Genomic DNA, 71695 nt, shown 5'->3' on the forward strand with positions numbered 1-71695 from the left:
GGATGAGAAATCAGAAGTGACTCACTATGAAGGTTTCCTGGGAGAGGACTTAGGTGACTGAGGGGGCAGGGGGACAAAGTGACTCATTTATTTTGTGTATTCCTGAGTGTCTTTTGAATTGTTTTATATGTGCATTAAAAATGTTTTCGAAGAACAAGTTACATAAAATCCCTTCACTCACAAAACTCCTGACAGATCATCCTCAGATTGCAATTTAAGATCCAGATTCTGATCCTATCCTCTGGAACCAACCATTTACTTTAGAAAGTCCACTCCTGATAAAGATGGCTAAAACATGTAGACAAATCCTCCCATTAAAATAGTAAAAAATGCCAAGTATAATACAAAAACCAGCTTCTTAAAAGCAATGAAGATTTGATGAGCTACTAATGACCACACCCCAGAAGAAGAGAAAGACTCAGCTTGGCCTCCACAGAGGGCAGCACCCTGAGTGAAGAGTGGGGGAAGGTGTGCAAGTTCATTGCCCAGAGCCCAGACATGGAGCCCAGCACTGTTAGCCCTGGGCTGAGCTCTTGACTTCCCTCCCCATCTGTTTTCCCTTTTATGAATGTAAAAAAGCTTTTAAAATTAAATATATGTATATAGATAATACATGACTTATATGATAAATGTATATTCACTATAAAAATTATAAAATGTTAAATGTTATAAATGATAAATTCTTATGTAAGGAGTTTGTTCACCAGTGCACATTGAAGCCTAATCACATGCAAACAGGAGTTAGCTGAAAAGAAAGGAAAGGGAACTGATACATGTTTCTCTCTCTCTCTCTCTGGGTGTGTCTCTCACCAATAAACATATCCTCAGGTAAGGATTAAAAAGAAAGCCTTTTGCAGCAGAACAGTATCCTTTGTTATAGTTGCAGAGCCCCACGTGCATGTTTATTGGGTCCCTTGATGGTGTCATTTTCTCCTGTGTTGATCTCGTGCTGTTTGTGCAGTAATGTGCTGTGCAGGCTTGTAACCCAGAAGCAATGGACTGTCCCCTGTGGTCTAGCTGAGCAGTAGGGAGACCATCCAGGTGTGAGAGCCTCTGTGCTGTTCACACAATCACAGCATCACACAACCACGTGTTTCTCAGGGTGGATCACCATCACTAGGTGGCACATGAGTGAATGTAAGTACATCACATAAAACACTGGCACCTTACACTTACACAAGGTTGTGTGTCAATTCTATTTTAACTTAAAAATAAAGTTCTAATGGATTTTATGTACAACTCTGGCATTCAGTGAAAGATCCCTAAACAGAGTAATCAAGAATATTATAAACACTGACATCCACAGATTAGATTGTCAACAGTCCCTTCCAACAGTTTATGACCCCAGGAGCTCTAGGATCCCTGGACATCTGCAGTGAGGGGCGAAGAGCAGGAGAACAGGAAGCCAGCTAGGGGAGGTCTGCACACACCAAAGATGAGGGCCCACTCACACAACGACATAAAAAGAAAAAACGGAATTCAGCACATAGGAGGTGACACAGGTGACCACAGCATCAGGACAGTGTGGGTGGCTCTGGTCTCTAGAGGGAATTTGTGGTGACTGCGGGAGTGTGAATGTGCTGTGCAGGTGAAGCACCATGGAGATGCTATTATAAATGATAGCTTTGCTGGATAGAGTTATCTGGGATGTAGGTCTTGACTTTGAATAGTTCTTCCCAAATCTTTCTTGCCTGCAAGGTTTCTTTTGAGAAATCAGCTGATAGTCTAATGGGAACCCCTTTGTAAATAACTGTCTCCTTTTCTTTTGCTGCTTTTAAGATTCTCTCTTTGTCTTTAATCTTGGGTAACTTAATGATGACGTGCCTTGGTATGTTCCTCTTTGGGTCCAACTTCTTTGGGACTCTCTGAGCTTCATGGACTTCCTGGAAGTCTGTTTCCTTCGCCAGATTGGGGAAGTTTTCCTTCATTATTTGTTCAAATAAGTTTTCAATTTCTTGCTGTTGTTTTTCTTCTTCTGGAACCCCTATAATTTAGATATTGGAATGTTTCAGGTTGTTCCAGAGAATCCTCAGCCTCTCTTCATTTTTTGGATTCTTTTTCTTTGTTCTGATCCGGCTGGATGTTTATTTCTTCCTTTTGTTCCAAATCATTGCTTTGAATCCTGGTTTCCTTCCCGTCACTGTTGGTTCCCTGAATACTTTGCTTTATTTCATTCATTTGTGTATCTTTCATTTATTCTTTCATTTTTTGACCCAGATCGATCAGTTCTGTGAGCATTTTGATGACCAGGGCTGTAAATTCTCCATCACACAGGTTGGCAATCTCCTCATCACTTAGTTGTGAGGTTTTGCTGTGTTCTTTCATTTGGACCATATTTCTTTGTCTTGGCAGAGCTGACAGATTGTAAGGGGGCGGGGCCTTAGGTATTCACCTGGGCAGGGAAACCCTCTTTGCTGCACTTCGGCACTGCCGGTCTGGTTGTTCTGGCTGATTTTTCTTTTAATTCCTTGGTTGTCGGAGTTCCATGCATGTCGGATTCCATGTTTGATTTTCTGGTGCTTTTTGTTGTTTATTGATTTTACATTGGTTGCTATCCTCCTTTCAGCTATGCGAGGAAGTGAAGGGCTTCTACCTACGCCTTCATCTTGGCTGGAACTCTGATATATTTACCTTTTTTAAAAGTATTTTTTATTTTCAATTACAGTTGATATAGAATAACATATTAGTTTCAGGTGTACAATTCTGAGAATAGACATTCATATAAATAACAAATCATTAACCCCCAAAAATCTAGCACCCTTCTGATACCACATGTAGTTATTACAATATTATTGACTATCTTCCATATGCTGTACTTTATATCCCCATGACTGCTCTGTAACTACAAATTTGTACTTATTAATCCCTTCACCTTTGTCACCCATCCCATTGAACCTGCTGCCTTCTGGCAGCCAGCATCTGTTCCCTGCACCTGTGATTCTGTTTCTGTTCTGCTTGTTTATTTATTTTGTTCTTTAGATTCTACATATAAGAGCAATCACCTGGTATTTGTCTTTCTCTCACTGACTCTTATTTTACTCAGCACCATACCTTCCATCTATTTATTGCCAATGGAGAGATTTCATTATTTTGTGTGCATGTGGCTTAGTTATATTTTGTTGTATATATGCACCCTTCATTACCATATCATCTACTGATGGACACTTAGGTAACTTCAATATTCTTGGCTGTTGTAAATAATGCTGCAATGAACATGTATGTGTTTTTGATTTTGTGTTTTGGATTTCTTCAGTTAAATGCCAAGAAGTGGAATGGTTGGGTCCTTCTTTCTCTCTTGTCATATAGCCTTTTATTTAAAGTCTGTTTTGTCTGGTATAAATATTGCTACTTCAGCTTCTTTGTTTGTTTGTTTATTTGTTTGTTTCTATTTTCATGAAATACCTGTTTGCATCCTTTACTTTCAGTCTGTGATTGTCTTTCAATCTGAATTGAATCTCTTGTAGACAGAATATATAAGGGTTGTTTTGCTATTCATTCCGACTCTGTGTCTTTTAATCAGATAATTAATTTATTTCACTTAAAAGTGATTTTTGATAGATATGCATTTATACACATTTTCTTATTTATATTTTTCTCCTTCTTAAAGAAGACCCTTTAACATTTCTTATATTACTGGTTTGGTGCTGATAAACTCCTTTAGCTTTTTCTTGTTTGGGAAATTCTTTATCTGTCCAATTAAAAATGAAAGCTTTATCTGTCCAATTAAAAATGAAAACTGTTCAGGTCTTTTGACCTGAACAGTTTCTGCTGAGAAATCAGCTTACAATGTTATGGGAGCTCCCTTGTAGGTAACTAACTGCTTTTATCTTGGTGCTTTTAAAATTCTCTCTTCATCTTTAATACTGTATTTGGCATTTTAATTATGTTGTTTGTTGGTGTGGACCTATTTGGGTTCATCTTGTTTGGGATTCTGCAGTTTCCAGACTTGTATGTCCACTTCTTTCATCAGGCTAGGGAAGTTTTTGGTCATTTAAAAAAATAGGATTTCAGTTTTTTGCTCTCTCTCTTCTCTTTGAGCACCTCCATAATACGAATGTTGTTATGTTTGAAGTTGTTCCAGGGGCTCATTTATTTATTTATTTATTTTTCTTTTTGCTCTCCTGGTTGGACTTTTTCTGCTTTCTTATCTTCCCAATATCTCATTTCACTTTATGCTTCAACCACTGTACTGTTGATTCCCTGTAATGTATTCTTCATTTCAGTAATGGAATTTTTCATTTATAAAGTTTTCAATATGTTTTTTATCTTCATTTTTATGAGTACTATCTCTTTGTTAAAGTTCACACTGACTTCATCTACTCTTTCCCTAAATTCATTGAGAATGCTTACAACCGGTGTTTTGAACTCGGCATTGGTAGAATGCTTGTCTCCATTTTGTTTCATTTTTTTTTTTTTTCTGGAGTTTAGCTCTGTTCTTCCATTTGGGGCATGATTCTCTGTCTCCTTATTTAGGCAGCCTTCCCGTGTTTATTTCTATGTGTTAGGTAGAGCTGCTCCAACTCCTAGTCTTGGTAGAGTGTCCTTATGTCATAGGTGTAATAGACCTAGTGATGCAGCCTCTTTGGTTACCTAACCTGAGCACTCCAGGTGCACCACCCCCTCTGTGGTGGGCTGTGTGCAGTCTCGTGTTGTAGCTGAGTCATGACTGCTTTGACAATGGAAGGGATTTACCCCCAGCCTGTTCAGCTCTGAGGACTGGCTGCAGCCACTGTGGAGGCTCTGGTACTCACTCAGTCAGCCCCTAAAGTGTATTGCTATGGAGGTGGTGGGGTGGTGCTTTGCTGGTGTCTGAGGCTGTCTATCGGGTGTGCTGGCTCAGAGACCCTGTGGGATGTACAGGCCATGGTCAGCCAGTACCTGTGCTCTGCCCTCAGATACCCGGCATAAGCTACAGAGCAATCTGCAGATGGTTGCTACTTTTGCTGGGCTTGGAGGTGCCTCGCTACAGAGAGGCCACGCTACAAACCAAGTCCTTGTGGCTAGCTGCCACAAGTCCTAGGCTGAGGGCCAGTTGGCTGAAGATACAGAGCATGTCTAGGCCAGATGCTGCTTGTTTGAGACATTTAGGAAAGTCCTCAGCATGAGCCAAGTCAGGCTGTTTCTATGCAAATATCACTGGAATGGGCCATGGGGTACCTGCAAGTTTGGTGGGGTAAGGTTTCAGGGAATCAGGAGCGTGGGAAAAACAGTGAGAGCCAGGTTGTTGGAGATTCAGATCTGGTGTCCGCCTGTCAGCTCTGAGTGGGGGAGGGCTCAGAAAGGAGCAATGGCCTCTGCCAGCACTTGTGTCTTGGAGACAGCTGCCCCTCAGCTCTCACCCTGATGCCAGACCACTCAGGTGTTCCTCATATGTTCCTGGTGTTTTGTGAGCTGCAGTCCCAGCACTGGAGCCTAGAGAAGGTTCATATGCTTGTGGGACTTTTAAGAGGAAGTGCCTGGGACTCCAGAAGCCTCCCTCCCACTCAGCCACAATCACTGCTGTTTTTTACAGCCAGAAGTTGTAGAGACATGTCTTCCTGGGACTGAAACCCTGGGCTGGGGAGCTTCGTGTGGATCTGGGACATCTTGCTCCTTGAGGGAAACTCCACAGACGAGATACCTCTTTTGATTTTTATCTGCCACACCCGAGTGGGGGACCAACTTGCTCTGTACCTCTACATCTTCTACCAGTCTCTATGTGGCTTCTTTAATTAAAAAGTTGGGGAACTTCTGTTCAGCTAGATATCAGGTGATTCTGAATCATGGTTGTTTGTGGTGGTTGTAATTTTGATGTGGTCGTGGAGCAATGAGAATACTGCACTTACCTACCCAGCCATCTTGACCAGAAACCAAGGTATTTTAAAAATGTCAATTTGAGGACGATGACTTAGTAATATTAATAATTTTCAATCTTTTCACCATATTCTTCTAAAGTGACAATGGTTTTGTTTTTTAGTTTGTGAGAGAGTCATGGTGAAGAATGCCTGCTCTTGCCTCCATTCTTGCTAACTTTACCTCAGTGTAAATGTGGGCACAGTGGAAAGGCAAAAGATGTCCTGAGTCCTATAAAAATAGTTTTGACCTCATAGGTCCTGTGAAAGGCACTTAGAAACTTCATGGGTTCCACAGAGCACACTTTGAGAATGGTTGTTCTGCATAAACCAGGGGCAGTCTTCCCACTGGCCCCCAAACTTAGTGTCTTCCTCATTTCCTGTAATCCTTCTCCCTGAGATGGGATCCCTGCATCCCCACACTCCGCTGAAAATATTGCCCTGGATTCTTAGAAGAAAGCTCACCAGCTGGAAATGAGATTTCAGAGTGTCCTTAGTCTGGGAAGGCAGGTGGGGGGTTAGGTGTTTCCCCTTTGGAACTGGGAACAGTCTGTGTCCGAAGGCACCAGATTCACAGAAACCTAGTTCAGTTTGTTATACACAAGCTTAATATATATTCACACCTCAGACAGAAATCTGGCGTCATCTGTCAGAGAGATGAAATTGTCCCCTCCCTTTCTCATGTGTCTAGTGCTCTGACTGGAGACCAGAAAACATGAAGAGCAGTTCTGTGTGATAGAATGTTCTGGAACAAGGGGTTGTTCTAGTGTTTGCACGCCCAACACAGCAGCTGCTGGCTGCAGGTGGCTCCTGAGCACTTGGAGTGTGACCTGTGTGCAGAGTAGTTGAACTTCTACTTTTATTTACTTTTCATTCAAAAGCTAGAGGTATCTTTTAGCTACCATATCAGGCAGTGCCTGTCTAGAGTTTTTAGTTTGTGGTCTTGGCCCGCAACCCCCAAGACACCGTGTGACTCATAGTTTGACGTATATTAAAATTATCTTCACGTGGAAGTCATGGGTATTTCTTTGTCTATGAGGGTCTTAGATACATCCTCAAAATACAGCATGCCCAAGAAAGTTTACTTCTTATGTATTTAACAACCAAAATGTGATTTAACATCCTAAGTTTGTAAATGGTGAAAAGCACTCCTCACTGGGGCTCGTCCTTGTGCACATCACTTTGGGACTCCTGGTGTTGTTTTTGTCAACTTGGAGAATATAAGCAGGCACATAAACCTTCAGTTAACTCAAGAAAAGATATTTATTGAACATGACATACACCAAAACCTACTGGGCCCAGACGTAGTTAAAAAGTTGGGAAGCGGAAGGTGTAATCTTCAGAGTTGCCCCTTAGAACTCCTTACCTATTTGTCTTCTCCATGTTTCCCCCAGAATTCGAGCAATTCTGTTTTCCTTCATCCTTGGGCCCCTCTCCCCTAGATGAAAATATATATGAAGTTTTCACAATTGTGGAATGAAATATTCTCTGTGTAAGACCTAAAATGAAAAACCATAAAGGAAAACAAAACTTTTCTATGTCAACCACATGCTCTGTAGATACAAACTCACCCCCATAACCAAACTCAAAGACACATAAAAGTGTTGACAGAGGAAGGTAACGTGTGTCAGTGTTCTCCTGCCAAAGACCCCAAGGAACATCTGGGGTAGACCTGGGCTGTGTGCATCACCGCTGTGAGGGGGAGAGCACACTCAGGGATGTGGGCAGCTCAATGGACAGGGTGAGACAGGAGGTGCCCAGGACATGGGCTCTGGATGGTGATCACGGGAGGATCTGTGGGCGCAGGGGTCCCTCTAGATTTGTGTTGTCAGGACCTGGGGGCAAGTCTATGATAGGACATCTCAGGAAATACCTGGGGACGAGGCAGATGGGAGCAAGGGTGAGGGGTGATAGGAAAGACGCTGCCTTCCTTTCTGTTGGCCGGCCCAGGAGCTGCTTGGTAGTGTGTGAGCTGCACCTTGTCTCGTTTCTGTCTGTGCTGAGACAACAGTCGGTGTGGAGGTGTTTTGCCTCTTGTCACCATAATCTCAGGATGCTCTTGTCTGATGCTGATGTTCTGTGAGACCGCGTGTGTCCAACCAGAGAATCACCCGGCCCAGCAGTGAGCACCAGGCCGGCTCCTGGGACACTGGGCTTCCCTCTAAGTGCCAGACCTGTTCCAGTATTTGGGCTTAGTTTCCTTCCTCCTTAAGTTAAACAATTATAGTTGTAAAACACTCATAAACAAAAATGAGAATGTGGAATAAGAAATAGGAATAAAAATTAAAATCTATCAGCTTGACAAAGATGAAAGAAAATGATGAGCATTTCATCCAGTGGGGAGGGAACACATTCTGTTGTGAGTTTGAAGGGGTTGATGGGCTTCCTAAAGGATGCTTTTGTACCGGTGCGCAATTTAAATGTGCTTACATTTTGACACAGAAATTCTTCCTTTTAGGAATTTGTCCTCGATAATCACACTTGTCCATGTATGTGTATTCATATATATTTATGGATGCATCTTGTATTGTGTTTTATAAAGTGAAAGGGTGGAATCTCTAAATGCTCCAATCAACAGAGCGATGGTAACTGTGGACAGAGGATCACTTAACGTGTCTCAGGCAGTGATACCAGGGGGTCTACAGACAGGGTCAAGAGTAATGTTCAGAGCAAACCCAAGAAGTACTCAATATGGAGTCCTTGTGGGGCACAGGGGAAATAAGAGTCAGAGAGGTTCCAGGTGGTGGAGCTGTGGTGAATGCAGGGTGTTTCCTCTCAGAGCCTTGTTGACCCACTTTCACTGGATCCCTTAACAGCTACTGTCACCAGACAGACCTGAGCCTCAGCGGTTCTGCCTCAGGGCAGCCTGTGGTATGTGGTGTGTGGTGTGTGGTGTGCGGTATGTGCTGTGTGGTGAGAAGGTGCTTGCCTTTCTTTGGAAAATATTCCAAAACCCAAGTCCAGGGGATTTTGAAGGTATCTTTATTAAAGCTGGGGACAGTGATGCTAAGGAAAAGCTTAGGGTAGAAGTAGCTGGAGAAAGTCTAGGTGGGGCAGCTGTCAGCTCACTGGGAAGTCTGAGAAAAGGGGGCCATGGAGACAGGATAGAGGTAAGCCCAGTACTAGCTGCCCACTCCCCTGGCTGAAAATCTCAAAGGCACCTTAGAGCTCAGAAGGAGAGAAAGAAGTTCATGTCTGATATGGGTGTGTGGGTGTGCTCTAGAGCGAGCTGCCCCAGGTCTCTGTCTGGAGGGTTTTTAATCTCTCTTCTCTGGGTGAGAATCTAGGGGAGGCTGTCTGCAGAATATTCACCAGCTTTCTATGAGTGCTTTAAATACGCTGATGCATCAAAATGAGCACATAGTTGGGTTGGAGATTATCATCTGGTCAGCTCCACTGTTTTAATTTTCCCTTAGTTCTGTCTGGCTCTAATGGTTTTTGTTTTGTTTTGTTTGTTATTTGTTCCCCTGACTTCTTCTGTCCTTGGGTTCATCTGCACAAATGGCATTAATTGAGTGTCTGTTGTTTATTTTCACTCCAGGCAGGGAGATTTAAGCTGTGTCTTCCCTGGTTAGGGCGGAGAGGTACAAACCATTTCTTCTCAGTGTCCTTGGTTAGGGGAAGATGAGGCCTTGTGATTCACCAGCTGGCTGTAAGTTGTTCAGACTGTTTGGCCTTCCTTAATTTTCCTGCCTCAGTTTCCCCATTTCTCTTGCCTAGGAATTTTCCTAGCTCCTTACTATCCTGCCTCACTATGACTGTACACCATGCAAGTGAATGTTTGCAAAGTTCCAGAATGTTCTATGGCAGGGCTCAGCTCAGGAGGACATCAGGGGTATTTCACCTTAGCTATCCAGACCACAGTGAAGTTCATCACCCAGCATGGGTTTCAAAGCCTCTACTGTCTCAGGATTAGTTAGAATGTGGAGACAGAATGCAGAGAAAGAGTAGGACCCTGGCTTTGTGACTCTGGCACTGTGGTGGGGCAGATGGGCCATTAGCAGGAATCACACAGAGAAATGTAATCATGACCCAGTGCTGTGAGGGAAAGGTTCCTGATGTCACATAAGCAGATAACCAGGAAACCTATGGGTCCCATTCCACTGGTCTCCATCTTATCTGAAAGATGTAAAAGATAGTGGCATCTAAAATAGAACAATTACACACAATCATAGAACAGGAAAGGTCTCTTGGGAAATTAAGAATATCAACATATAAAAGAATAATCAATAGTTGAAGTGGAAGATTCAAATTGTATTCCTACTGAGTTATACAAATGGGAAAATGTGGGCAAGCTGGAGAGAAGACCTATTAGTCTGTCAGTCAAGGGATCCTAACAAGTTTATAACACCTGTCTACAAATAATTATGAGTAGAGAATGATTTAAAATTTTTCAACAATATTTCTCAAAGTTTAAAGGGAAAAATTTGTATTTTAAAGAGCCTAGTCAAAGCCTTGCTACCGCAAATAAAAACAGACCCATATAATGATACATCATGATGAAATTTCGGAAACAGGGTGGGAGAGACCTTGAAAACTTCAATGGCAGCAAATACGGGTCTGAAGACTAGAAGACGCTGATGCAATGCATTCCATTTTCTGCAGAAAAAAATTTCCAACACAGAGTTCCACATCAAGTCAAGATGTGAGTAAGGGCTAGGATAGCCTACAGTTTCTTCATGTGTTTAGAGTTTCAATAGTTAAGTTTCCATGTCCTTTTTTGGAAAATACTATCAGGAAAAGTGGGGAAAATGAGGAAGCAAACCAAAAAAGAACATGCAGGTACCCAGTGAGAGGGGACCCAGAACAAGAGAGGCCAGGGCTGACCGAGATGAGGTGACACACATCCAGAGTGTCAGCTTGGCACCAGGTGTGCAAGGACGAGGTCCCCCTGTGGCAGGACTGAGGGCTGTGGACAGGTGTCTGCAGAGCTGACAGAGGTTGAAAATCGGATGTGTTCCAACATGTACTCATGAAGATTCAGACTCTGGGGAGAGCAATGGAATGAGTGTGTGAAGCCAGACAGAATGACGCTGTGGCTGACATAGGACCAGATGTAATGACCAACCACCCCCTACCCTAGTGCTGACCAATCAATGGAGACCTTGGCTCTGAGTCCCTCAGCCCCCTATGCAACCCATCCACTAGAAGCCATTGGGGAGCCAGCCAGGTCTTAGAGCAACAATTTACTGGTGACGCTGGGTTTGTGCTGCTTCCTTAAATAAACCTTTCATTTTCTTTTTTTCTTTTCTCTTTTCTTTTTTTTTTATCCTGATCCAAGGACATTTTTTCATTGCTTTCAGAGAGAGAGGAAGGAAGAGGGAGAAGCATTGACATGAGAGAGAAATATTGATAGGTTGCTTTCCCTGGGCGCCCAGACCAGGGAACATACACTAAACCCAAGCATGTGCCCTGACCAGGAATCAAACCCACAGCCTTTGCTGCATGGGATAACACTCCAAATTACCAAGCCACCCACCCAGGGCTGACCAAAATTCTTTGGTGAAGTGTCTGTCTAGAATATTGATCACTTTTTATTGAGTTATTGTTTCCTTATTGTTGAGTTTGATGATTCTTATATATGGTCTAAAACAAGTGATTTGCAAACATTTTCTCCAAGCCTGTGGCCTCAGCTCTTTTTGCAGCCATAACACCAACACTAATGCACAAACATGTTTTTCTTGGAAAGGAAATCAGAAGTGACTCACTTTGGTGGTTTCCTGGTAGAAGACTTTGGTGACTGAGGGAGCAGGGGGACAATGTAACTCATTTATTTTGTGTATTCTTGAGAGTGTTTTTGAGTTCTCTTGCCTAATGTTTTCAAAAACCAAATTACATAAAATCTCTTCACTTATAAAACTCCTGACAGACCATCCTCACATCATGGTTTAAGATCCAGATTCTGAACCTGTCCTCTGGGACTAACTGTTTGCCTTAGAAATTCAGTTCCTGGAAAACTTGGCTGGAATCTGGACACTTTCCCACAGGAAATAGCTAAAAATGTCATGCATAATACAAAAAGCAATTTCTTAAAAGCAACAAAGAGTTGACAAGATACTAAAGACCGCACCCAAAAAGAAGAGAAAGATCCAGCTTGGCTTCCACAGAGGGCAGCACCCTGAGGAGTTGAGGAAAGTGTGTAAGTTCACTGCCCAGACACAGCCCAGACATGCAGCCCAGCCCTGTCACTGTCAGCCCTGTGCTGAGCTCTTGACTTTCCTCTCCACCTGCCTTCCCTTCTATACAAGTCAACAAAGTGTTTTTAGTTGCCTTTCATGAGAGAGGATCTTGCATCCCCATATGAGAAGGAGGAAGACTGGAGAAAGGCAGAGTGAGTGCTGGTGAGAATTCCTTTGCAAATGGGACAAAAACAGCACAAAGTAGATTGTGACCTAGAGATATCCCTGAAGATGGCTCAGCTGTGTCTGCAGGGCAATGATCCAGTCCAGGCATAGGTTTCCATAAATCCAGCCTCATTGCTTCAGAATGAATCAACCAGGGAAGAGTTACAGATACATGATAGGTATGTTGTGCACACGTTCTTGATTTTAGAAGGAAATTCACTGAAGCTGCTCAAAGGGACAATGAGCTCTCTTACAAGGTGACAGGGCACAAAAGCAGAAGACTAGAGGCTTTAAAACCTGCTTGGAGCTGAAACATCTTAACATCAGCAGGATGACAGCATTGTCAAATGCTAGCTACTCTTTTTTGGGGTGAAAGGGGCCAGCAACCTGCTGCTCATGGGATCCTAGAGAAAATGTACCTGGGTGTGGTCATCAGAGGAAATCAGCTTCAAGCATTTGCTGCCATGCTGATGCCTCACCAAAAGCAACCTCAGCTGATGGTTCTAGCATCTTGGAAGAGCTGTTACTGAAGCAATGTGTTGTCTGCAAGCAAATTATGAAGTAATGTTACCTCTGAAGAGCTTGAGGATCTTTAGAGATCCCTGCAGCTAGGGCAGAAAAGTTAGCTTCGTAAAGGATAACAGAAGGATGTATGAATGGATTTATTGATCAGATTGGTGGTGTAGTTTATTTTGAAACCCCAGAAGTCCTGCTAACATGGGACAAACATCCAGTCACTTCATTTGCAGGTAAATAACCTTTTGGAGAGAATTATTCAGACAGCACCAGAATGGACAGCACAAGCCATGGACGCCCAGAAGGACCAGAGACTCCTGGCAGAACTGTGCACACTACACCTTCTCATGTTGTACATATTAGTGTCACTATCTCCAAAGCATGTACACAGACATTTCAATCCCTTTCACTCGGGATTCCATGGAAAGGAGATGCTATTAAAGCAGAATATACAAGCATTTAAAATGTGAATACCCATATATTCAGGGTCTCTGTGCATCAGGCTGACTCAGATGTTTCAAAGGGTTTTTCTTTAAACAGAGTAAGTGAAATATCTGTGGCTAACATTGTTTGGGATTTGTGATAACGTTGTCATCGTGTGAAACTTAAGTGTTTTGTGCCTCTCCAAATGTGGTTATTGTAATAAATGGGGAAGTGAGCAAAACCAAAGTAGTGTTTTGTGTTTTAAAAAATCAATCAAGAAAACCTGAGTGTGAACAGAACCCCATGTCCAAATTTCAGTGAAAAAGCAAAAACTTACGTGGCAAATGTATATGTGGCCACTTTATCTCTTTGTAATGGGATTTTATCCATCCAATGAACAAAGTTCTCAGAGGGCCAACCATGTAAAACAAATCAGCACAGGTAAGAGGAAGCAATTCAGAGGAACTACCTGATTTTCTCTGTATGATGACAGCACATTGCAGACATATTGGGGGGAAAGATACAAAACAATGGTTAAAACAATTTTTCATTTCCCAAAGTCTTTCTCTTCATCCATGAAATAAAATCTTTGCCCACAAAAGAGTAATATGAATCTAGACCAATACTGGATTATGTGGTAATCCAATACATTAGTAAGTCAAGTGTCACCCACATTCACATTGAGGTAAATTTGTGGAAAATGTTCAATATTCCTGAAAAAAGGGTGATTCCTTTCAACAGCTGCACTGATCAATGGGGAAACATATTTCTTCTATAGTTTTATGTACCTTTATCAAGCTCATTATATTCTGGATTGACTTCAAAATCTTCCAGTGAAGCTCCAATTTCAAACTGAGCTTCTAAGGTCATCACAGATTTTATGTAATAAATTGTACTGAAGACATAATTCCTGAACAGAGTAGTCATGGTTACTATTGAAGCTATCTTCTATATATTGACCTTCTCAACTGTGGTTTCACCACGTCAAGAGCAGACTCAGGAGTTCTAGGTCCCTGAGGAGCAGCAGGGAGGGGCTGATGCTGGGTGAACAGGAAACCAAGACCTGAAACATTTGCATCAACCACAGACCAGAATCTACAAAGCAAGTGATATAAGGAAGTAAAAATGGAATCGAGCTCATAGAAAGTGACACTGGTGACCACCAGCATCAACATGGGTGGGTGACTCTGATCTCTGGAGGGCATTGGTGGTGACTGTGGGGGTGTGAATGTGCTATAGCCTCTGGAGGTATCTGTGCAGGTGAAGCACCATGGAGACCCTGGGACAGATGGTGAGGACAATGAACGTGACATCAGGACATGACCACAAGATGGCAATGCCTGCACTGGATTTCGAGGATGAAACTTAATACTTCCCTTTGCTGTTGGTATCTTTTTGCCTGTTCAGTGGAGCAGTGACTTTCACAAATGCAGAGATACTCATTAAGAAACTGGCCGTGGCTGTTGTAGCTCAATAGATTGGGCAAGGACCTGCGAACCAAAGGGTCTCCAGTTTCATTTCTGGTGGGGACACATCCCTGGGTTTGGGGCCAAGTCAAGTTCCCAGTGGGGGGTGTGCAAGAGTCAACCACACATTAATGTTTCTTTCCTTCTCCCTCTCTTTCTCTTTCCCTTCCCCTCCCTCTAAAATTAAATAAATAAAATCTTGAAAGAAGGGAACAAAGAAAGAAACTGAACATCCAGCTGAACATTCAGCAGATACAACAGGAAGGATGGAGGAGCTTGGGGGTCCTCTTCTGAGCATCCTCTTTTCCACTCTCCCAGGGCTGTATGAAGAACTTATAGGTGCTCAGGACTCAGGTGGTCACAAGGTGGCACTCTCTGTACATAACACACACACACCCAAGACAGGAAGGGGTTGGGGAGGTGGGAAGATGCTCTAAACCAAAGCTGCCATCCTGTGGGGAATCCCAGAGGAGACAAGAATCATAACATTGGCCATGGCTGTGTGGGTGAGGATCACATCTTTAGGTCTCTGCCTGCATCCAAGCAAGACTGAGGGAAGAAGTATTTGAAGTCATGAAAGGCAAGGACATACACTAAAGATCACTCTATGCAACAAAGCTATCATTTAGAATGGAAGAACAGATCAAGTGCTTCCCAGAGAAGGTCAAGTTAAAGGAGTTCATCATCACCAAGCCCTTATTATAAGAAATGTTCAAAGGACTTACCTAAGAAATTGAAAAAGATCAAAAACTATGAACAGTAAAATGACAACAAACTCAACTATCAATAAATGAACCCCCCCCCCCAAAAAAAACACCTGAAAACTAAGCAAACACCTAGACCAGGAGCAGAATCAGAGAAATGGACATCACATGGAGGGTTTTCAGTGGGGAGGAGGAGGGGAGAAATGAGGGGGGAGGTACAGGGAAGAAGAAGCATAATTGGTAGGCATAAAATAGACAGGGAGAAGTCAAAAATGATATAGGAAACAGAGAAGTCAAAGAACTTATACATACAACCCATGGACCTGTACTAAGGGGGGATGATGGAGGGTTGAGGGGTGCAGGGCGGAGGGAGGAGGAAAGGGGGAAAATTGGGACAACTCTAATAGCATAATCAATAAAATATTTTAAAATAAATCAAATTTACTGGGAAATTGACCTTAGCCCTCTCATGAGTTCATTTCTATAGAAACTAAGTGGCCAGAAGAAAAATTAGAGCTTCTGGATAATGAAATAGTAGAACATCATAGTTCATCTAACCAAAAATAATATAGAAGGTAGAAGGGACAGTGGACAAGGGAGGAAGATGTTATTAGGTTAATAAAACTTCTGATGATACATGCACAGGGTTTTGGTGGCTGGGACACCAGTTCCCCTCAGATGCTTCTTTGTCTAGTATTAGAGGTTTTGTGTTCCTAATCGGTGTTGCCAGTTTAGTATAGTTACTCCTGTCCCTGATGTGTAAATGTTACACTAGAGGCAAAAAAAAAAAAAACAACACAACTTACGACAAGCAGCGAAAAGACTCAGGTCACAGCAGCTGAAAAAATTGGAAAAGATCCAGAACATTCACAAACAAGGACACGAAGGCTCTGACTGCCTCCCATTCCCCTACCTTCTCTGGATAATAACAGTTGGGCCTTCAATGCTGTCTGGGGTTATAGTCTGGCCCTGTTCCCATTGGTCCGCCCTGTTCAGCAAGACAGAGCTGACTCTGAGACGGCCCAGGAGTGAGCCTTCCCAGCATGGTGGGGCCTCCTACCCATCCAAAGGTTTGGTCAGCAATGCATGCTTTGATTGGTTTATGACCAAAAGGGGGGCATGTGGAAGGAAAGGGGCCACATATTAACATGAGAAGCTCAGGGGAGGCCTATGTGGCAGCCTTACACACTCAGAGACCTAAGGGAACCTCTCTGGTCATCCCGAATGACCCGGGGCTGGTCTCCCTGTGGGTTCTAGTCCCACAGCTCTTCCTGCTCACAGCCTCAGGTCTGTTAAGTGGCTTTTCCTGAAATAAAATGAGCCCCCATTAATCTGCATATAAATTCTTTTATTTTTAAATTACAAACTGTTGGGTTCATTATTTGCTTCAGGAATCACTCAGGGGTATCACTGCAGAGAGCGAACATTCCAAGGTTTTCATGATGTTGAACTGACAGCCACTTTCTCATCTTCCGCCTGACTTTCCCCCACGGCAAGGAACACATCGTGTACCCTCCACCCTCATATGATGATGTATGAACTACCTTTCCTCACCCAGAAGAAGAAAACATTGAAATGTGCATTTCGGTCATTTCCCCAGCCTGGGTCCTCTCTCACCACTGAATTGTGTGGATCCAAATCTGTCTGAGACCAGGATGGCTTGTGGGCTTGTCCGAAAACACTCAGATTTCTCCCAAAAGTTACTGTCAGAATGTGGGGCATGAAGTCCAAGTCATCACTTCTTTTAACTTAAAGTAATTTTTTTCTTTTTCTTCTTTTTATTTATTTTTTCTATCAGCATATATCCCTCTCATACAATCTTGCACCTCCAACCACCCACCTTGCCCCCCGTAATCACCATGCTGTTGTCTGGGTCTATGAGTTTAATGATTTCATTTTTAATTGCAGTTGACAGTCTATATGTCATAATAAACATTGTGTTAAGTGAAGTCACAGGGGTGTCCCCATTCAATGAGAGAGACAGAAGCATGAGTGACACACACAGTATCCACAGGGGAGGTGATGGTGTCCCAGCAGAAATTGCTGAGGGTACAGCACCTCCTGCAGGGGGATTTGAAACAAGAAAAGTGCATGTGTGGATCTCTGAAGGGCAGACACTTCTCTGTCTAGGCATCTGTATAAGAAGTGCACTTCTCCAGAAGACTAGTAAGATTTTCCTGTTGTTTCCCTGCAGGTGGCGCTGAAACACAAGTTTGTTTGTTTGTTTGTTTGTTTGTTTGTTTGTTTGTTTTGTTTTTTTAGTTCCCTTGCACCACAGGTTTTTTCTCTGTCTGCAAGGATGGTGGGAAATGGCTCCTGATCCCTGCAAAGGGGAGTGTCTCCTCTGTGTTCTGGTCACCTTGGTTTCAGGGCACTAAGCCATTTGGGGGAGGAAGGGATGGGGTTTCAAATGCCTAAAATCACAGTGCTGTCCCTTGCAGACAGATGCTGCAGACAGCCCAGCTGCTGGGGGCAGGGTGGGGGCTGGAGGGGTGAGCTGGAGGCAGCTGGCCACTGCTTTTATGGCTTTGGTCTCCTAGAAGTGGTGACCTCCGGATCTCTGTAGCCTCTCCTCTGTACCTGCACTTGACCATGGCATTAGCAGCAGAGAATGCCTGTCCCCCACAGAAAACTTGTTTCTGTGCTACACTTCCAGGTTTGCAGATAATGTGCTCTGCAACCCCCAAATCAGTGCTACAGCTTCTTTGGTTGCTTGCTGCGTGCTCTGGGAAGCGAAGAGGGAGCGAGCACAGGGGGAACAAGGGAAGGCAAGGCCTAGGAGAGCGAGGGGAGGCGGCTAGACTTTCCCCCATGGAGAGAAAACACTATACCTTTCACATCATGTGACAACATATAAACTATCTTTTCTTCCCCAGAAAAAAAAAACATTTAAATGTGGATTTAAGTCCCTTCCCCAACCTGGGCTGTAGCTCAATACAGAATTGTGTGCATCCAAATCTGTCTGAGACCAGAAATGCTCATGGGCTTGTCACAAAATACTCAAATTTCTCCCCCAAACTTCTATCAGATGCTGGGCAAGAAGTCCAAGTTAGCATTTTAAAAAACTTCAAATAATTTTTTATTTTTCAAAAACAGTCGACATATTTATTAGTTTCAGCTATAAAGCACAGTGATTAAACATTTATATTGCTTACTAAATAATCTCCCCAATAAATCTAGTAGCCAACTGACAACATACATAGTCACAACAATATTATTGATTGTATTTCTTAAGCTGTATTTTGCTTAGACCCTACTAATCAATGTTGATGGCTAATATAGGACAACCAGCACATTTTCACTGACTTGGGTGGAAGTTGTCAGAGGAGCTAGGGAGGGTGAGTGTGGAAGTGGTGAAGAGCACAGCAGGACAATCTCAGAATATCTCCCCATAAGTTACTAGTGAATGACAAACACCAAATGCTGAATGTATGATGGGGAATCATGGCCGTCACCGACTGTGGTGAGTGACCAAGATGAATGTCCCCACTGTTGGGACAGGGAGGTGCAGTGTCCAGTTCTTGTCTTTCCTCTTCCACAGTCCTGGCTCCCTTAGTGGCTTCATCCACACTCACAGATTTAAGTGTCATTCTTGTAGCATCATCTCCAAGTCTATGTCTCCAGATCAGACATTTCTCCTCAAGGTCTCCACACTCTGGACCATCTGTCCAACCTGACACCTCACTGGAGTTTCTAACAGACATCTCACCGTGACCTTCTCTTCAGCTGAACATATGAAATACCCACCCCTCCCCGACACGTGCTCCTGCCAGAGTCTTCCCCATCTCTGCTGATATAACCCCATCTTTCTGCTGACACAGTACAAAGGTGGGGTGCCTTCCTTGACTCCTTTCCCACACCCCAGATTGAATCCTTAGGAAATGCTGTGAAATCCATCTTCCCAATGCATTCAGGGTCCAGTCCCTTGCCACTGTTTCCACAACTCACAGCCCTGTCAGAACACCCAGCACCTGCAGCCTGGAACCATGGGAGCTTCCCCACACCTTTCCCTCCTGCCTCACTGGTCCCTTGTCTCCTGATTCTGTCCTCAGCTCAGCAGCCACACTGACCCTGTGGCCCAAGGACTCTCTCTTGGGGAGGAACTCTCAGAGGAAGCTACTACAGAATTTGCCTCCTTGGCCATGACCTTCCAGGACTCAGCATCTGCAGGATGAGAACAGTGTCTGCAGTGGATTAAAGACAGTGGAGGCTGGAACAGTTCCTGCTGTAAGCAGGTGTTCTCACCTTCTGATTGGTCAGCTCTCTGACCCCACAGGGACACCCCTGAGGTCCATAAGAGGGGGCCCTGGAAGCTTGCAGGGACTCCTAGGCTACAAAGCAGCACTCCATTAGAATCAGGGGACTCAACCAGCCACAGACAGAGGATCCAAAAAGTACATTTGGATGTGCAGGGAGAAGCCCTTAATTGTACACGGTGCACAGGTGGTCACAGGGAACATCACTGGGGAGCTGTGTGGTCCCTTTGTCACATGCCACACAGTCTGTCCCTCCTGGGTTGTCTCCACACCTCCTGGTAAGTTCATGAACATAAAGTGGCTTTGAATGGCTTAACAAACAGGGAAAAGGTATAGAGAGAATAACACCTACCAGAAACAGTACACCTTGGAGCTTTTAATCTACATCACTTTTGGTTTATTTATCTATTTATATAATATTCAGATGCTGGTTGCAGAAACAACAGAGAGGGACCCTTGAAGTCCCAAGGGAGGCTGGAGTGACTATTTCAGCCCCAACTCTTGGAGAAAGCAGCTCTGTCACCCTGGAAACAAAGGTATTGAGAACAAATTCAGGTCAGTCTCAGAAGTGTCACATTTTCTCACAGCCACCACATGCTCACAATGTCCCACTCTGAGAATTCCCAAAACCCAGTTGTGTCCCTCCGTCCCAATACCCCCCACTCCTGGCCCTCAGGGTCTCACCCTTAGGAGTTGTGAGAGACGCCCCAGAGCCCTGGGCACTGTCCCTGCCTGGGGAAGACACAACAGCAGAGTTACGGTTGAGGGGAGCCCTCCTCACAGAATCCAGCCCACACTCTCTCAAGGGTCCCAGATGTCACCTTCCCAACACCCAGACTTACAGGCAGCCTGAGTGTATTTCTCCCTGCCTCTACCTGTGGGAAGAAAACATTCTGTGAGAAGTCAGGGGGAAGGCTGTGTCCTGTGATCCTAAAGGATTCCCACACTCCTGAAGCACAGAGAAGGTTCCAGAACTGTGACTGAACACCCAGGGTAGGATCAGGAAATATGGGGAAAGTGCATGTTCCAGGATTGGACCAACAACCTGTCTGGATGTCTGTCCTCAGGAAGGACCTTCCCTTCTGACCTGGGACACCTGGTGTGCAGCTGGGAATCAGTCCCCATCGCTAGAATCATCAGGGGATAAATGTGTCCCTCACTTTCTCAGGGGCTTCACTAAAGAGTCAGTGTTAGCAAATAGGCCCCAGATGGACAAGCATCTGTGTGAGGACACAATGCCCATTAAGGAGGCAGAGCACACTTCTACCTGGGCTTGATCCCCAGGGGACAGGGAACTCAGCCCCACCCCTTGCCCACCTGAGCACTTCCTCCTGCACAGCACAGCAGTGACCACAGCTCCAAGGAGACCCAGGGCAGCAACAATGCCCATGATGGTGATGGTGGTCTGAGGAGGGGGGTCTGCAAGGGGAGGGTGAGAAGCCAACCTCAGGCCTGAGTCCTGATCCTGCTCAGGAACACCCTGAGGAGAGGCTCTGTGCCCACATCCCCTCCTCACCCCATCTCAGGGTCAGGGGCTCAGGCAGCCCCTGGTGCTGCACATGGCATGTGTATCTCTGCTCCTCTCCAGGGGGCACGACCACAGCTGCCCACTTCTGGAAGGTCCCATCCCCCACAGGCCTGGTCTCCAAAAGCTCCATGTCCTGGGTCAGGTCCTCCCCTTCACGCTGCCAGGTCAGGGTGATGTCAGCAGGGTAGAAGCCCAGGGCCCAGCACCTCAGGGTGACCTCATGATCAGAGATGGGGTGGTGGGTCACGTGTGTCTTTGGAGGGTCTGAGGGGAGGGTGAGAAAATTCAGGAACTTTGCATGGTCATGGGACACTCCAGTGGTGCTCATGTGACCACCCTGAGAGTGGACAGGACAGCTGGGGTGGGAGAAGGAAGAGCAACACCGAGACACCAGCCTGGGCAGAGGCACCTGGGATAATCTCCTGTTTCTTGGAAAGTTCCAGAATCAGGGTAAGAACCTAGGGTAGGAGGGCCCACGCCTCTAAGTGGTGACACAGCCTTAGGTGGAGGCAGAATGACTCAGAAGAGCACAAATCAGGCCTCCAGAGAAGGTCTCAGCCAGAGAACCAGGGAGAGCTCCTGGTGCACCAAGTGCTGCAGGGTGTGAGGGAACTGCTGAGGAATGTTTTAGGGAGAGGCTGGGTCCCTTATTGTCCTTTAGAGAAAGCTGGGCCCCTGGGTGAGTCACAGAATAAGGAAACCAGGGGGACTCTTCCTTCTCCCTAGCAGGAGGGACACTCTGACACTGCCCTATTTTCCTCCTCTTTTTGTAGGAAGCCGCCCCAGCCCACTGATCCCCTCCTCGGAGAGGCCCGCGCGTTGGTACCTGCTCGGAGCAGCGTCTCCTTCCCCTTCTCCAGGAACAGGTGCAGCCGGCGCACACACGTGTGGTTTAGGAAGACTCTCCGGATGTCTGCGTCAGGGACCTGCACCAACTGATGCCAGCTGAGCCCAGCCGCCTTGTGGGCCACGGTCCAGGAGCTCAGGTCCTTGTCCAGGGCAACGTAGTCGGTGCCATCATAGGCGAACTGAGTGTACCCTCTGAGGAAGCGTTTCTCCGACCCCACGACACAGCCGGTCATTTCCTGGAAGGTGTGAGACACTGACCCAGCTCGGAGGTCAGCCTCGCCCACTTAGACCAGCACAGCCCACACCTGGCCTCAGCCTTGGGGTGACCCTGGGAGCCTGAGACTCAGGGTGCCCCCTGCCGCTATTATGGGGATGGGGGTCGTTCCCGGACCTGGGTGGCGGTGGCTCACCGTCCTCGCTCTGGTTATAGTAGGTGCGAAGCTTGTTTACGTTCTCTAGAGAAGTCTGTTCGTTCTGCTTGATTTCCTGCATCTGTTCCTTCCAAAAATCTGGATCCTCCTGCTCCACCCACGGCTGCTCCATCCACGGCACCCGCGGCTCCAGCCTTGGCCTGGCTGCGTCACTGTCGAACCGTAAGATCTCGGTGTCGTCCACGTAGCCGACAACAATGTACCGGTTCTTCTCGCGGCCTGGTCCGTACATGGCGGTGCTGAAATATCTCAGGCTGTGCGGACCTGGGGGCATGGGGGACATGCGACCTAGGTCTGCGGTTTGGGGCCGGTAGCGGCAGGGGGCTTGGGGGACAGAACACCGGGCAGTGGTTCAGAGGAGGAGGAAGGGGCGTGGCCCAGTCAAGCAGGAATCTGGGGTCTGGGCCTGGGGTGCTGGGACACGCTTTCTCCAGGTCGTGTGCTGCCACTGGATCCCCTCCCTCCTGCTCTGCAGAGGACGTTCCCCCCCAACGCCGCACTCACCGCTCCAGGTCTGGGCCAGGGCCAGGGCCCCGGAGAGCAGCAGGAGCAGGATTTGGTGTCCCATGACCCAGACCCTGAGCTTCTGGGGAGGAGTTCTGGTCACTGCACCCACTATGAAGCTGATGGCTTGTTTAAATGATTGGACATCTGGTGGCAGTGAAACCAGGGCAGGGGCAGGGTCCAGCCTGGGGACCTGGAGCTTTGTCCTGACCCCTCCTCCAGCCGGAACCTCTCTGCCCCTCCCTGAACAGTGGCCATCTGGTGTAGCCAAGCCTTGTAAACAGACAGAAGAGATAGTTAGGGGCACTCATTTAACTATTTATGTTCCTCATTCCCTTGACTTCACTGACCTCTCATCACACTCAACACGTCTCTGTCTGTCCTCTGGCTTCTCAGGAAGTGTCCTGCTGTTTGCACCTGATGTCACTTTAACTTGGTGTGACCACCTTAGCCCTGCACCTGTTACCCTCTTTACACCATGAAGACAGTTGTGTTGTGCTGACTGACCACCTACTGGTTCCTAGGAATGATTTACAGGAAACTCCTACTGATGCTGCTGCTTTAATTTGGTTACAGAAGGATCTTATCTGATGGATGAACAGGGACATCACTGAGAGGGACATGCAGTAACTTCTGTGGTGGATGTAATCGAGAGCTCTCACGGACTGGAAATGAAATCTTCCCAGCACACTGAACTCACTGCTCTAACTCGGGCAGTGGGGAGGCCTCCTCACTTCCCCAGGGCAGTCCACAAAGAAATGGAAAACTGGTTGCAGATTTATTAGATGCCACACAGGACCCAAGACAATGGGCCTTTATCAAAATTCCGTGGCATTCTAGAGCTGCCACCATGGAAGGGAAAGAAAGTCATTTTGCTGACAGTGAAACTGGATAGGCAGCATTAAACAGAAAAATTATCCAGACCCAAGAATGTTCCCTCCTTTCTACTAAATCAATAAAAATTATCTTTTATGGTTTAGACAGACAGCTAAGGAGAAAGAAAAGAGAATATGGCAACAAAAAAGGGGAAACCTTGACCCAGACAGAGGGATGTGGGTTTGATCCAAGCAGAACCTATCTTACCTGCAGGGGCCTAACTCCCTGCACTTGAACCTGTACATGAGCCACCACACTGGGGTCCTGAGAAGGTGATTTCATGGAGGGAACAATGTCACTGGAGACCTTCTGCTGCTGTAGCTCATGAGGAGGACAGCAGATGTCCTATCTGTCCAAAGTGCAGCCCAGGGACCCACTCCCTGGGTCCCAAGGACATCTCCCACTCCTGTGGGTCCACGTGAGGTTTGGCAATTGCATTTCATGCAAATCTCACTGTTTCAGGGACACAAATGTACATGAGTGATGACTTGTGTGTTTCCTCACTGGGTTGAGGTGTTGCCTTGCAGGAGATTGACAGCCTTAACGACTGGCAATTCTTGTTAGAAAGAATAACTCCCCATTGGGGAATTTCTTCTGAGTGACATTGTGCCTGAGGACTCATTTCACTGGGTGACTCACAAGATCCATGTGGATGGAAACTTTGGCCCCTTTTGCAGCACTTTCACTGTGCCCCTCACTCCCGCCCTCTGGACTGGGGGACGCACCAATGGGACCATCAAAATTCAACTGGACAGAACTTCAGAAGCCTTTACTCTGCCCTGGACAGAAGCTCTCCCTAGAGTGCAACTCAACCCGAGAGCCACGCCCTTTGGTGAACATGAACCTTCTCCTTCGGGATTGGTCACTGGCCTCCCTGTACATCTGGATGAAAGGGGATGTGGACCAATTTTGCTGAAAGGAGACCTTCTACATCACTGTCAGGGGCTTATTAACCACCTTAAAAACACTGATAAATTAGTAACCAATTCATTTCACACTGTGCTCCTGGAGACACAGATTTCAAAGATCATGGCTTACAACTAGGATATTCAGCCTGTTGGAAGAGACATCAAACAAAGGACTCTCTCCAACCTCATTGGAGGGACCTTACCAGGTACTACTAACTAACCCATGTGCAGCCCAACTCAGAGGAGTTAACACCTGGGGTCACGTTTCTCATTTAAAAAGGCACCTGATAGTTCATGGAGATCTGCCCCTTCCCTGACACTTGCCTCCATCCACAGCGGAGATCAAGGACCTTTCAAGGACGAGAAGCCACCAACCAGGCAGGCAGACAGCTGTCCCAGCACAGCAGTGGGGGCTGCAGGCTCACAAATTGATGCTGCTGTTGATGGAATGCACATAAGATGATTTTATATCACTAGTATCCTCCTCATGGCTTACAGATGGAGACAGTACCTGTCTCCCCAGAACCCTCTCCCTTAATAGATATGAAACATTTAGCTTATGTATGTACTATTCTTTCCCACCTACTAGACAATGATATTCTAATTAATAGTTATGGTAATGAAGTTAATGCTTTGTTGGCCACACATTGGGCTTCTCCTACTATTGATACACACTTTGGAACTTTTTTCCTGAATATATCTATTATAAAGGACCCATCTAGGGGAAATTCCCCCAAGACACGTCCCTGATAATTCCACTGGTGGAATCACACATGGACCCACCTAGGTGAGTGTTGTATAGTTACAGCAATGGACAATGAAGAGCTAACAGAAACACCTGCATGTGGTGAGAAGGCTGGCAGTGACTGACTTTCTCTGTCACAGTGTGTCTGGTCCTCGGACTCACCAGCCCTGTGCCTGTGGCCGCATGTCTGTGAAACAAGAAAAAAATCAACGGCTCCCCATTTCAAAAATTATTGTTATTACATGGGGCAGATATGTCTGTAAATACCCCACTCTCTTGTGACCTGGATGCTTGTGGGAAGCCCTATGGAATATTCAAAATCTAGCTGCATTTGGGAGTAATAACCTCTACTCATTTAACTATGGATGGAGAAGTCAACATTTCTGGGTCCATTCAGTGTACCTTCAGCTGCTCCCTGGCCATGAGTACCCAATGGCAACAACATCCCTGGTGGATCCAACCCCACCCACCCTCTAAAAGGAAATAAAAGGGGGTACTTGGAGGATTAGGGCTGGACTTGGTATTGGGGCTGGACTTGGAGGAAAAGGTACAGGGAAGAAGAAGCATAATTGGTAGGCATAAAATACATGGGGAGAGGTAAAAAATGATATAGGAAACAAAATTCAAAGAACTTATATGTACAACCCATGGACATGAACTAACGGGGAGGGAATGCTGGAAGGTTAGGGGGCACAGGCCAGACGGGGATAAAAGGGGAAAATTGGGACAACTGTAATAGCATAATCAATAAAATATACTTAAAAAATCCAGTGTCCTGGGAAATTGAACTTAACCCTCCTATGAGGTCATTTCTATGGAAACTAAGTGGCCAGAAGAAAAATTAGAGCTTCTGGATAATGAAATAATAGTACGTCATAGTTCATCTGACCAAACATAGCACACAAGGTAGAAAGGACAGTGGACCAGGAGGAAGACATTATTAAGTTAATAAAACTTCTGATGATACATGCACAGGGTTTTGGTGGCTGGGACACCAGTTCCCCTCAGATGCTCCCTTGTCTAGTACTAGACGTTTTGTGTTCCTGGTCGGTGTTGCAGGTTTAGTGCAGTTACTGCTGTCCCTGGTGTGTAAATGTTGCACTAGATACAGAAAACACGACTTATGACCAGCTGCAAAAAGACTCAGGTCACAGCAGCTGAAAAACTGGAAAAGATCCAGAACATTCACAAACAAGGACGCGAAGGCTCTGACTGCCTCCCATTCCCCCACCTTCTCTGAATAATAACAGTTGGACCTTCAGTTCCATCTGGGGTTACAGTCTGGCCCTGTTCCCAGGTTTCTGCCCTATTCAGCCAGACAGACCTGACTCTGAGACGGCCCAGGAGTGAGCCTTCCCAGCACCATGGGGCCTCCTACCCACCCAAAGGCTTGGTCAGCAATGCGTGCTTTGATTGGTTTATGACCAAAAGAGGGGCATGTGGAAGGGAAGGGGCCACATAGTAACCCGAGAAGCTCAGGGGAGGCCTGTGTGGCAGCCTTACACTCAGAGACCTAAGGAAACCTCTCTGGTCATCCAGAGTGACCCGGGGATGGTCTCCCTGTGGATTCTAGTCCCACAGCTCTCCCTGCTCACACCTCAGGTCTGTTAAGTGGCTTTTCCTGAAATAAAATGAGCCCCCAATAACCCACATATAAGTCCTTTTATTTTTAAATTACAAAATGTGGGTTCCATTATTTGCTGCAGGAATCACTCAGGGGTATCATTGCAGAGAGCGAGCATTCCAAGGTTTTCATGATGTTGAACTGAGAGCCACTTTCTCATCTTCCGCCTGACTTTCCCCCACAGGAAGGAACACATCATGTACCCTCCACCCTCATATGATGATGTGTGAACTACCTTTCCTCACCCAGAAGGAGAAAACATTGAAATGTGCATTTTAGTCATTTCCCCCAGCCTGGGCCCTCTCTCACCACTGAATTGTGTGGATCCAAACCTGGCAGAGACCAAGATGGCTTGTGGGCTTGTCTGAAAATCCTCAAATTTCTCCTGAAAGTTACTGTCAGAATGTGGGGCATGAAGTCCAAGTCATCACTTTTTTTAACAAAATATTTCTGGCCTTTTTCTTCTTTTTATTTATTTTTTCCATCAGCATATATCCCTCTCACACAATCTCGCACCTCCAACCACCCACCTTGCCCCCCATAATCACCACGCTGTTCTCTGGGTCCATGAGTTTAATGTTTTTGCCTTTAATTGCAGTTGACAGTCTATATATCATAATAAACTTTTTGTTAAGTGAAGTCACAGGGGTGTCCCCATTCAATGAGAGAGACAGAAGCATGAGTGACACACACAGTAACCACACGGGAGGGTGACGATGTCCCCGCAGAAACTCCTGAGGGGACAGCACCTCCTGCAGGGGGATTTGAGACAGGACCCAGTGTGTGTGTGGATCGCCGAAGGGCAGACACTTCTCTGTGTAGGCGTCTGTGTGTGAGCTGCACTTCTCTGGTAGATTAAGAAGTCTTTTTATTGTTTTCCTGTAGGTGGCGCTGAAACATAAGGGTTTTTGTCTTTTGTGGGTTTTTTGTTTTGTTTTGTTTTTTAGTTCCCTTACACCACCCAGGTTTTTTCACTGTCTGCAAGGATGGTGGGAAATGGCTCCTGATCCCTGCAAAGGTGAGTGTCTCCTCTGTGTTCCGGTCACCTTGGTTTCAGGGCACTAAGCCAATGGGGGAATTTGTGGGGGATGGGGTTTCAAATGCATGAAATCACAGTGCTGCCCCCTGCAGACAGACGCTGCAGGCAGCCCAGCTGCTGGGGTCGGGGGCTGGAGGGGTGAGCTGGGGGCAGCTGGCCACTGCCTTTAATGGCTTTGTTCTAGAAGTGGTGACCTGCGGATCTCTGCAGCCTCCCCTCTGTATCTGCACTTGACCTTGGCATTAACAGCAGAAAGCGCCTGTCCCTCATGGAAAAAAATGTTTCTGTGCTATGCTTCCCAGGCTTGCAGACAATGTGCTCTGCAACCCCAAAGCACTGCTACAGCTTCTTTGCCTGCTGCGTGCTCTGAGAGGGGGAGAGGGAGCGAGCACTGGAGGAACGAGGGAAGACAAGGCCTGGGAGAGTGATGGCTGGCGGGGGGGGGGGGGGGCGGCCAGGCTCCGTGGCTTTGTTTCTCTGTCTGGGAGGTGGAAGGCCAGACAACCGTGGCCACACCCTGTACTTCATCCCTGCCCGGGTCTCAAAGCTCAGCCACAGCTCCTACCGACCCTCCTGCAGGAATGCTCAACCTCTGCTCCTCCCAGCTGAAGGGATTGGCCTTGACAGCCCCAGTCCTCCCCTCCTCAGTCTGAGACCCCTGGAGAGACCGAACTGTGAGCTGTGGGTGTGTGTTCAGCACCATCTGAGCTCTTCTCTCTTCCCACCTTCAGACGTGAGTGAATCTCTCAGACTCGTGTGAGCATCGAGCTGGGGACTTTCTGTCGACTTATAGCTGTTCATATTGTTGGAACTTCAAGGGGAGAGACCAAGGAAGCCTCTTATACTGCCACTCCTGTGATTGCACTCCACGTTTGCAAATCTATGGCCCTGTCTGTTTTAAAAGTTAGGCTTTTTAAGATTCCACATAGGAGTGAGAACATAGAGCATTTGTCTCTCTCAGTCTGATTTATTATTTCACTTGGCATAATGACCTCGTTGCCTAACCGAGTTGTGGCAAAAGACACAACGCCCTTCTTGCTCTGGCAGAGCAATACCGTGCCGCCTCTGCACTGCACCCTTCCTCACCCATTCACCCGCGGAAGGACGCAGAGACTGCTGTCCCTGCTCTCTGGTGGGTCTGACGCTGCAACGCGCACAGGGATGTGAATGTACCTCTGCCTGAGACAGGCCTTTCCAGACCCTCTGCCAAGGAAGCGCACACTGACTCTGGTGCAAGAAAAACGTCAGGAAGACCCTGAGGTGGGTGACTCTGCTGAGTAAAGAAGGTTGAGGTGGGAGAGCGGTAGTGTGGTTTCAATGCTGGTTTTCTACATCAAAGGGCAGTGGGTTGTGCTATGACCTAGCGTCTGTGTTGAAGGAAACCACAGCCTGGGCTTCAGATGCGCACACACTGCTCTCCCCTGGGTGAAAACACACTGATAATGAGAACAATTCAGAACAACTGGTGGTAAACCCAATACAGCGAAGTGTTAACAGTTGTCGTACCTGGGCAAGGGAGGAGATTATGTATATTTGATATGATGATTTTTTTTTTCTTTTTTTAAAAAGATTTAATTTATTTATTTTTAGAGAGGGAAGAGAGAGAGAGAGAGAAACATCAATGTGCGGTTGCTGGGGGTCATGGCCTACAACCCAGGCATGTGCCCTGACTGGGAATCGAACCTGCGATACTTTGGTTCATAGCCTGCGCTCAATCCACTGAGCTACACCAGCCAGGGAGAAATGATGATTTCAAATCAAGAATTTTAAAAGTAAAAGTCATTTGTGGTCATTGAATTGTTTCCTTTTTAAGATGTTTCATTGGTGCTAAATAGATTTTTTATTGGTCACATTTTACTGTCTTTTAAAATAAAAGGAGTTTGTCCAGTTTTGTAAAAGAAACAGCAGGTGAAATAAAGGTAATTTTATGTAAATAAACAGGGAACAAATCAACTAGAGAAATCCTGCACTCAAAGAAAGCTAAAGATCGTTCTTTGTAGTATATAGGAATAGCACATTTACATGAAAAATAATAATTTACAGAATCAGCCATTCTGGGGATACATTGGTAATGTATGCTTCTATACCATTTCTTATTTTCTGGAAGAGCTCACTAGCTCATGATGACAAAAATAATATTTCTTGTGGGTAATAACAGAATAAAAACACATGAAATCAATTTCCCAATGCATCTGAGGAGGTATACAGAAATACACTGAGGTAGAATTCTTACATATTCTTTGAAATGGTCAACAGCAGTTCTAATTAGACTATAATACTTTAGAAATGCATTTCATAATGGCTACAACAACCACTGAAAAAAGATATAATTTAACATGAATAGCATATAAAATATTAAAAATACCAGACTGCTGCCAAAGAAAAAGATAAAGAAAAAACCAAATAGCAGGGAAAAAAAAAACAAAGTCCCCACTTCTATTTTTCACTGATAAACTAAAAATTCTATTGACAAGTCTATAAATGTCAGCTTTAGGGCACTTTAATAGCACTTCATCCATTCAATCAACAAACTTCACAGAGGGTCAGGTGTAAAAAAAAACAAAAAGAAAAACAAAACACAAACAAAAACCCCTTCAACCCTGGCCCTGTGGCTCAGTTCACTGGAGCATCCTCCCTACAGTAAAGGTTGTGGGTCAGGGACTCAGACAAGGCACCTACCTCAGTTGTGGGTGTGGTCCTCCATCCAGGAACAGGTGACAGGCAACTGGGTGGATCAATCTTCCTCCCTCCCTCCCTCCCTCCCTGCCACCCTCCCTTCCCATCTCTCTAGAATCAGTAAATATATCCTCGGTTGAGAATTAAAAAAAAAATCTTCACATGTGGACAGTAGCATCTCCATGGAACAACCCTTATTTTACATGTAACATGCCAGCATATGGGAGAAATATGAAAAAACACCTCACAAAGTAATATAGAAAGCACTGCTCCATTTCCTAGGATTGTCTTCATCGAGGGGATAAAATCTGCATCATTTTTTGGACAGGTATTGCCCACATTCACGTTGAAAAGAAATTTCTGGAAACACTTCAGTGTTCCTAAAGGAAGGAAATTCTCTTCAACAGCTGCCCTGGTCAGTGGGGAAACATAATTTCCTATAATTTTATGCATCTTTATCAAGCTCATAATGTTCTGGATTGACTTGAAGATCTTCCAATGAAGCACCCATTTCAAACTGAGCTTCTAAGATCATTATGGATTTTATCTAAGAAATGGTACTGAGTACATAGTTACTGAGTAAAGTAATTACTTTTGAAGTTGGCTTCATATTCAGCATCTCAACTGTGGTTTCCACACCACAAGAGCACCTCCAGGTCTAGGAACCTGAGGACCAGCAGGGAGGGACTGATACTGAGGAAACAGGAAACCAATAACCGAGCTGCCTGCAACAAGCACAGATGAGAGTCTAAAAAGGCAGTGATGTGAGTGTAAAAGTGGACTTGAGCACATTAGGTGACACAGGTGGCCTCCAGCATCAGCAGGGTGTGGGTGGCTCTGGTCTCTGGAGGGCACTAGTGGCAGCTGAATGTGCTGCAGCCTCTGGTAGTGTCTGTGCAGGTGAAGCACCATGGAGATGCTGGCCCAGACCACAAGGACAGTGAATATGACACAGGACATGACAACAGAATGGCAGCCTCAGGCCTGTCTGGTGACCAGGGACAAGCATGGCAAATACTGAGTCACCCCTCACAAACAGCAGCAGTGGGCAGGAGCAGAAGAAGTGCCCCCTGTTCCCTGGGTGGAGCTGACTTAGAGTCTCATTGTCACAGCGGTGCAGGGACATCTGTGCCAGGGGCTCCAGTCATGGTGTTTCCTGCTGGGCAAATTCATTTAGCTCCTCCTTTTGTCAGAGCTTGTCCCCAATGTTATCCTTGTGACCCAGGCTGGTCTGCCTGTGGGTTCCCCACAGCTCTTGCTGCTCATGGCCTCAGGTCTGTTCTATGGCTTCTCCTGAAAAAAAAAAAAGAGCTTCCATACCTCACATATAAACTCTCTTTGTTCAAATTAGAAAACTTTGGGTTCCATTATTTGTTCCAGATTCACTCAGGGGGATAATCACAGAGAATAAGCATTCTGAGACTTTCATTATATTGAACTGAGAGCCACATTCTAAATCTTCTACTTGACTTTACCCCATGGTAGAGAAAACAGTATGTACCTTCCACCCTCGTATGACAATATGTGAACTACCTTTGCATCCCCAGTTGTGGAGAAAAACATTTATATGGGGATTTAAGTCCTTTCCCCTAGCTCATCACTTAATTGTGTGATTAAAAATGTGGCTTGTGGGCTTCTTACAAAATACTCAAATTTCTCCCCCCAAAATGCTGTCAGGATATTGGGCATGATGTCCAAGTTAGCACCTTTTAAATTTATATATATTTTTTATTTTTCAAAACAGTTGAAATATAGAATTTATTAGTTCCATCTGTAAAGCATAGTGATTAAACATTTATATAGCTTATTAATTAATCTCCCTGATAAATCTAGAACACATCTCACACCATATGTGATTATGACAACATTATTGGCTATGTTCTCTAAGCTGTACTTAGACACAGGACAACCATCATATTTTTGCTGACTTAGGTGGAACTTATGAGAGGGGCTAGGCAGGGTGAGTGTAGAAGTGGCGAAGAGCACAGCAGGACAATCTCAGAATATCTCCCCATAAATTGCTAATGAATGACAAACACCAAATGGTGAATCTGTGATGGGGAAACATGGCTGTCACCAGACTAGGGAGTCACCAGAATGAATGTCCCCACTGTCAGGATAGGAGGGTGCAGTGTCCAGTCCTGGTTCTTTCCTTTTCCAGAGTCCTGATTCCATTTATAGTCTCATCCACATTTATGGTTTTAAATGTCATTTTTGTAGCATCACCTCCACATCTATGTCTTGAGCTCAGACATTTCTCCTCAAGGTCCCCACACTCATCTGTCCAACCTGACACCTCACTGGTGTTTCTAACACACATCTCACCTTGACCTTCTTTCCAGCTGAAAGCTTGAAATGCCCACTCCTCCCCCACACTCACTCTTGCCAGTGTCTTCCCCATCTCTGCTGACATAACCCCATCCTTCTGCTGGCACAGTACAAATGTGGGGTGCTTTCCTTGACTCCTCTCCCACACCCCAGATTGAATCCTTAGGAAGTGCTGTGAAATCCATCTTCCAAATGCATTCAGTGTTCAGTCCCTTCCCACTGTTTCCATCACTCACAGCCCCATCAGAACACCCAGCACCTGCAGCCTGGAACCCTGGGAGCTTCCCCACACCTTTCCCTCCTGCCTCGTTGGTCCATTATCTCCTGATTCTCTTCTCAGCCCAGCAGCCAGACTGACCCTGTGTCTTGAGGGTTCTTGCGTGGGGAGGAGCTCTCAGAGGAAGCCACTAGGGACATGGGCTCCTAGGCCATGACCTTCCAGGACTCAGCATCCATGGAATGAGGACAGTATCTGCAGTGGATTAAGGACAGTGGACACTGGAACAGTTCCTGCTTTATCAGGTGTTCCTGACAAAATCAGGTGTTCTTCATTTTTGAATTGGTCAGCTCACTGCACCCCACATGGACACCCCTGAGGACTACAAGAGTGGGTCCTTCAAGCTTGGGGTGACTCCTAGGCAACAAAGCCACAATTGGTTAGCATCAGGAGACTCAACCATCAAAGTCAGAAGCTCCAAAAGGTATATTCAGATGTGTGGGAAGAAACCCTGAATAGTGCACGGAGCACAGGTGGTCACAGGAACATCATTGGAGAGCTCTGTGGTCCCCTTGTCACGTGGCACACAGTCTGTCCCTACCAGCTTGTCTCCACACCTCATGGTAAGTTGATGAACTTAAAGTGACTAGAACAGCTTAACAAATGGGCTGAAGGTGTAGATAGAATAACCACTAGTGGAAACCATACAACTTAGCATTTTTAATCTAAATCACTTCTGTTTAGTTTATATATATAAATATACAGCCAATTTTAATATAATGTAGGCATGTTCAGATGCTGGTTGCAGAAACAGCAGTCAAGCATCCTTAATATTCCAAGGGGAGGCTGCAATGACTATTTAAGCAGCAGGTGCCATAGAAAGCAGCTCTGTCACGCTGGGGAAGAAAGTTGTCACGAACAAATTCAGGTCAGTCTCGGAAGTGTCACATTCTCCCACAGCCCACCTCATGCTCAGAATGTCCCACCTGAGAATCCTGAAAACCCAGTTTGTCTCTCAGTCCCAACCCCCCCAATTCCTGCATTCAGGGTCTCACCATTAGGAGCTGTGATAGACGCATCAGAGCCCTGGGCACTGTCACTGCCTGGGGAAGACACAACAGCAGAGTTAGGGGTGGGGGAGCCCCCATCACAGACTCCACACTACACTCTCCCAAGAGTCCCAGTCGTCACCTCCCCAACATCCAGACTTACACGGAGCCTTAGTGTAGCTCTCTCTGCCTCTGCCTGTGGGAAGAAAATGTTCTGTGAGAAGTTAGGGGGAAGACTGGGTCCCGTGACCCTAACAGAGCCCCATACTCTGAAGCACAGGGAAGGTTCCAGAACTGTGCACTCCCAGGGTAGAATCAGGAAATATAGGGACAGTACATGTGTGAAGACTGGACCTACCACCACTCTGAACATCTGTCCTCAGCAGGGTCCTTTCCCTCTGGACTCTGACAAATGGGAATCAGTCCCCATCACTAGAATCATCAGGTGATAAATGTGCCCCTCACTTTCCCATGGGCCTCACCAAAGAGTCAGTGTTAGGAAACAGGCCCCAGATAAACAAGCACCAAAGTGGGGACACGGTGCCCATTAAGAAGGCAGAGCACACTTCCACCTGGGCTTGACCCCGAGGGGGACAGGAAACTTGGCCTCACCCCTTGCCCACCTGAACTCTTCCTCCTCCACAGCACAGCTCCACTGACCACAGCTCCAAGGAGACCCAGGGTAGCAGAGATGCCCACAATGCTGATGGTGGTCTGAAGAGGGGGCTCTGTGAGAGGAAGGTGAGAGTCAGGGTCAGGCCTGCATCCTGACCCTGCTCAGGGACACCCTGAGGAGAGGCTCTGTGCCCATGCCCCCTTCTCACCCCATCTCAGGATCCGGGGCTCGGGCAGCCCCTGGTGCTGCACATGGCACGTGTATCTCTGCTCCTCTCCAGGGGGCATTGCCACAGCTGTCCACTTCTGGAAGTTTCCATCCCTTCAGGCCTAGTCTCCACAAGCTCCATGTCCTGGGTCAGGTCCTCCCCATCACGCTGCCAGGTCAGGGTGATGTCTGCAGGATAGAAGCCCAGGGCCCAGCACCTCAGGGTGACTTCATGGTCAGAGATGGGGTGGTGGGTCAAGTGTGTCTTTGGAGGGTCTGACGGGAGGAATTCAGGAATTTTGCATAGTCAGGGGACACTCCAGCAGTGTTCTTGTGACCACCCTGAGAGTGGACAGGACAGTGGGGTGGGGGAAGGGAGAGCAACACCCAGACACCAGCCTGGACAGAACCATCTGGGTTAATCTCCTATTTCTTGGAAAGTTCCTGAATCAGTGCAAGAACCTGGTGTAGGAGTGTCCAGGTCTCTAAGGGGAGACACAGACTCAGGTGGAGGCTAAATGACTAAAAAAAACAGGAGTCAGGCATCCAGAAAGGGTCTCAGTGGGAGAACCAGGGAGAGTGTCCTGGTGCACCAGGTGCTGCAGGGTGTGAGGGAACCCCTGTGGGGTGTTTCAGGGAGAGGCTGGGTTCCTTACTGTCCTTTAGAGAAAGCTGGGACCACAGGTGAGTCACAGAATAAGGACACCTGGGGGACTCTTCCCTTTCCTGAGCAGGAGGGACATTCTGACACTTCCCCATTTTTCTCCTGTCCTTGTAGGAAGCTGCCCCAGCCCACAGATCCCCTCCTCCGGGAGGCCCACGCCCTGGTACCTGTTCGGAGCAGGATCTCCTTTTCGTTTTCTAGGAACAGGCGGAGCCAACACATGCACAGGTCCCCTAGGACTCCCCGCCATCCCTCTGCCGCAGGGAGCTCCACTAACTGGCGCCAGGTGATCCGGGCCGCTGTGTCGGTTGGGGTCCAGGAGTCCAGGTTCTTGTTCAGGACGATGAAGTCGGTGCCGTGGTAGGCGAGCTGAGTGTACCCACGGAGGAAGCGCCCGTCCGAGCTCACGACGCAGCCCCTCATTTCCTGGAGGGTGTGAGCCCCTGACCCCCGCCCCGGCGTCAGGTCCCTCCACTTATTCCCACCCGGAGCAGGAGTCTGCCTGCCCGGGATCGGACTAGTGAGGACCCGACTCGACTCGCGGTGTTGAACCCAAACTGAGAATTCAAACGGGTTAAAGTCTCTATGGATTCCTTCTGGGTTGGATGTCGCGCGCCCCCTGCAGCCACCAGGTGAAGCTCGGACCTGGATAGTCGGGGCGACCCCGGGCTTTTGGTGGGGATGAGGGTCGGTCAGTATTTGCGTGCACGTGGCTCACCGTCCTCGCTCTGGTTGTAGTAGGCGCGCAGGTTGTTCACGTTCCCTCCGTACATCTTTTCGTAGTTTTTGCCAAAATTGTGGATGCTCCTGCTCCACCCACGGCACCCACGGCTCCAGCCTCTGCCTGGCGGCGTCGCTGTCAACCGCACGATCACCGTGTGGTCCACGTAGCCCATGACTTGGAACTGAGACTTCCCGCGGCCGGGTCCGGACACGGAGCTGGTGAAAATTCTCAGGCTGTGGGGCCCTGGGGGCGGGAAGGACACTCACTGGTCCTGGGTCCTTGGCTGTGGGGCGGTTAAGGGCACTAGTCCCGGGAAAGGAAAGAGGGTGGGTGGTGAGTGGCGGGGGAAGGGGGGCCGAGGCGGGAGTTGGGGGTCTGCGATCTGAATCGCGGGGGCTGGAGGCGCGCTTTCCCCGGGTCCTGTGTCCCCGCCTGGTCCCCTGGCTACTGCCCCGCAGAGGCGGTTCCCTCCCGACCCTGCGCTCACGAGCCCAGGTCTCGGTCAGGGCCAGGGCCCCAGAGAGCAGCAAGAGGAGGAGTGGGGGACCCAGGACTCTCCCTGACCATCTAGGGAGAATGAGTTCTGGTGGTCGGTGAGGACATTATTCACAGAACCACGGTGACACTGATTGGCTGCTCTAACGTTCGGACATCCAATGGGAGTGAGAACTGCGGAAGCGTCATGTGTATACGGATGGTAGGACCTGACCTAGGTTGTAAGAAGGAGAAGTGAAACCCGGAGGAGAAGGGGACTCCTCAGTCCTGTGAGTACCCCCCTCACCCCATCTCGGTCCTCCAGGTCTCATGCTAAGACCCTGCAGCCAGGTCTGGGGAGCCGGGATTTTGCACTGAGCCCCCTCCTACACGGAGAAGTCTCTGTCCCTCTGTCTCCCTGAGTCCCGGCCCACGGGCTGTTTTAGTCATGGCATCTCAAGCATTTTGGTTTCAGAACATCTATACTGCCTTACAAAATAGGGAGGACGGCCAAAATAATTGTGTTTGTGTGCGTTATAGCTGTCAGTATTACCATAAGGAAAAAACAGTTGAACACAATTATTTAGAATAACTTCAACAACCTATGACATGTTAACAGAAATAATATTTTTTATAAAAAAATAACTATTCCCCTAATAAAAAGTAGTGAGAAGAGTGGGTCTGCTTACATGTTACATTTTTGCAAGTCTCAGAGCTTGTTTGTATCATTAGAAGACGGATGAATTTTCATATTTGCTGCTGTGTTTCATTTGCTGCTGTGTTACTGTTTTGGTTTGTGTATGTGAAAGATACACAGCTTCATACAAATATGTAGGAGGACCGTTTAAATAACCTTCACAGATAGTGTGGATAGTCATCTTGGATTGTACACTAAAGCTACACAAGTGGTAGTTTCTGAAAAACTCTTTGCAAAATGGAACCTGAAAGAAATTCATTGAGTGTTTCCTATTCTGTTACATTACTTGAGTGGCTCTTGTACTCATGCAGGATTATTTGAAGCTAATGCATTGTTTCACTAAGTGATAGAGATCTCCCAGTGTTGGTGCATTTAATGACATATCATCAAAAATCACATTTGTTAACATTACCACAGATCACCGTGGAAACAGTTTTCAGCTCTGGGAAGCTGTCTGGCTGCCGAGGTGAGACACACATTTGCCAGAATCCTGGTTTTCCCTTGAGAGCTTCCATTCCACCCAGACAAAAAGTGCTGTCAGGTGTCAACTGCCCCTTGACTCTCCTTGAGGGACAAGCTCACATTCATGTGAGAGAGTGTTCGCCTGTTCACCACACCTCAGTCATCACAACTTCTGTGTCTCTCATTCTCTTAAGTGAACTTGTTGTTCTGTTAAGAAGAGGCTGACTCAGCCCTCACAGGTCACTTTCCTGGGCTCATGGTACTTGGGAATGAATGTAGCAGAAGTGTGTTTGTGCACTTTCCTGGTCATCATAGGAGATAGTTTATTTTTATTCTCCATTTTCATTAGGGAAAGTTAAGAAATTAATCCATTTGTGTAATTAATTTTGTATATATCTTCTCTTTAATATTTTTATTTTAAATTACAGTTGGTCTACAATATTATATTACTTTCTCATGTGCAACTCTGCAATTAGACACTTATATAACTAATAAAGTGATACCACCAATAAATCCAGTACCCACCTGATACCATCCATAGTTATTACAATATTATTGACTATTCCCTGTGCTGCACTTTACTTCTGGTAAGTGTTCTGTAATGACCACTGTGTCCTTCTTAATCCCTTCTCCTTTTTCACCCAGTCCCCCAAACTCTCTCCCATCTGACAACTGTCACTCTGTCCCCTGTGTCTATGAGTCTATTTCTGTTCTGCTTGATTACCTTATTTTTTAGATTCCACATATAAGTGCAGTCATCTGGCATTTGTCCTTCTCTGTCTGACCTGTTTCACTCAGCACCATACCCTTCATCATGTTGTTGCCAATGGAGAGACTTCATTCTTTTTGTGTGTGTGGCTGAGTCAGATTTTGTTGTGCATGTGCACCACTTCTCTATCTCACCATGTGTGGATGGACACTGAGGCTGCTTCCCTGTCTGGCTTTGTAAATAATGCTGCAATTCACATAGGTATGTGTGTGTTGCATCTTTTTGGTTTAATGATTTGGATTTTTCAGATAAGTACCCAGAAGTGCAATTGCTGGGTCCATCTCTGTGTCTTGTTATATAGCCTTTGTTTTCAAGTCTACCTGTCTGGTATAAGTATCGTTACCCCAGCTTTTTTGTGGGGGTTTAGTTGTTTCCATTTTCATGAAATGTCTTTTTTCATCTTTTTACTTTCAGTCAGTGTGTCTTTGTATCTGAATTGAGTCTCTTGTAGGCAGCATAAGTGAGGGTCTTGTTCTCTTAACTTATTCAGCTACCACATGTCTTTTGATTGGAGCAATTTATTTTCACTGAAAGTGATTTTGATTGATATGTATTTGTTGCCACTATATAATTCATATATTATTTCTTCCTTTCCCTCCCCCTCCTCCTCCTTCACAGTTTAACATGACTTGTAATACTTGTTTGGTGGTCATAAACTTTAACTTTTTTTTTGTATGGGAACTCTTCATCTGAACCTCAATTCTAAATGGTAATCTTGCTGGGTGGACAAATCTTGGTGTAGGCCCTTGCTTTTCATAACTTTGGATATTGTTTGCCAACTTCATTTGGCCTGAAAAATTTTTCTTCAGAAATCAGCTGATAATCTTGTGGGAAACTCCCTTTTAGGTAACTGCCTACGTTCCTCTTGGTGGTTTAGAATGCTCTCTTTTTCTTTAACCTTTGGCATTTTGATTATGCTGTGTCTTGTGTGTGGCCTTTTGGGGTTCTTCCTGTTTGGGACTCCGCATTTTCTGGATTTTTATGTCTACTTCCTTCACCAGCTTAGGGAAGTTTTCCACAATTATTTTTAAAAATAGGTTCTCAATTGCATGCTCTTTCTTTTCTCTTTCTGACACCGGCCATATGAATGTTGTTGCCCTTGAAGTTGTCCCAGAGGTTCTTATACTATCCTCATTTCTTAGCATTCTTTTATATTTTTAGTATAAAATTTTTATATTTGGAATTGGCCAGCTGGACTCAGTATAGATGATCCCAATTTTGTTGGCAGCATCCAAAGCGTCATAGTTGAGAGTCAGTCAAACAGATGCCTTCTTCTCCCCATCAGGCCTGATCAGGGTGTTGACCTTCGCCACGTCAATGTCATATGGCTTCTTCACAGCCTGTCTGATTGGTGTTTGTTGGCCTTGACTTCCACAAGGAACACAAGGGGGCTGTTGTCTTCCATATTCCTCATGGCAGAGTCGGTGGTCAGGGGGAACTTGATGATGGCATAGTGGCCAAGCTTGTTTCTCCCGGGGGACATTTAGGCTGCCCTTGGAGCCACAGTTTCCTATGCCTCCAGAGTGGGTGATGTGTGGATCTTCCTTTTTTGTGTGGTTGTGGCTGTGGATGCCTTTTAGCACTGCTTTCCTTGCCTTCAAAGCCTTTGCCTTGGCTTCATCTTTGGGTGGGGCAGGGGCTTCCTTCTTTGCTTTGGGTTCCTTCTTTGTGAAAAGTAGGATTCTTCTTTTTTATTTTTTTCTGTTCTGAATGGGCATTTTCTGCTTTCTTATCTTCCTAATCTTTGATGATCATGTGCTTCATCTACTGTTGATTCCTTGTAAGGTATCTTCATTTCAGTTGTTTGTATTTTTTATGTATGACTGTTTTCTTTCTCCATTTTTATGTTTTTTAGACCTTTGTTGATATTTGCTCTAAGTACTTCTTCTCTTCTCCTGGTTTCATTATTTTATAACCTGAATTTTGAGTTCTGCATGTGTTAGACTGTTTGTCTATATTTTATCCACTTCTTTTTGTGGAGTCTTGTCCTGTTCTTCCATTTAGGTTGTCTCCTCATTTTGGTTGTGTTCCTGTGTTTGTTTCTATGTGCTAGGTAGAGCTGCTATGTCTCCTGGTCTTGGTAGAGTGTCCTAATGCAGTAGGTGTCGTGTAGGGCCCTGTGGTGCAGCCTCCCTGGCCACCCAACCAGGGGAATACAGGTGCACCCCCCTTGTGGGCTGTGTGAGTCTTCCTGTTGTAGTTGAGTCAGGATTGCTGTTGGCAATGGGAAGGGTTTTCCCCCAGGCTGACCAGCTGTGAGAACTGGCTGTGACAACTGAGTCTGCCCCTTGAATATATTGCTGTGGATGTAGCTTGGTGATGTTTTGTCGTTGTTTTTGGAAGTTGTCCACCAGTTGCACTGGATCTGGGGCCTCTAAGGAGGTGCAAGCCAAGACTAGCCACCACCTGTGTCCTGCCCAGGGCCACCTGACATGAGTTCAAAGTAATCTGCAGATGACCACTACTTGTGCTGGGCTTGGAGGTACCTGGGAGAGGCCAAGCTGTGAACGAAGGCCAGTTGCCATAAGTCCTGGGCCTGGGACCACTTAGCAATAGAAATGGGGTATGTCTTGGCCAAATGAGGCTTGGTTTGTTGCGGAAAATCACTCACTTGCAGAGAGATAATGAAGCACAAACTTTATTAGCCAGGGGCTCAGAGGGGTTAAATTTCCCAAATTCTCTGAGCAAAGAGGTTAGACTGGAGCTTTCTTTATATACTAGTTACACAGGCAGAAAGGGAGGGGGAACCAGCTGCTGAAAGTAAGCAGCGAAGGTCAGTTTTGGCTTTGAGATAACCGGCCATTGCCTTGGTGATGGCTCCTTACCTAAAAAGAGCTTTTACAAGTGTTACAGAGAGCACTGCTTATCAAAGAAGTTACAGAGCATAGAAACTTTTTCATGGGGGTTTTCTTCTCCTGCCACAGTCTGAGATATTTTAGGAAAGTCCACAGTTTGAGCCAAGAGAGGTTGTTTGCATAGAAAGTCACTGGAAAGGGCTTGAATGGGCCTGCAAGGTGGTTGAGGCAGGACTTCAGGGAATCACCAGGGCAGGGTGGACAGTGTGAGCCAGGGGGATGGAGACTTAGATATGGTGCACAGCTGGCAGCTCTGTGGGGGGAGGGCTCGTCAAAGGAACAATGGCCTCTGCCAGCCCTTCTGTCTGAGAGAAAGCCTCCCACACCCCTAGCTCTTGCTCTGATGCCGGACAATTCAGTTCCTCTCTATATGTCCCTTGTGCTTTTTGAGTTGTTGCCCCAGGGCTGGAGCTCAGAGGAAGTGAGTCTGAGTAAGTCCATGTGCTGGCCCTTTAAGAGGAATGTTTGGGACTCCCCAAACTGTTTATCTTACCACCCTGAATCCCTGCCAGTTTTACCACTGAAGTTGTGGTTTCCTGTCATCCTGACACTGGAACCCTGGCTTGGGAGATGTAGTGTGAGACTGGGACACCACACTCCTCAAGGTGCAACCTCTACAGTCGAGATAGCCTTCCTGATTTTTATCTGCCACATGTGGGTGTGGGACCAGTCCCTTTAACATCTCTATGCCTACTACCAGTATTGATGTGGCTTCTTTAATTTCCAAGTTGAGGACTTCTGTTCAGCTATATTTCAAGTGGTTCTAAAAAATGGGTTTTTGTAGTATCATTGTAATTTTGATGTGGTCATGAGGCAATGAGAATACTGTATTAACCTACACAGCCGTCTTAACTGGAGGCCAAGATAGTTTGAAAATATTGATTTAAGATGCTGATTTAGTAAAGATAATAACTTTCAGCCCTGGATGGTGTGGCTCAGTGAATAGAATGGCAGCCCATGAACCAAAAGGTCATTGGTTCAATTTTTAGGGCACATGCCTAAGTTGTGGGCCAGGTTTCTGGGTGGGATCATGTGAGAGGCAACTGTTTCTTTCTCACACAACGTTTCTCTCCTTCTCTGTCTCCCTCCTTTCTCCTCTCTCTAAAAGTAAATAAATAAAATCTTAAAAATATAAAATAATTTTCAATCCTTCAACCATGTCATTAAAGTGACACTGGTTTGTTTTCTAGTCTGTGAGGGGGTAGTGGTAAAGAAAGCCTGCTGTAGCAATTGGGTGTCCCAGCCTCCATTCCTGCTGAGTTTATCTCAGTGCAAATGTCAGCACAGTGAAAAGTCAAATGATGTCCTTCATCCTATGAGAATCATTCTGACCTCATAGATCCCATGGAAGCGTCTTAGAAACCTCAGGGGTTCCACAGAACACACCTTGGGAATGGTTGTTCTGCATAAACCAGGGGGAGTCTCCCCACTGGCCCCATCTTTTGCACCCTTCTCACTTCCTAGAACCCCTCTCCCTGAGGTGGGATCTCTGCTTCCCCACCCTCTGCTGAGAGCATTGCCCTGGGTTCTTCTAGAAGAAAGCTCACCCCCTGGAAATGAGATTTCAGAGAGTGTCCTCAGTCTGGGAAGGCAGGTGGGGGGACAGGTGTTTCCCCTTTGGATCTGGGAACAGTGTGTGTCTGAAGGCACCAGACCCTCAGGAACCTGGTTGTCTTTGTTATACAGCAGCTTCACATGTATTCACATCCCAGCAGAAACCTGGTGTTGTCTGTCAGGGAAGTGATGTTGGTCCTTCCATTTTTCATGGGTCTAGTGCTGTGACTGGAGGCCCAGACAACATGAAGCTCGGTTCTGTGTGATAGAATATTCTGGACTAAGGGATTGTTCTGTGTCTGCATGTCCAACACAGCAGCCACTGGCTGCAGGTGGCTCTTGAGCACTTGAAGTGCAACCTGTGTGCAGAGTAGTTGAACTTTTCATTTAAAAGCTGTAAGTGCCTTGTTGCTGCCATACCAGACAGTGTGTCTCTAGAATGTTGTTAGTTTTCAGTCTTGGTCCTCCAGAAGACACCGTGTGATTCATAGATTTATGTATATTAAAACTGTTGTCACATGGAAGTCCAGGTTTTCATTCATCTGTGAAGGTTTAGATACATCCTCAAAAAACAGCATGCTTAAGAAAGATCACTTACTATGCAGTTAACAAGTAGAGTGTGCAGACATCAACTAAAATGTGATGTAACACCTGAAGGTTGTAAATGGTCAAAAATGCTCCTCACTGGAGCTGGTCCTTGTGCACATCACCTTGGGACCCTTGGTGTTGTTTTCCTTAACCTGGGAAACATAGGCAGCCACATGCCTTTACTCCAACAGAAAATATTTATTGAACACAACATATATCAAATTCCAGTAGGACCTGTACATAATTATAAACTTGTAAAGTTTGAGATGTAAACTCTGCTGTTCCACCTTAGAATTCCCCATCTGTTGCTCCTCCCAATATTTCCTCCAAGGGTGAAGTGTGTTTCCCTTCACCCTTGGAGCCTTCTCCCTTAGATGAAAACATATATGAAGTTTTTACAGTTATGGAATGAAAAATTCTCTAAGCAAGACGCAAAGGACTAAAACCATAAAGGAAAACACAAAACTCTTGTATATGAACCACATGCTCTGTTGACACAAACTCATGCACGTAACCGAACGCAAAGACGCATAAAAATGTTGACAGAGGAAGGTAATATGTGTCAGTGTCCTTCCGCCAAAGACCCGGAGGCACAGGGGGCAGACAGCGGGCTGTGTGCATCGGTCCTGCAAAAGGGAGCGCACCATGGGGAGCACACACGTGGGGGCATGGGCAGCTTCGAGGGACCAGGAGAGACAGGGTGTGTCCAGGATGTGAGCTCTGGTCTGGGACCTTGGGAGGATCTGTGGGCGCAGGGGTCCCTCTAGATTGGCGTCATTAGGACATGGCAGAAAGCCCGTTATTGGGCATCTCAGGAAATACCTACGGACTCGGCAGACTGGAGTGAGGGTGAGAGGTGATAGGAAAGAGGCTGCTTTCCCTTCTGTTAGCCGGCCCGGGAGCTGCTTGTTAGTGTGTGAGCTGCACTGTGTCTCCTTTCTGTCTGTGCTGAGACAACACGCAGGGTGGTGGTGTTGTGTCCCACTTCGCTGTGGTCTCTGAACGTCCTTGTCTGATGCTGATGTTCTGAGAGACCATGTGTTTCCCACCGGAGAATAAGCCGGACCAGTAGTGAGCACCAGGCCGGCGCCAGGCAACACTGGGTTGCGCTCTGAGCGCAAGACCAGTTCCAAAGATGGGACTGCTTTTCCTTCCTTCTTAAGTTCCGTATTTAAAAATAGTTACAACCCAGTCCCAATTAAAGAATACTAGAAAATGAAGCCCTGGCTGGCGTAGCTCAGTGGATTGAGTGCGGGCTGTGACCCAAAGTGTCACAGGTTCGATTCCCAGTCAGGGTACATGCCTGGGTTGCAGGCCATGACCCCCAGCAACCCCACATGATGTTTCTCTCTCTCTTTCTCCCTCCCTTCCCTCTCTAAAAATAAATAAAAAATAAAATAAAAAAAAGAATACTAGAAAACAATTTGGAAAAGAAGCAATGCAAATGTTAAACAGCTATATTTGTAATAAATACTTGTAAACAAAAATGAGAATATGGATAAGAAAAATAGGAATAAAAAATAAAATCTATCAGTTAGGCAAAGATGAATGAAAATGAAGAGCCCATCAGCCAGAAGGTAGGGAACACATTCTGTTGTGAAGGCTGAAGGGACTGAAAACTGGGACAAAAGTCTTGAAGGATGCTTTTGTAAAAAGTTCAGCAATTTAAATGTGTTTACATTTTGGTACAGAAATTATTCTTCTAGGAATTTACCCTAAGAAGATAATGACACAAGTCCTCATGTATGTATATTGAAGGATGTTTCTTGTGCTTTTACAAAAGCAAAAGAATGGAATGTCTCTGCTCTAATCAACAGAATGATGGTAACTTTGGACAGAAGAACACTTATGTGCCTCAGGCAGTGACATCACTGATCTATATAGAGGGTCATGTGTAACCTTCAGAGCAAACCCATGAGGTACTCGATATGGGATCCTTGTGTGGGACAGAGGAAAGGAGACAGAGAGGATCGGGGGTGGTGGAGCTGCAGTGAACACGCACGGTGTTTTCTCTGGGGGCCTCGATGACTCACTTTCACTGGGTCCCTTGGCAGCTGTTGTCACCAGACAGTCCTGGGCCTGAGCGGTTCTGCCTCAGGCCAGACTGTGGTGTGTGGTGTGTGGTGTGTGGTGTGTGGTGTGTGGGTGCTTGACTTCTTCTGGATAAGATTTTACAGCCCGAGTCCAGGGGATTTTGAAAGCATGTTTATTGAAGTTGGGACAGTGACACTAAGGAAGGACTTAGGACAGAAGAAGTCACTCGAGACAGCCTAGACAGGGCTGCTCTGGTTCCTGGGAATGTTACAGGAAAGGAGTGAGTCAAAACCAGGTTTCAATAAGCTCACTGGGAAGTAAAACTCCCAGAGACAGAAGTGAGCATAGGAGGGGCAGCTGTCAGCTCACTGGAGAGTCAGGGAGAGGGACCTTAAACTCAGGACAGGAAATAAACCTGAGACAAGCTGCCACTGCCCTCTGCTCCCCTGGCTGATAATCTCAAGGGCACGTTAGAGCTCAGGACAGAAAGAAGTTCATGTGTGACAGGGGGGTGTGGGTGCACTCTAGAACAAGCTTCCCCAGGTCTCTGTCTGGAGGGCTTTTATCTCTCTTTCTGGGTGAGAATCTAGGAGAGGGTATCAGCAGAATATTCATCAGCTTTCCAGGGGTGTTTTTAATACACTGATGCATGAAAATGGGCACATGGGGGGGTTGGGAATTATCCTCTGGTCAGCTCCACTGTTTTACTTTTTTCATAGGTGTGTCTGGCTCTAATGTTTTTGTTGTTGTTGTTATTTTCTCCCTTGACTTCTTCTGTCATTAGTTTCATCTGGTACAAATGGCGTTAATTGGGTCTCTCTTGTCTATTTTCCCCTGATCAGGGTGATTTAAGCTATGTATTCTCTGGTTTGGGTGGAGAGGTACAAACCACTGTTCTCAAGTGTCCTTGGTTAGGGGAGATAAGGTATTGTGATTCACAAGTGGGCTGTAATTTTTTCAGACCATTTGGCTTTGCCTAATTTTCTTGCCTCATTTTCCCCATTCTTCTTGCCTAGGACTTTTCCTAGCTTTACTATCCTGCCTCACTATGAGTCTGTATGCCATGCAAGTGAACTGTTGCAATGTTACAGAATGTTCCATGATAGGAAGCTGCTCAGGTCAGTGCTCTGGAGGACATCAAGGGGCTGTGTACCTTAGCCATCCAGACCACAGTCAAGTTCATCACCCAGCATGGGTTCCAAGGCCTCTATTTTATCAGGATTAGTTTGAGTCTGGAGACAGAATGGATAGCCAGAGTAGGACCCTGGCTCTGTGACTCTGGCCCTGTGGTGGGGGAGATGGGCCATTATAGAAATGGCACAGAGAAATGTAATCATGACCCAGGGTTGTGAGGGATTTTGTTCAGGGTGGAGGAGCTCCATGGCTCCTGCCCTACAAAGCTGCACCCAGGTTGCAAGGGACCAACTTCTTTCTCTCACTAACAGGGACTCCAGGGCACAGGGACCTGCAGGGACCCTCCTGAAACACCTGCTACACTTCCCCCTCAAACCTGCCTAGCTCATGCATGAGGGGCTGCTGAGGACCAGGCAGGCTCAGCACAGTCCCACCCAGGGTGCTGCCCACCCTTAGCTCTGAGTCCCTCTTGGGCTGACCCCTCCTGGTTCTGCCCTGAGAGTGGACACAAGGCAGCCCTCACCTGGCTGGTCTGAGCTCCACAGCTCTGTGCAGGGATTCCTCAGACAGGGCAGATCTTGACCCCAGTTACAGGGACAGAGTGTGTGGCCCTGACCTCCCCACACAGATGCCACTATCATGTCATCTGTTCTGTCAGTGACACAGTGTGCATGGGGAAGCTGGGGCATCTCTAAGGTAGAGAAAACTTGCCCCATGCAGATCACCCTCAAGCACATCTAATGACTGGGGACAGTGATGGCCATTACACAGATACCCTCAGGAGCAGCAGAGAGGAGGCTGAGAAAGTATCCCCTGCTCCCTGGGGAGGAACTGAGTTAGAGTCACATGTCATTGAGTACAGGCACATCTGGGCCAGGAGCTCATGTTATGGTCTTTCTCACTGGCCCCTTTCCTTCAGCTCCTACTCTTTTTGGAACCCTGTCCCCAAGTCCCTCTTACTGGTCAACTTAGCACTTTTTTAAAACTTAAAACAATTATTTTAATTTTTTTCTTTTTCTGTCACCATTTATCCCCCTATACACTCTCCCACCTCCAACCATCCCTCCCCCACACAATTACCACACTGTTGTCTGTGTCCATGAGTTAATTCTTTTAAGTTTTCAATTACACTTAACATACAACATTATATTAGTTTTAGCTGTAAAAGAGAGTGATTAAACATACATATTAAGCTTATTAAATAATCTCCCCATTATATCTAGTACCCATCTGACACCGTATGTAGTCACAACAATACTATTCACTATGTTCCCTGTGCTGTACTCTACACCCTACTTATAAGTGTCCAGGGCTGATACAGAACAACCATCATATTTTCACTGACTTGGGTGGAAGTTATGAGAGGGGTAAGGAGGGTGAAGGTAGAAGTGGTGAAGAGCACAGCAGGACAATCTCAGAATATCTCCCCGTAAATTACTAATGAATGACATTAATTGAATGGTGAATTTATAACAGGGAGAACTGGCTGTCACCAACCTGGGAGAGTAACCATGGTGAATGTCACCACTGTCAGGACAGGGAGGTACAGTGTCCAGTCCCTGTTCTTTCCTCTTCCACAGTCCTGGCTCCCTTGTGGCTTCATCCACGCTCACAGATTTAAATGTCATTCTCGTAGCATCACCTCCACATCCATGTCTCCAGCCCAGACATTTCTCCTCAAGGTCCCCACACTCATCTGTCCAACCTGACACCTCACTGGTGTTTCTAACACATACCTCACCTTGACCTCCTCTTCAGGTGAATGCTAGAAATACCCACCCCTCCCCTTCACATGCTCCTGCCAGAGGCTTCCCCCTCTCTGCTAATAAAACCCCATCTTTCTGCTGGCACAGTACAAATGTGGGGTGCCCTTGATTCCTTTCCCACACCATAGGTTGAATCTGTAGGAAATGTTGTGAAATACATCTTCCAAATGCCTTCAGTGTCTAGTCCCTTCCCACTGTTTCCACCGCTCACAGCCTCGTCAGAATACCCAGCACCTGCAGCCTGGAACCATGGGAGCTTCCCCACACCTTACCCTCCTGCCTCTCTGGTCCTTTGTCTCCTGATTCTGTTCTCAGCCCAGCAACCAGACTGACCCTGTGGCCCGAGGGCTCTCTGTTGGGGAGGAACTCTCAGAGGAAGCCACCAAGGCCATGGGCTCCTTGACCATGACCTTCCAGGACTCAGCATCCACAGAATGAGAGCAGTGTCTGCAGTGGATTAAGGACAGTGGATGCTAGAATAGTCCCTGCTTCATCAGGTGTTCCTCATTTTTGGATTGGTCAGCTGTCTGTACCCCACATGGACACCCCTGAGGACTATAAGAGTGGGTCCTGGGAGCTTGGGGTGGCTCCTAGGCAACAAAGTGGCAATTGGTTAGCATCAGGGGACTAAACCATAAAAGCCAGAGGCTCCAAAAGGTCACATTTGGATGTGCAGGAAGAAACCCTGAATAGTGCATGGAGCACAGGTGGTCCAAAGGGAACATCACTGGGGAGCCGTGAGGTCCCCTTGTCCTGTGGCACACAGTCTGTCCTACCTGGGTCGTCTCCACACCTCATGGTAAGTTTATGAATGTAAAGTGACTAGAAAAGCTTAACAAATGGGGTGAAGGCACAGACAGGATAACCACTAGTAGAAACATACAACTTGGCATTTTTAATTCAAATCACTTCTGTTTAGTTTATATATATATATAGTTTATATATATATAGCCAATTTTAATATAATGTAGGCATGTTCTGATCCTGGATACCCAAGGGGAGGCTGCAATGACTATTTTAGCAGCAGGTCCCGTAGAAAGCAGCTCTGTCACACTGGGAAAGAAAGTTGTCATGAACAAATGCAGGTCAGTCTCAGAAGTGTCACATTCTCCCACATCCACCACATGCTCAGAATGTAACACCTGAGAATCCTGAAAACCCAGTTTGTCTCTCAGCCCAATCCTGCCCTCGGGGTCTCACCATTAGGAGCTGTGAGAGACACATCAGAGCCCTGGGCACTGTCACTGCCTGGGGAAGATACAACAGCAGAGTTATGGGGTGGGGGAGCCCCCCTCATAGACTCCAGCCCACACAGATAGGGTCCCAGACATCACCTCCCAACACCCCGACTTACAGGCAGCCTGAGCGTAGTTCTTCCTGCTTCTGTCTGTGGGAAGAAAACGTTCTATGAGAAGTCAGGAGGAAGGCTGGATTCTGGGACCCTAAAAGAACTCTATATCCCTGAAGTGCAGGGAGATTTCCAGAACTGTGACTAAACATTCAAGTTAGGATCATGAAATATAGGGACAGTACATGCACGGGGACTGTACCAATTGCCCTTCTGGACATCCATCCTGAGCAGTGACCTTCCTTCTGAACTGTGACAGCTGGGAATTAGTCCCCATCACTAGAATCATCAGGTGATAAATGTGTCCCTCACTTTCCCAGGGGCCTCACTAAAGAGTCGGTGTTAGGAAACAGGCCCCAGGTGGACAAGCACCTGTGTGGGGATACAATGCCTATTAAGGAGGCAGAGCAAACTTCCACCTGGGCTTGACCCCCAGGGGGATAGGAAACTCAGTACCACCCCTTGCCCACCTGAGCACTTCCTCCTCCACAGCACTGCTCCAGCAGCCACAGCTCCAAGGAGACCCAGGGCAGCAGAGATGCCCATGATGATGATGGTGGTCTGGGGAGGGGGATCTGGAGGGGAAGGTGAGAGGTCAACCTTAGGCCTGAGTCTTGGCCTGCTCAGGGACACCCTGAGGAGAGGCTCTGTGCCCACACCCCCTCCTCACCCCATCTCAGGGTCAGGGGCTCAGGCAGCCCCTGGTGCTGCACATGGCACGTGTATCTCTGCTCCTCTCCAGGGGGCACAACCACAGCTGCCCACTTCTGGAAGGTCCCGTCCCCTGCAGGCCTGGTCTCCACAAGCTCCATGTCCTGGGTCAGGTCCTCCCCTTCACGCTGCCAGGTCAGGGTGATGTCCGAAGGGTAGAAGCCCAGGGCCCAGCACTTCAGGGTGACCTCATGGTCAGAGATGGGGTGGTGGGTCACGTGTGTCTTTGGAGGGTCTGAGGGAGGGTGAGAAAATTCAGGAACTTTGCATGGTCATGGGACACTCCAGCAGTGCTCATGTGACCACTCTGAGAGTGGACAGGACAGCTGGGCTAGGGGAAGGAAGAGCAACACCCAGACACCAACCTGGACAGAGGTTTCTGAGATAATCTCTTATTTCTTGGAAAGTTCTAGAAAAAAGCTGAGAACTTAGGGTGGGAGTGTCCAGGTGTCCAAGGGGAGACACAGACTCAGGTGGAGGCTGAAAGTCTCAGAAAAGGAGTCAGGCCTCCAGAGAAGGTCTCAGCCTGAGAACCAGGGAGAGTGTCCTGGTGTACCAGGTGCTGCAGGGTGTGAGGGAACCGCTGTGGGCTGTTTCAGGGAGAGGCTGGGTCTGTTATTGTCCTTTAGAGAAAGCTGGGCCCGCGGGTGGGTCACAGAATAAGGAAATCTGGGTGGCTCTTCCCTCTCTCCAGGTGGAGGGACATTCTACAGTGTCCCATTTCCCTCCTCTCCTTGTAGGAAGCCACCCCAGCCCACAGATCCCCTCCTTGGGGAGGTCCACATCCTGGTACCTGCTCGCAGCAGGGTCTCCTTCCCCTTCTCCAGGTATATGTGGAGCCAGTGCACGCATTCGCCCTCCAGGTAGACCTTCTCATCCTTTGCGTTGGGGACCTGCACCAACTCACGCCAGGTGACCTGGGCCGCTGTGTCCTCCGCGGTCCAGGAGCTCAGGTCCTCGTTCAGGGCGAGGTATTCGGTGCCATCGTAGAGGAACCGACGGTACCCGCTGAGAAAGCGCCCGTCGGACCCCGCGGTGCAGCCCCTCATTTCCTGGTAGGTGTGGGACACTGACCCCGCCCCGAGGTTAGCCTCGCTCCGCTGGCCCCAACCCCGTTCACACCAGGGCGGACCCGACCCGCGCTGATTAAACCTTAACAGAAATTCAAATCCGTCAAAGTACCCACGGGCTCCTCCCGAGTTAGGGGCCGGGCGGGTCCGCAGCCTCGGGGTAGGGCTTGGGCCTGGGGACTCGGGGGTGGGGTGTGGGGGGGACCCGGGCCCCGCTGTTATGATGCGGATCGCGCGCGTAGCTCACCGTCCTCGCTCTGGTTGAAGTGGCCGCGCACGTTGTTCAGTTTTCCTTCCCTAATCTGTGCGTAGTACATGCAATTGCCCGTCCGCCCTTTCCAATACCCCGGCATCTCCTGCTCCACCGACGGGTCCTTCATCCACGGCGCCCGCGGCTCCATCCTCGGGTTCGGGGCGTCGCTGTCGAACCGCTCGACCTCCGTGTCGTCCATGTAGACGACGCCGATGTACCGGGACTTCCCGCGGCCCGGTCCGGACAGGGCGGTGCTGAAATATCTCAGGGTGTGAGGGCCTGGGGGCACGGAGAATGCACGTCCAGGGTCAGATGTTGGGTGGGTAGGGGCGGGGGTCCGGAGGACGGAAAAAGGGGCGGTGGTTGAGAGGAGGGGTCGGGAGACGGGGAGAGGTGTGCCGAGGCGGGAGTGGGGGATCTGGGGTCTGGAGTCTGGGCAGGGGGCGCTGCAGATACGCGCGGTGCTGGGTTCCTGCGCCCCCGCCGGGTCCCCTCGCTCCTGCCCGTAGAGGCCGTTCCCTTCCGACTCCGCACTCACCCGCCCAGGTCTCGATCAGCGCCAGAGCCCCCAAGAGCAGCAGGAGCAGAGCTCGGGGCCCCATGATCGAGACCCTGAGCATCTGGGGAGAATGGGTTCTGGTTCCTCGTGTGGGCTTATACCCGGAACCACGGTGACGCTGATTGGCTTCAGTGGAATTCTACACCCAATGGGAGTGAGAACCGGGGTAGCGTCGTGAGTATCCAGGCCGAAGGAAGGGAGAGAGGGAAGAGGGAAACCCCCAGGGAGAAGGGGACTCCCAGTCACAGAGTCCTCGCTCCAAATATGGCCCTGGACTGAGACCTGGGAGGCGAGTCTGGAGACAAGTGACTGTTCTGAGCCCTCCTCCTGCACGGAGAACTCTGTCCTTCCGTTTCCCTGAGTCCCGGCCCACGGGCTGTTTTATTCAGCGACTCTCAAACATTTTGTATCAGAAGATCTATACAGTCTCACAAATTAGGGACGACCCCCTAAATAATTTTGTGTGTGTTACATCTATCAATATTTACCATGCAAGGAATAAAACAGTTTGAAATTTTAAAAAATTAATTTAGGCTAATATTAATAACATGACATGTTAAGAGAAATAAAGTTTTTATTAAGAAAAATTATTTCCCAAATTAAGAAGGCAGTGAGAAGAGTGGAGCTGCTCACATTTTACATTTTTGCAAGTCTCAGTTCTTGTCTGTATCATTAGAAGTCCACTGGATTTTCATATTTGCTTCTGCATTTAAGTTTTTTTTTTTGTTGCGGTATGTGAAAATATACACAGCCTCACACAAATATGTAGGAGGAACATTCTTAAAACTGTGTTTGTGTGGATATTCATCTTGGATCATACACTAAAGCCTCATAAGTGGTAGTTCCTCAAAGTCTCTTTGCAAAGTGGAACCTGAAACACCAACATTGAGTATTTCCTACTCTGGTACATTGCTTGAGTGGCTCTTGTACTGATGCAGGGTTATCTGAAAGTAATGCATCGTTTCACTAAGTGATAGAGATCTCCCAGTGTTGATGTATTTAATGACACATAATCAAAAATCACATTTGTTAACATTACCGCAGATCCCTCTGAAAATGGTTGCCATCTCTGGGAAGCTGTCCGGCTGCCATGGGGAAACACGTTTGCCAGAATCCTGGTTTTCCTCTGAGAGCTTCCATTCCATCCAGACAACAAGTGCTGTCAGGTGTCAACTGCTCCTTGACTCTCCTTGAGGGAGAAGGTCAAGTTCATTTGAGAGAGTGTTCACCAGTTCACCACACCTCAGTCATCACAGCTTCTGTGTCTCTCATTCTCTTAAGTGAACTTACTGTTCTGTGAAGAAGAGGCTGACTCAGCCCTCACAGGTCACTTTCCTGGGCTCATGACACTTGGGAATGAATGTAGCAGAAGTGTGTTTGTGCACTTTCCTGGTCACCATAGGAGACATTTTACATTTTCATTTTCCATTTTCATGAAGGACAGTTAAGAAATTAATCCATTTGTAAATGAATTCAAGATGTATTTATCTTTTCTAAAAATATTTTTTATTTTTCAATTACAGTTGGTCTACAATATTATATTAGTTTCTGGTGTGTAACTCTGTGATTAGACATGTATATAACTTACAAAATGATCCTCCCCATAAATCCAGTACCCAGCTGACACCATTTGTAATTATTATAATATTAATGACTATATTCCCTGTGCTGCACTTTATTTCCTGGTGACTATTCTGTAACGACCAGTGTGTCCTTCTTACTCCCTTCATGTTTTTCACCCAGTCCCCCAACACCTTTCCCATCTGACAACCTTCACTCTGTTCCCTATATCTATGAGTCTGTTTCTGTTTTGCTTGATGACTTTATTTTTTAGGTTCCGTGTATAAATACAATCATCTGGCATTTGTGTTTGTCTGTCTGATGTATTTCACTTGGCACCATACCCTCCACCATGGTGTTGCCAATGGAGAGATTTCATTCTTTTTGTGTGTGTGGCTGAGTCAGATTTTGCTGTGCATGTGCACCACTTCTTTATCTCACTGTCTGTGGATGGACACTTAGGCTGCTTCCCTATCTGGCTTTTGTAAATAATGCTGCAATGAACGGATGAATGTATCTTGTCTCTTTTGTTTAGTGTTTTAGGTTTCTTCAGATAAGTACCCAGAAATGCAATGGCTGGGTCCTTCTTTCTCTCTTGTCATATAGTCTTTGTTCTAAAGTCTATTTTGTCTAGGATAAGTAGTTTTAGCACAGCTCTTTTTGTTTCCATTTTCATGGAACATCTTTTTTCATCTCTTTACATTCAGTTGGTGTGTCTTTGGATGTGTATTGAGTCTCCTGTAGACAACATGTGTGAGGGTCTTGTTCTCTTGTCTACTCAGCTACCACATGTCTTTTGACTGGAGCAATTAACTCATTTTCACTTAAAGTATTTTTGATAGATATGCATTTATTATCCTTTTATTTTTCATATTATTTCTTTTTTCTTACCCTTTAACATTTCCTGTAATACAGTTTGGTGGTGATAAAAATCCTTTAGCTTCTTCTTGTATGGGAAGCTCTTTGTCTGAATTTTGATTCTCAATGATATTTTGCTGGGTGGAGTAATCTTGGCGTGGATCCTTGCTTTTCATCACTTTGAATATTACTTGCCAAAAGAAATTTAAAAAATGAGACTTGCCAATCTCCTTTGACCTGAAGAGTTCATCTTGAGAAATCAGCTGACAGTCTTATGGCAGCTCCCTAGTAGGTAACTAACTGCTTTTATCTTGATGCTTTTAAAATGCTCCCTTTTTCTTTAATCTTTGGCATTTTAATTATGATGTGTCTTGTGTGTGGGCCTTTTTGGGTTCATCAGGTTTGTACTCTGCACTTTCTGGACTTTTATATCTACTACCAGCACCAGGTTAGGGACATTTTCCATAATTATTATTTTTTAAATAGGGTTTCAATTCTTTGCTCTCTGTTTTCTCTTTCTGGCATCCCTAAGATGCAAATGTTGGTACACTAGAAGTTGTCCCCGATGTTCCTTATACTATCCTCATTTTTCAGGACTCTTTCCCCACCCTGCTGTTCTGATTGGTTGTTTTCTGCTTTTTTATCTTCCCAGTCTCTGATTTGATCCTGTGCTTCATGTACTCCACTGTCAATTCCCTGTAATGTATCTTCATTTGAGTTATTGTGTCCTTAATTTACGACCGTTTTCTTTATGTTTTATTTCTACATTTTTATGTTTCTTATACCTTTGTTGACATTCACACTAAGTTCTTCTTCTTGTCTCCTTAGCTCATTGAGCATTTTTATGTGTTTTGAACTCTGCATCTATTAGATGGCTGCTTTACATTTTGTTTACTTCTTTTTCTGAAGTCTTGTTCTGTCCTTTCACTTTGGTGTCTCCTCATTTTAGCAGTCTTCCTGTGATTGTGTCTATGTGTTAGGTAGAGCTGCTGTCTCCTGTCCTGGTAGAGTGTCTCTGTGTAGTGGGTGTCGTGTAGGGCCCAGTGGTGCGGTTTCCCTGATGTCCCAACCAGGGCACTCCTGTGTGCCCCCCTTGTGGGCCATGTGCACTTTGCTGTTGTAGTTGAGTCAGGATTGCTGTTGGCAATGGAAGGGATTTATCCCCAGGCTGACCAGCTGTGAGGACTGGCTGCAGCCACTGTGGAGGCTCTGGTGCCCGCTGAGTCTGCCCCGTGAGTGTGCTGCTGTGGGGGTGGTGGGGTGGTGCTTTGTTGTGATCAGAAGCTGTCTACAGTAGTGCTGGCTGTGGGGTCTCTTGGGCTATGCAGGCCAATTTCAGTCACCACCTGTGTTCTATGCAGAATCACCTGGCATGAGCTACAAAGCAATTTGCACATGGCAGCTTCTTGTGCTGGGCTTGGAGGTGCCTGGGAGAGGCCAAGCTGCAAAGCAAGGCCAACTTCCCCTAGTCCTGGGCCTGGGGCCACTTAGCAGTAGAAATGAGGTATGTCTCTGCCAGATGAGGCTTGTTTGAGATATATTAGGGAAGTCCACAGCTTGAGCCAAGACAGGTTGTTTGCATCGAAAGTCACTGGAAAGGACTTGAGTGGGCCTGCAAGGTGGGTGAGGCAGGGCTTCAACCAGCGTGGGTGGAAAAGTGCTAACTAGGTAGGTAGAGACTCAGATATGGTGCACACCTGGAAGCTGTGTGGGGGGAGGGCTTCTCAGTGTGTACCATATGATCTCTGCCAGCACTTCTGTCTGAGAGAAAGCCGCCCCCCTCCCAGGTCTTGCCCTGATGCCAGACAATTCAGTTGCTTTCTATATGTCTCTCATGCCTTTTGAGTTGCTGTCTCAGGGCTGGAGCTCAGAGGAGTGTGTCTGAGTAAGTCCATGCACTGACCCTTTAAAAGGAATGTCTGGGACTCCAGAAGCACTTTGCATCACTAGCCTGGGTCCCTGCTAGTTTCTACAACCCAAGTTGTGGAGACCTGTCTTCCTGGTGCTAGAACCAAAGTCTGGGGGTCTTAGTGTCAGGCTGGGATACCACCCTCCTCAGGCAGAACCTCCACAGTGGAGATATCTCTCCAAATTTCTATCTACCTCACATGGTTGTGGGACCAGTCTGTTCAGCACCCTCACCCCTCCTACCAGTCTCAGTGGGGCTTCTTTAATTTTGTAGTTGTAGGACGTCTGTTCAGCTAGATTTTAGGCAGTTCTGAATGATGGGTGTTTGTAGTGTAGCTGTAATTTTCATGTGGTCATGGGGTGATGAGAATACTGCATTTACCTACACAGCCATCTCAACTGGAAGCCAAGATATTTTTTAAATGTCGATATAGAGATGCTGATTTAGTAATGATAATTTTTAATTCTTCTACCATGTCATTCTAAATTGACACTGGTTTTGTTTTCTAGTCTGTGAGTGCTTGGTGGTGAAGAATGCCTGCTGTTGCAATTGGGTGTCCCAGGGTCCATTCTTTTTTTGGAACTGGGAATAGCCTGTGCCCAAAGGCACCAGACCTACAGGAACTTGGCTGTGTTGATTATACACAAGCTTAATATGAATTCACATCCCAAGAGAAACCTGGTGTCATCTGTCAGAGAGATGATGTTGTTGCTTTCACTTTTCATGGGTCTAGTGCTGTGACTGGAGGCCCAGACAACCTGAAGAGCAATTATGTCCAATAGAATGTTCTGGAACAAGGGATTATTTTGTGTCTGCATGTTTAACATGGCAGCCACAATGCAGGTGGTTGTTGAGCATTTGAAGTGTGACTTGTGTGTGGAGCAGTTGAACTTTTACTTTTATGTATTTTTAATTTAAAAGCCATACATGTCATGCAGCTGCCATATCAGATGGTGCCTGTCTAGAAAGTACTTAGTTTGTAGGCTGTGCCCACACCCCCAAAGACACTGTATGACTCATAGAAGAATTTACATTAAAATTATCTTTGTATGGAATAATGGGTCCTTTGTCTTTGAGGGTCTTAGATACACCCTCAGGATAGAGCTTGTCCAAGAAATCATACTTCTTATGTAGTTAACAACTAGAGTGTGCAGACATTAACCAAAACGTGATGAAATGCCTTAAGGTTGTAAATGATGAAAAAATTCCTCACTGGAGTTGGTCCTTGTGCACATCACTTTGGGATCCTTGGTGTCGTTTTTGTGAACCTGGTGAGCATAAGCGGGCACACATGTCTTTACTTGAAGAGAAAATATTTATTGAACACAGCATATATCAAATACATGCAGGCCTGGTACATACTCATAAAATTGTAAGAGAGAAGAGGTAAACATTGGAATCCCACCTTAGAATTTCTTACAGATTGCTCCTCCCAATATTTCCTCCAGAATTCAAACAATTCTGTTTCCCTTCACCCTTGGATGCTTCCCCTCTAGGTGAAAATATCTGAAGTTTTTTACAATTGTGGAATGAAAATTTTTCATAGCAAGACCCAAAAGAAAAAAAAACATGAAGCAGAACATTTCACTTTTCTGTGTCAACCAAGCACTCCAGAGATACACACACACATAACCAAAGGCAGACACATTAAAATGTTGGCAGAGGAAGGTAACGTGTGTCAGTGTTCTTCCACCAAAGACCTAGAGGAGGGCCTGCGGCAGACAGTGGGCTATGTGCCTCGCTGCTGTTGAGAGAAGTGCACCCCTGGGTCGTGGCCACCTTTGAGGGACAGGGTGAGACAGGACGCACCACAGACGTGGGCTCTGGACAGCGATCTCAGGAGGATCTGCGGGCACAGGGTCCCCTCTAGATTGGCGTCATGAGGACGTGGGGGCAAGCCTGTGATTGGGCATCTCAGGAAATATCCTCAGGAGGGAGCAGACAGGAGCGAGGGTGAGGGGTGATAGGAAAGACCCTGCCTTTGCTTCTGTTTCCAGGGGCCTGGGGGCTGCTTGGTGATGTGTGAGCTGCACCGTGCCTGGTTTCTGTCTGTGCAGAGACAACATGCAGGGTGGTGTTGGTCTGCCTCACGTCGCTGTGGTCTTGGGATGCCCTTGTCTGATGCTGATGTTCTGTGAGACCACGTGTGTCCAACTGTCTCTCTGTTTGGCAAAGATGAAGGAACATGATGAGCATTTCAGCCCGAGGGTGGGGAACACATTCTGTTCTAAAGGTTGAAGGGATTGAAAACCAGGACAAAATTTCTGAGGGATGCTTTTGTAAAAGGTTTCAGAAATTTAAACGTGCTTATATTTTGACACAGAAATTCCTCCTTTAGGAATTTGTCCTAAGAAGTTAGTCACATATACTTCAAAAAATATATATTCAGAGATGTTTCTTCTATTGTGGTTTTTGTAAAAGCAAAAGGATGGAGTGTCTCTAAATATTCCAATCAATAGAATGATGGTAAGTATGGACAGAGGATTGCTTAACGTGTCTCAGGCAGTAACACCATGGGATCTACATAGAAGGTCAAGTGTAAATCCATTGGGCACTTGATCTGGGATCCTTGTGGGGCACAGAGGAAAGAAGACTCAGAGATTCCCAGTGGTGGGGCTGTGGTGAACGCAGGGATTTTTCTCTCGGAGCCTTGATGACTCACTTTCACTAGGCCCCTTGGCAGCTGTTGGTACTGGATGGGCCTGGGCCTGAGCAGTTCTGCCTCAGGCCAGACTGTGGTGTGTGGTGTGTGGTTTGTGGTGAGTGGCTGTGTGGATGCTTGACTTCCTCTGGATCAGATTTCACAACCCAAGTCCAGGGGATTTTGAAAGTATGTTTATTAAAGCTGGGGACAGTGACACTAAGGAAGGGCTTAGGGTAGAAGAAGTAACTGGAGAAAGTCTAGGCAGGGCTGCTCTGGTTCCTGGGAATGTTACAGGAAAGGAGTGAGTCAAAACCAGGTTTCAATAAGCTCACTGGGAAGTAAAACTCCCAGAGACAGAAGTGAGCATAGGAGGGGCAGCTGTCAGCTCACTGGAGAGTCAGGGAAAGAGGGACCTTAAACTCAGGACAGGCGATAAACCTGAGACAAGCTGCCACTGCCCTCTGCTCCCCTGACTGATAATCTCAAGGGCAGAAAGAAGTTCCTGTCTGAAATGGGGGTGTGGGCTAGGTGTAGAACAAGCTGACCCAGGTTTCTGCCTGGAGGGCTTTTATCTCTCTTCTCTGGGTGAGAATCTTAGGAGAGGGTTCCAGCAGAATATTCATCAGCTTTCAGGGTGTTTTTAATATGCTGATGCATGAAAATGGGCGCATGGGGGAGTTGGGGATTATCCCCTGGTCAGCTCCACTGTTTTACTTCTTTCTTAGGTGTGTCTGGCTCTAATATTTTTTTTTTTTGGTTGTTATGTTATCCCCTGACTTCTGTTCATGAGTTCATCTGGTACAAATGGTGTGAACTGGGTCTCTCTTGCGTATTTTCCCCTGACCAGGGTGATTTAAACTATGTATTCTCTGGTTTGGGTGGAGAGGTACAAACCATTTTTTCTCAAGAGTCCTTAGTTTAGGGAGATAATAGGTCTTATGTTTCACGAGTGGGCTGTAAGTTTTTCAGACCATTTGGCTTTGCCTAATTTTCTTGCCTCATTTTCCCCATTCTTCTTGCCTAGGACTTTTCCTAACTTACTATGCTGCCTTGCTATGACTCTGCATGCCATTCAACTGAACTTTTGCAATGTTCCAGAATGTTCTGTGATAGCAGGCTGCCTGGTTCAGAGCTCAGGAGGACATCAAGGGGCAGTGGACCTTAGCCATCCAGACTACATTCAAGTTCGCCATCCAGCATGGGTTTCAAGGCCTCTGCTGTGTCAGGATTAGTTAGAGTCTGGAGACAGAATGGATAGCCAGAGTAGGTCCCTGGCTCTGTGACTCTGGTACAGTCATGGGGAGGATGGGCCATTAGCAGAAATGACAAAGAAAAATGTAATCATGACCAAGTGCTGTGAGGGAAAGGTTCCTGATATCACAGAAGCAGAAGACTAGGAGGCCTATGGGTCCCTTTCCACTGGTCTCCATCTAATCTGAAAGTTGTAAAAGATAATGGTATCTGAAAGAGAAGAATTATACACAATCATACAGCAGGAAAGATCTCTTGGAAATTAAAAATATCATCATAGAAATGAATAATCAGTACGTGACCTGAAAGACTCAAATTGTACTCCTACTGAATTGTACAAATGGAAAAATGTGTGTGAACTAGACAAAAGACCTATTACTCTGCCAATCATGAGATTCCAAGAAGTTAATAAAGACAGTTGAAAGATAGTACGGAAATATAAACATGAATTTATAATGAGGAGGAAATGATTTTAACATTTTCTAAGAATAGTTCTCAAAGTTTGCAAGTAAAATTTTACATTTTGAATGGCCTAATAAAATTCTCTCTACAGCAGATAAAACAAACCCACAGCAGGACACATTATGGTGTGAGTTCAGAAAGAGGATGGGGGAGACCATGAAAACTTCAAGAGGCAGCAAATATGGGCATGGAGACTATAAGGTGTTGTTGCAATGCGTTCTGATTTCTGGAGACAAAATATTTCCAACAGAGTTCTGTATCAAGTCAGGATGTGAATAAGGGCTAGGATAGCCTACAGCTTCTGCATGTATTTAGAGTTTTCATAGTTAAGTTTTCACATTTTCTCTTTGGAAAATATTACCAGGCAAAGTGGGAAAAATGAGGAAGTAAACCAACAAAGAGGAACACGTGGGATCCAGGTGACAGGGGAGCCAGAACAGGAGAGGCCAGGGCTGCCCAAGATGAAGTACAGGACATCCAGGGTGTTTGCCCAGCTCCAGGTGTGCCAGGACCCAGTCCCTCTGTGGCAGGACCAAGGGCTGTGGAAAGGTGTCTACAGAGATGAAAGTGGTTGGGAATCTGATGTGTTCAAATACATACTCATGAAGATTTAGACTCTAGGGAGAGCAGTGGGATGAATGTCTGAAACCTGACAGAACGATGCCATGGCTGACATTGGACCAGATGCAATGACCAACCACCACTACCCTAGTGCTGACCAATTGCTGGAGACCTTGACCCTAAGTCCCTCAGTCCCCCATACAACCATCCCCTAGGAGCCATCAGGGAGCCAGGTCTCAGAGTTACAACTCACCTGTGACTCTGGGTTTGGTGCCACTTCCTTAAATAAAGATCTATTTTCTTTTTATCTCCTTTTCTTTTTTTTTCATACTCACTTGAGAAAAATGATGGAAGAGAAAAATGATGGAAGATAGGAAAACATTGATGTAAGACAAAAATATCAACTGATTTCCTTCCCATGAGCACCTGGACTGGGGATCATATGCACAACTTAGGTGTGTGGTTTGTCCCGGAATCTACTTACAACCTTTCAGTTATGGGACGGTGCTCCAACCAATACAGCCACATCAGCCAGGGCTAAACATTTACTCCCTTTTAAATTTTTTTCAACTACAGTTGACAATATTTTGTATTAGTTTCAGGTATACAGCATAGTGGTTGGACAATCATATACCTTACAAAGTGTTTCCCTTGATATTCCCAATATCCAACAGACACCACACACAGTTACCACAATGTTGTTGACTGTATTTCCTATGCTGGACTTTACTCCCATGACTGTCTGTGACTGCCAATCTGTACTTCTCAGTCCCTTTACCTTTTGCACACAGTTCCCCAACCCCCTGCTCCCCTGTGACAACGCAGAACGGAATTTTCATATTTTTGACTGAGAGACAGGAGGAGGCTGAGGAAGGAGAGGAAGTCTGGGTGGAGTTGGAAGGGCTCCACAGCAGAGAGCCCTGGGAAAGGAAGCTGCTGAGCAGAGCTGGGAAGCGGTGCACACACCAGCGGCCCAGAGCGAGGGAGGCAGAAGGGGTGAGGGTAAAGTCACAGCACAGAGGGAGAAGAACACAATTATGAAGAAAAATTAGCTTCTTCAAGCACAAACAGCTGTTTGTGTTTGATTGGGCTTTAATTTGCACAGGTGAATGAAGTCCTTCAGTTTAGTAATATTCTTTACAGGCCAGCGCTCAGTCCACTGAGCCACACTAGTAGGGCTTCCCATATTCTTTTCTTTCAAATATATTTTATTGATCAATCTATTACAGTGTCCCATCCACCCACTTTATTTCTCTCTGCCCTGCACACCCCCTCCCACCTGCATTCTCCCCTTTAGTTCACGTCCATGGGTCATACATGTAAGTTCTTTGGCTTCTACATTTCCTGTACTATTCTTAACCTCACCCTGTCTATTTTCTACCTACCATCTATGCTACTTATTCTCTGTTCCCTTTCCCTCACTCTCCTCCTCCCACTCCCTGCTGATAATCTCCATGTGATCTCCATTTCTGTGGTTTTCTTCCTGTTCTACTTGTTTGCTTAGTTTGTTTTTGTTTTAGGTTCGGTTGTTAATAACTGTGGGTTTGCTGTCATTTTACTGTACATGTTTCTGATCTTTTTTTTTCTTAGATAAGTCCCTTTAACATTTCATATAAGAAGGGCTTGGTGATGATGAACTCCCTTAACTTGACCTTATCTGGGAAGCACTTTACCTGCCCTTCCCTTCTAAATGAGACCTTTGCTGGATAGAGTCATCTTGGATGTAGGTCCTGGCCTTTCATGACTTGGAATACTTCTTTCCAGCCCCTTCTTGCCTGTAAGATTTCTTTTGAGAAATCAGCTGATAGTCTTATGGGAACTCCTTTGTAGGTGACGGTCTCCTTTTCTCTTGCTCCTTTTAAGATTCTCTTATCGTTAATCTTGGTTAAGGTAACTGTGATGTGCCTTGGCGTGTTCCTCCTTGGGTCCAACTTCTTTGGGACTCTCTGAGTTTCTTGGACTTCCTGGAACTCTCTTTCTTTTGCCAGATTGAGGAATTCTCCTTCATTATCTTTTCAAATAAGTTTTCACTTTCTTGGTCTTCCTCTTCTCCTTCTGGCACCCCTATGATTTGGATGTTGGAATGTTTAAAGATGTCCTGGAGGTTCCTAAGCCTCTCCTCATTTTTTAAAATTCTTGTTTCTTCATTCTTTTCTGGTTGAATATTTCTTTCTTCCTTTTGGTGCACACCATTGATTCGAGTCCCAGTTTCCTTCCTGTCACTGTCGGTTCCCTGTACATTTTCCTTTATTTCACTTAGCATAATCTTCATTTTCTCTTCTAATTTGCAACCATATTCAACCAATTCTGTGAACATCCTGATGAACAGTGTTTTGAACTGTGCATCTGATAGGTTGGCTATCTCTTCATTGTTTAGTTGTATGTTTTCTGGAGCTTTGATGTGTTCTTTCATTGGGGCCATTTTCTTTTGTCTCAGGGTACCTCTTACATAGTAAGGGGCAGAGCCTTAGGTGTTTACCAGGGTGGGGCAAACCACAATGCTGGGTTGTGAAGCTCTATGTGTGGGAGGGGTCTGAGAGGGAGCAATGCCACTTGCTCTACTCTCTGCCAATTTTCAGTCACTTCCCAAGCTACCCACAATCAAATTGGACACTTCTGGTGCTGATTCCCCGGTGGGTGGGTTTCTGTACATCCTAGGACTCTGTGGGTCTCTCCAAGGAACTCTCCTGTGAGACTGGGAGTTTCTCCCACTGCTGCTTCAACCCCACAGGTCTTTTCAGTTAGAGGTTTTGAGGCTTTATTTCCCCCATGCGGGAACCCTGGGCTGTGTGGTCTGTCTCTCTCCCCAGTTGTTCCTCCTGGTTTATCTGCACACAAATGTGGGACTGCCCTCTCTGCCAGCCACCACCTTGCTGGGTTTGCCAGCCATGCCCTGCCTCTGTCCTCTCTGCTCTGCTGCCTGTGTCCACCCCTCCTACATATCTGGATGAATATTTCTTCTTTAACTGCTTGGTTGTCGAACTTCCATACAGTTCAATTTTCTTTCAATTCTGGTTGGTTTTTGTTTTTAAATTTGTTGTTGTCCTTCCTTTGGTTGTGTGAGGAGGCACAGTGCGTCTACCTCTGCCTCCATCTTGGCCAGAACTACCCCTAAACCTTCACTTTCTTTGCTGCAAACAGCTGTTTGTGTTTGATTGGGCTTTAATTTGCACAGGTGAATGAAGTCCTTCAGTTTAGTAATATTTATTTGTAACTTTTATTTGTAACATAACATTTTATAATTTTATAGTGAATATGCATTCATTATATGAATGGCATATTATCTCTACACACATAATTAATTTAGAAAGCATTGTTGACATGTATAAAAGGGAAGGCAAATGGGGAGGAAAGTGAAGAGCTCAGCTCAGGGCTGACATTGCTGGGCTGCATGTCTGGGCTCTGGGAAATGACCTTGCACACCTTCTCCCCACTCCTCACTCAGGGTGCTTCCCTCCGTGGAGGCCAAGCTGGGTCTTTCCGTTCTTCTGGGGCATGGTCATTTGTATCTCCTCAACTCTCTGTTGCTTTTAAGAAGTTGGTTTTTTTTTATTACACATGGCATGTTTAGCTGTTTTCCATGGGAGGATTTGTCCATAGAGTTCAGCCAAGATTTTCAGGAATGGGATTTCTAAGGCAAACAGTTGGTCCTAGAGAAGAGGATCAGAATCTGAATCTTAAATCATGATGTGAGGATGATCCATCAGGAGTTTTATAAGTGAAGGGATTTTATGTGACTTGTTCTTTGAAAACATTATTTATGCACAGGGGAGGTTTCAAAAGACACTCAGGAATACACAAAATAAATGAGTCATATTGTCCCCCTGCTCCTTCAGTCACCTAAGTCCTCTCCCAGGAAACCATCACAGTGAGTCACTTCTGATTTCTCCTCCCAGGAAAATCTACCTGTGCATTAATGTTGCTGTTATGTCTATGAAAAGAGCTCAGGCCACAGACTGGGAGAAAATGTTTGCAGTTTAATTCTTTTAGAATATACATAAGAACCCTCAACTCAACAATCAGAAAACAATATCTCAATAAAGATTATCAAAATTCTAAACAGACTACCCCACAAAAGAATTTATGCCTGCCTTGTCCAGGTGGTTCAGTTGGTTAGAGGGTCATGACAAGTACCAAAATGTTATGGGTTTGATGTCTGGTCAGGGTGCCTATGGTGGGGAACTGATCCATGACTCTCTCTCTCTCTCTCTCACACACACACACTCTTTCCTTCTCTCTCTCTCTCAAATCAGTTAACATAGCCTTGAGTGACAGTTTTGTTTTAAAGGCTTCCTGCAGAACAGTAGCTTTGTTGTGGCTGCAGCAGCCTCATATGAGTGTTTACGGGGTCTCTTGATGTAGTTTTCTCCTGTGTTGATTTACTGTACAAGTTGTTTTGTACAACAACATGCTGTGCAGGCTTGCAGCCCAGAAGCAACAGGCTGAGACCTGCAGTCCAGGTGAGCAGTAGGGAGACCATCCAGGTGTGAGTGCCTGTGTGCTGTTCGCACAACCATAGCATCACACAACCACATGTTTCTCAGGGTGGATCACCACCATTAGGTGGCACATGAGTGAATGTAAGTGCATCGGATAAACACACTGGGCACCTTACACTGACATGAGGTTGTGTGTCAGTTATATTTTAATTTAAAAATAAACTTCACTGTGGGTTTTATGTACAGCTCTTACATTCATTGAAGGATCATTAAACAGTGTAATTAGGAATATTGTGAACACTGACATCCACAGATTATATTGTCAAGAGTCACTTCCAACAGCTCATGACCCCAGGAGCTCTAGGATGCCTGAGCATTTACAGTGAGGGGCGAACAGCAGGAGAACAAGAAGCCAACTAGGGGAGGTCTGCACCCACCAGGGGTGAGGGTCCTCTCACACAGTGATGAAGAAAGAGAAAACCGATTCCAGCATGTATCAGGTGACACAGGTGTCCACCAGCATCAGAACAGTGTGGGTGGCTTGGTGTCTGGAGGGGATTGGTAGTGGCTGCAGGGGTGTGAATGTGCTGCAGCCTCTGGTGGTGTCTGTGCAGATGAAGCACCATGGAAACACTGGGCCAGACCATGAGGACAGTGCACGTGACACAGGACATGACCACAGGATGGCACACTCAGGCTGGTCTGGTGACTAAGGATAGAGATGGCAATGACTGAAATGCCCTCAAGAGCAGTGGGCAGGAGACAGAGAAAGTGTCCCCTTTTCCCTGGGTGGAGCTTGAACTTAGACACGTGTCATTGGGGTGAAGGGACATCTGCACCAGGAGCTCCCGTCACAGTATTTCCCACTGGACCCTTTCCTTCAGCTCCTTCTCTTGTAAGAGCTTGTCCCAAGTCCCTCACACTGTCATCCCTGTGACCCAGGCTGGTCTCCCTGTGGGTTCTAGTCCCACAGCTCTGGATGCTCATGGCCCCAGGTCTGTCTTTGGCTTTTCTTGAAATAAAATGAGCTCCCAATATTCCACATAGAAATTCTTTTCTACTTAAAGTAGAACTTTTTGGATTCCATTATTTCTTCCAAGAAATCAGTCAGAGGGTTCATTGTATAGAGTGAGCATTTGGAGATTTTCATTATGTTGAACTGAGCCACTTTCTAAATCCTCTGCTTGACTTTATCCCATGGTAGAGAAAACAGCACATACCTTCCACCCTCGTATGACAAATTATGAGCTACCTTTCCTTCCCGAGGGTGGGAAGAACACTGAACTGTGGATTCAAGGCCTTTCCCCAAAATGGGTCTTATTGCATCATAGAATTGTGTGCATCCAAATCTCCTCAAGACCAGGATGGCTTGTGGTTATAACTTTTTTAACTTTGAATATTTTTTTACTTTTCAATTACAGTTGACATACAACATTATACCAGTTTCAGCTGGAAAACGCAGTGATTAAACATTTACATAGCTTATTGACAAATCTCCGTGATAAATCTAGGACCCATCTGACACCATATATATTCACAACAATATATTATTGACTGTATTCCCTGTGCTGTACTGTACATCCTAGTAAACAATACTCAGGGCTAGTACAGGACAGCCATCATATTCCTGTTCACTTGGGTGGAAGTTAATAGAGGGGCAAAAAGCTGAGTGTGGAAGTGGTGACAAGCACAGCAGGACAAATTCAGAATATCTCCCTGTAAGCTACTAATGAATGACAATCACCAAATGGTGACTGTATGATGGGGAGACATGGCCATAACCAACCTGGGTGGGTCACCAGGATGAATGTCCCCATTGCTGGGACAGGGAAGTACAGTGTCCAGTCCTTGTTCTTCATCTTCCACGGTCCCAGCTCCCTTGGTGGCCTCATCCACACTCACGGCTTTAATGTCATCATCATCTCCACACCTATGTCTGCAGCCTAGATATTTCTCCTCAAGGTCCACACTCTCATCTGTCCAACCTGACACCTCACTGGTGTGTCTAACAGACATCTCCCCTTGACCTTCTCTTTAGCTGAGTGCTTCAAATGCCCACCCCCACACAACTGTTTCCCCACACCTCAGATTGAATCCTTAGGAAATGCTGTGAAATCCATCTTCCAAATGCATTCAGTGTCCAGCCCCTTCCCCCTCACCGCTCACAGCTCCATCAGAACACCCAGCACCTGCAGCCTGGAATGCTGGGAGGTTTCCCACACCTTTCCCTCCTGCCTCACTGGTCCCTTGTCTCCTGATTCTGTCCTCAGCACAGCAGCCAGACTGACCCTGTAGCCCGAGAGCTCTCTGTTGGGGAGGAACTCTCAGAGGAAGCCACTAAGGCCATGGGCTCCTTGCCCATGACCTTCCAGGACTCAGCATCCACAGAATGACAACAGTGTCTGCAGTGGATTAAGGACAGTGGATGCTGGAATAGCTTCTGCTTTAAGCAGGTGTTCTCACCTTCTGATTGGTCAGCTCTCTGAATCCCATGCAGATATTCCTGAGGTCTACAAGAGGGGGCCTGGAAGCTTGGGGAGACTCCTAGTATACAAAGCAGCACTTGATTAGAATCAGGGGACTCAACCAGCCATGGCCAGAGGCTCCAAAAGTTCACATTCAGATGTGAGGGATGGAACCCTGAATAGTGTATGGAGCACAGGTGGTCACAGGCAACATCAGTGGGGAACTGTGGAGTCCCCTTGTCCCATGGCACACAGTCTGCCCCTCCTGGGTTGTCTCCACACCTGATAGTAAGTTTATGAATTTAAAGTAACTTGAAATGGGTTAATAAATGGGGTGAAGGTGTAGATAGAATAACACCTGCCAACAATCATACACCTTGGAGTTTTTAATATCCATCAATAATGTTTACATATATATCCATATATATCATAGTGTATATATATATACACACACATACTCTAATGTACAAACAAAAGTCAGGGATTCGTAATTCCAAAGGAAGGCTGGACTGACTATTTAGCACCAAGTATTGTGGAAAGCAGCTGTCACACTGGGAAAGAAAGTTGTCACAAAGAAATTCAGGTCAGTCTCAGAAGTGTCACATTTTCCCACAGCCCACCACACGCTCAGAATGTCCCACTCTGAGAATCGCCCAAACCCAACTGTGTTTCTCAGTACCAATGCCCCCCACTTCCTGTTCTCAGGGTCTCACCCTTAGGAGCTGTGAGAGACACATCAGAGCCCTGAGCACTGTCACTGCCTGGGGAAGACACAACAGCAGAGTTATAGGGTTGGGGAGCCCCCCGTCACAGACTCTAGCCCACACTCTCCCAAGGGCCCCAGATGTCACTTCTCTGAAACTCAGCCTTACAGTCAGCCTGAGTGTAGCTCTTCCTGCCTCTGTCTGTGGGAAGAAAATGTTCTGTGAGAAGTCAGGGGGAGGGCTGGGTCCTGTGACCCTAAAGGAACCCCATACTCCTGAAGCACAGAGATGTTTCTGGAACTGTGACTGAACACCAGGGTAGGATCAGGAAATACTGGAAAAGTACATGTGCAGGGATGGGACCAACCACCAGTCTGGACATGTGTCCTCATCAGGGAACTTTGCCTGTGACCTCTGACAGCTGGGAATCAGTCCCCATTGTTAGAAACATCAGGTGATAAAGTTGTCCCTCACTTTCCCACGGTCCTCACTAAAGAGTCTGTTAGGAAATAGGCCCCAGATGGACAAGCACCCATGTGGGGATACGACGACCATTAATCAGGCAGAGCACATTTCCACCTGGGCTTGACCCCCAGTGGGACAGGAAACTTAGCCCCACCCCTTGCCCACCTGAGCACTTCTTCCTCCACAGCACAGCTCCAGTGACCACAGCTCCAAGAAGACTCAGGGCAGCACTGATGCCCACAATGGTGATGGTGGTCTCAGGAGGGGGTTTTGTGATGGGAGGGGAAGAGGTCAACCTCAAGCCTGAGTCCTGACCTGCTCAGGGACCCCCTGAGGAGAGGCTCTATGCCCACACCCCCTCCTCACCCCATCTCAGGGTCCAGGACTCAGGCAGCCCCTGGTGCTGCACATGGCATGTGTATCTCTGCTCCTCTCCAGGGGGCACAGCCACAGCTGCCCACTTCTGGAAGGCTCCATCCCCCGCAGTCCTGGTCTCCACCACCTCCATGTCCTGGGTCATATCCTCCCCATCATGCTGCCAGGTCAGGGTGATGTCAGCAGGGTAGAAGTCCAGGGCCCAGCACCTCAGGGTGACCTCATGGTCAGAAATGGGGTGGTGGGTCACGTGTCTTTGGAGGGTCTGAGGGGAGGGTGAGAAAATTCAGGAAGTTTCATGGTCATGGGACACTCCAGCAATGCTCCTGTGACCACCCTGAGAGTGGACAGGACAGCTGGGGTGGGGGAAGGGAGTACAACATCCAGACACCAGCTTGGACAGAGGCATCTGGGATAATGTTCTGTGTCCTTGGAATGGTCTAGACTCAGAGTGTGAATTTCAGGTAGGAGTGTGCAGGTCTCTAAGGGGTGACACAGACTCAGGTGGATGCTGATGACTCAGAAAACCCAAATCAGCCTTCCAGAGAAGGTCTCAGCTAGAGAACCAGAGAGAGCATCCTGGTGCACCAGGTGCTGTAGGGTGTGAGGGAACCGCCACGGGGGTGTTTTAGGGAGGGGCTGGGCCCCTAATGGTTCTTTAGAGTGGGGATCCCCAGCCAGGGAGCTACAAACCGGTATTAGTGGGTGGCCTGTTAGGACCTGGTCGGCACAGGAGGAAACAAGCAGCTGAGTGCTGTCTCCTGTCTACCAGCAGACCCCTCCCTCCAGTTAGTGGGAAACTTGTCTTCCATGAAACCGGTGTCTGATGCCAAATGTTTGGGGACTGCTGCTTTAGAGAAAACTAGGCCTGCAGGTGAGTCACAGAATAAGGAAATCCGGGGAACTCTTCCCTCTCCCGAGCAGGAAGGGGATTCTGACACTGCCCCATTCCCCACCTCTCCTTGTAGGAAGCCGCCCCAGCCCACAGATCCCCTCCTCTGGGCGGAGGCCCGCGCCCTGGTACCTGCTCTGAGCAGCGTCTCCTTTCCCTTCTCCAAGAGCTGGTTTAGCCAGCACACGCAGATTCACTCCAGATAGAACCTTTCTGTTCCACATCAGGGTCCTGCACCAACTTTCGTTAGGTTATGGGGCCGGGGTGTCCACCGTGGTCCAGGAGCTCAGGTCCTCGTTCAGGGCGAGGGA

General features: G+C 46.6%; 1 long non-coding RNA gene and 4 pseudogenes across 1 annotated transcript; 1 reads left to right on the plus strand and 4 right to left on the minus strand.

The window, feature by feature from the left end:
• The first annotated feature begins 12106 nt into the window (after positions 1-12106).
• On the plus strand, positions 12107-17488 carry LOC114510733 (annotated as a pseudogene).
• A 2560-nt stretch (positions 17489-20048) lies between these two features.
• Positions 20049-22622, minus strand: LOC114510734 (annotated as a pseudogene).
• An 11546-nt stretch (positions 22623-34168) lies between these two features.
• On the minus strand, positions 34169-37311 carry LOC114510735 (annotated as a pseudogene).
• Positions 37312-49891: 12580 nt separating this feature from the next.
• Positions 49892-52898, minus strand: LOC114510736 (annotated as a pseudogene).
• A 16599-nt stretch (positions 52899-69497) lies between these two features.
• Positions 69498-70379, minus strand: LOC114510737. The gene is made up of 3 exons (XR_004900308.1): positions 70283-70379; positions 69821-69853; positions 69498-69709 (listed from the first exon to the last, which is right to left on the minus strand). It is a non-coding gene; the product is annotated as an uncharacterized LOC114510737 (long non-coding RNA).
• Positions 70380-71695: the final 1316 nt, after the last annotated feature.

The sequence above is a fragment of the Phyllostomus discolor genome, chromosome 12, assembly GCF_004126475.2.
Source record: "Phyllostomus discolor isolate MPI-MPIP mPhyDis1 chromosome 12, mPhyDis1.pri.v3, whole genome shotgun sequence".
NCBI classification, from domain to species: Eukaryota; Metazoa; Chordata; class Mammalia; order Chiroptera; family Phyllostomidae; genus Phyllostomus; species Phyllostomus discolor.